This window comes from Ovis aries, chromosome 22, assembly GCF_016772045.2.
Source record: "Ovis aries strain OAR_USU_Benz2616 breed Rambouillet chromosome 22, ARS-UI_Ramb_v3.0, whole genome shotgun sequence".
In the NCBI taxonomy this organism is placed as follows: domain Eukaryota; kingdom Metazoa; phylum Chordata; class Mammalia; order Artiodactyla; family Bovidae; genus Ovis; species Ovis aries.
Genome location: NC_056075.1, coordinates 34,938,041 through 35,010,129, shown reverse-complemented (window position 1 = coordinate 35,010,129; position 72,089 = coordinate 34,938,041). Strand labels below are relative to the sequence as shown.

General features: G+C 40.2%; 1 protein-coding gene across 6 annotated transcripts; it reads right to left on the bottom strand.

The window, feature by feature from the left end:
- Positions 1 to 34,686: 34,686 nt before the first annotated feature.
- On the bottom strand, positions 34,687 to 66,926 carry TRUB1 (TruB pseudouridine synthase family member 1). Of its 6 annotated transcripts, none has more exons than XM_042238478.2 (9): positions 66,610 to 66,926; positions 62,593 to 62,691; positions 62,427 to 62,492; positions 55,613 to 55,668; positions 50,022 to 50,103; positions 41,712 to 41,784; positions 40,171 to 40,391; positions 38,033 to 38,089; positions 34,687 to 37,243 (listed from the first exon to the last, which is right to left on the bottom strand). In XM_042238478.2, the coding sequence occupies exons 1-9, from the start codon at positions 66,893 to 66,895 to the stop codon at positions 36,984 to 36,986; spliced, it is 1,200 nt and encodes a 399-aa protein (XP_042094412.1). In that variant the 5' UTR covers positions 66,896 to 66,926; the 3' UTR covers positions 34,687 to 36,983. The 6 variants fall into 6 exon arrangements, with proteins under 6 accessions (XP_042094412.1, XP_042094413.1, XP_027816043.1 ...); XM_042238479.2 differs by having other exon boundaries at positions 40,171 to 40,310; XM_027960242.3 differs by lacking the exon at positions 62,427 to 62,492.
- Positions 66,927 to 72,089: the final 5,163 nt, after the last annotated feature.

Here is a 72,089-nt window from a genome sequence, read left to right as displayed (position 1 = left end):
CTGGAGAATTCCATGGACTCTACATCCATGGGATCACAAAGAGTTGGGCATGACTGAGCTACTCTGACTTCCACTTCTCTGTCAGTCACAGGCATGCCTGTGATGTAGTTCTCATGACTTCTCAGCCATTTCACCTCTGTGATTATGTTAGTTCTGTTTGGGCTGTTATAACAGAGTTCCATAGGCTTATGAACAACAGAAATGTATTTCCCACAGTTTTGGAGACTAAAAAGTCTAAGATCAGAGGGCCTGCATGTTTGGTGTTTGATGAGAGCCCGTTCCCTGGTTCATAGATGACTAAGACCTCACTGGGTCCTCATGTGGTCGAAGGGGTGAGGGAGCGCCTGGGGCCTCTCTTAAGGGCGTGAACCCATTCACGACACTGTGCCCTCATGACCTACCTGTTGTTCAGTTGTTAAGTTGTATCTGACTCTTTGCGACCCCAGGGACTGTAGCATGTTGCCAGACTTCTCTGTCCTTCACTGTCTCCCAGAGTTTACCCAAACTCATATCCATTGAGTCGGTGATGCCATCCAACCATCTCATCCTCTGCCGCCCCCTTCTCCTCTTACCCTCAATCTTTCCCATCATCAGGGTCTTTTCCAATGAGTCTACTCGTCACATCAGGTGGCCAAAGTATTCGAGTTTCAACTTCAGCATCTGTCCTCATGGCCTAACCACCCCCCAAAGGCACCACTTTCAAATACTCTCACATTGATTAGGTTTCAACATATGGATACTGGGGGGACAGATTTAGTCTGCAGCAGGGATCTGGTGCAGGGGTGGAGGAAAGAGTACCAAGAATCTAAACATGCTAACAGACTGGGTGACTCGAGCAAGTCGCTCTCCTCTTCCGAGTCAGTTTTCTTCACTGAGGACACGGGAACTTGGACATTAATCTGGGAACTTTAGTTATAGCTTTTCTGTGTGACCTTGAGAAAACCACCTAAACTTTATGGGCTTTATTTATATATCTGTAAATCAAGGTGGCTGGAGAAGAATGACCTTTGATGGCTACTATAAGCATGAAAAATTTATGTTCTCTAAGACTGAAATTCCATTTCTGATTCCCTCCCTTCCTCCCTGGTCTCCCACTTCCTTACTTCATCTGGAGCCATTTTTTTGGTTCTTATTATGGTCCAGCCTTCACCTTGGCGTTTGTACCCTCCCAGCCCCCTCACCAGGAATCCTGGTGGCTCGGCAGTAAAGAACCCTTCTGCCAATGCAGGAGACATAGGTTCAATTCCTGGGTTGGGAAGATCTCCTGGGTAAGAAAGTGGCAACCCACTCCAGTATTCTTGCCTGGGAAATCCCATGGACAGAGGAGCCTGGTGGGCAACAGTCCATGGGGTCGCAAAGAGTCGGACATGACTGAGAAATTAAACAACAGTCTCCTCATTGTCCCACCTGCAGTTTCCCAGGTATCCATCCCATCTCCTTCTCTGCATTTGCTGATGCTATTTCCTCAATGTGGGAGAACCTTACTCACTTCTTCTCCAACAAAGCTCTGAGTCCCCCTTGACAATCTGGCTCAGGGTCACCTCCTGCCTGGAAGCTGCTCTGGACACCTTTGTCCCACCACTTTCTACCCATCTCTACAGCATCTACTGTTTATCTCCATCAGAGCCCTTGTGCCATAAGATCATCTATTCAACTTTGAGAACTAGGATGGTATTAGTCATTTTCATATCCTCAGTTCCTAAAGTACAGGGTACTTGGTGAACTGCCACTCAGCGAGTGAAGAGATCCCAGCACACCAATGAGGGTTTATGTGCCTTTTGTACATGTGCTGTGGGATGCGTCTACTAAAGAAAGACCTAAATTAGAACCTCTATCTCCCCCCCCGCTTTTTTTTGGCTGTGCAACATGCAAGACCAGGGATCCCAGGACCAGGGATCAAACTCTCAAGAACCTACACCCCCTGCAGTGGAAGGGTGGAGTGTTAACCACCGGATCATCAGGGAAGTCCCTCTATCTCCTCATTTTAAAAGGCAGATACTTTCAATGGGATATCTCTTTAAAACACATAATCAGGACATCATGCCCTATATTTCCAATGCTGAACTCACTTTCCCTCCCAGACCAGACTTTTTTTTTTTTTTCTTTTTTTAAAGACACACTGTCTCCTGAAGGCTTAAACCTTGGAACCATCTTTGGCTCCTACCAATGTACTTATCTCATTCTTTCTTGAACTTTCCTACTGGTTTTCTAATGGGCCTCTGATTCTCTTCTATCACCTTTGAATATACCCTACAGATGAATCTTCCAAAAGTTCAATCCCAATTGTGTCATTCTTCTTTTAAAAGAAAAGTCCTCATGGCTTACTAAATATGATCTAAGCTCCTCCGGCTCTCATTCAAGCCTTTTATGATCTTATGCTAACCTCACTTTCCTAGATCAATGATCCATCAATGGATGGCAAAAAATACTTTCTTCAAATTTCAGAGTCTTCATCTGGATTTTGGAAAAGATGGATGGAATTCAACGTGGTCTGGTGATCAGAGCTATGAAGATATGAAAATTCTTAATCACAGTTCTATCACTTATTGTTTGAGTGACCGGGACAGCCACTTCACTTCTCTGAATCTTAATTTTCTTAATTAAAAACAAGAGTTCTGACAGTTTTCCAGGATGCTATTGGGGCAGAAAAGCAAGGAAAAGCTCCCATTTGGTACGAGACGCCTTGCATTCATATAGCTAGTTTCTTTGATCAACCAAGTCTAATTATGATACTGGGGTAAAATTTACTTAGTTTTCTCCCAAGAGAAATTCTCTGTACAGGTAGTAACAGAAAGTCCCGGTGCAGAGGACCTTGCTTGTCTTATATTGAGTTTCTTGGGTGGTTCTGTGGTTTATAAAAGCGCAGCCAAGCAGCGACCTATTATCTTAGGTAAGGATTATATAACATGGTGTTTTTGCCTCTTAGTCATGTGAAGAATTGACTCATTGGAAAAGACTGATGCTGGGAGGGATTGGGGGCAGGAGGAGAAGGGGATGACAGAGGATGAGATGGCTGGATGACGTCACTGACTCGATGGACGTGAGTCTGAGTGAACTCCGGGAGTTGGGGATGGACAGGGAGGCCTGGCGTGCTGCAATTTATGGGGTTGCAAAGAGTCGGACACGACTGAGCGACTGAACTGAACTGAACTGAACTGATAGAAGTTGCTTCCAGTTATGAAGAACTTTGGGAAGGGGAGGTGTATGTATTTGCAAACTAGTACAGGAGCTCCTATGGGTTGGGTTGTGTCTCTCCAGAAGATACGTTGAAGTTGTAACTTCAGTAAGAATGTGACCATATTTAGAAATAGTATCATCACAGATGGGATTATTAAAATGAAGTCATACAGGAGTAGGGTGGATCCTTAATCCAACATAGCAATTGTTCTTATAAGAAGTTTAGGAGAGACACAGAGACACTGGAGAGGAGAACACTTTGATGATAGAGACAAAGATTAAAGGGCTGCAGGCAAGACATTCCAAGGATTGCCAGCAAACCACCAGATGCCAGGAAGGATTCTCCTCTACAGGTTTCATGGGGAATGTGGCCCTGCCGACACTTTGACTTTGGACTTCGAACCTCCAGAACTGTGAAAGAATCAATGTCGGTTGCTTTAAGCCATCCAGTGGTGCTTTGCCGTGGCAGCCTGGCAGCACTAGTACAGGGGCATTCTGGAGGTAAAGGAACTTGATTTCTGCTCCCCAAGATTCTAAATAATCCCATGGCTGATAAAAGTAAAAATATTGGTGAAATAAAAGACCTTGCAGAAAGAGGATATTGGGAGCAGTGACCCAGCTTTTCCACAGCTCTGGAGGTAGGCAGGTTCTGGTACAGCATGTGGTCCAGGCTGGAGGCTCTTCCAGACTCAGCCACTTCAGTGTGGTGGGGGTTCTCGGGGATAAAAGGGCTGACCATGTGCACAGGGACTGGAAAGGGCTGTTACTCAGGACTCATAACAAGCTGCTAGTCTCCACCAAGGGCTTCCTTAGTGGCTCAGCGGTAAAGAATCCACCTGCCAATGCAAGAGACGTGTGTTCAGTTTCTGGGTTGGGAAGATCTCTTGGAGAAGAAAATGGCAACCCATTACAGTAGTGTTGCCTGGAAAGTCCCATGAACAGAGGAGCTTGGTGAGCTATAGTTCATGGAGCCATGAAAGAGTTGGACACAACTTAGCAACTGAACAGGAATTCCCTGGTGGCTCAGACAGTAAAGACTCTGCTTGCAATGTGGGAGACCTGGGCTCGGTCCCTGGATTGAGAAGATCCCTTGGAGGAGGGCATGGCAGCCCACTCTAGTATTCTTGCCTGGAGAATCCCATGGACAGAGGAACCTGGTAAGCTACAGTCCATGGGGTTGCAAAGAGATGGACATGACTGAGTGACTAACACACACACTGCTCTACCAGTGGCTGACGGTTGATTATTCAGTGCCTGCTGCAACCTGTAAGTTTAACAGGAGCACAGCTGCAGCTCGAACAGGAACCTTGCCCAGTCAGCATGCCATCATCAAGAGGACATGGGTCCACAGATCGACATAGGAGCAGTTTTCCAAAGTGAGCCTTTGTGGATGACAATGGCTACAGTTCTTTCCCCTTGGATATTTAGAAATAAGACTGACACTTTACAGAACAAGTATGTTCCTGGATTGAGAAAAGGACGTTCACAAGAAGATACTGAACTTCCTGCTGAGAAGGGAAAGTGGGAAATCAAGTAATTACTTAGAAAAATAAAAAGAAATTGTATTCTTTTGTATCTCATGTTGAAAATGTAGGTCATAATGGCAAACACAGAACACAGTGAACAACAAAGCTAGCCACATGCTTGGCTGTGAAGGATAAAGTGTTCCAGGAATAATAGATGAGAAAGTCTATTATTGGAAGGTTCAAAAGACATTTTGTGAGAACTGTAGTCCAGCTTGTTGAACCAAATCTCTGAATGGACTTCAGATAAAATCTCCTTTCTGCAGAAGTGAAGCTATTACTCACAATCAACCAAGAGCAAAAGAGCCACATTACAACAATGAAAATTGGTCAACTGTTTCCACGCAGAACTGAATTCAGAAAAATTTTCATTTTCTCCACACCAGCTTGTCACTGGATATGAGTTCTGCTTGGAAAAAGCCAAGTAATGCTCACAGTCTGACATTACATGGATATAACATAGATGCAAGAGCCCCTCCTCCACGGGCAAAATAAATAAGTTGGCAAAAAATGATGAAAGAAAGCATGTGCACCCTCTGAGTGCTCAAGATCAGCATGATGGTGCTTAGCTATTCCTGCCACCTGCTTCAGTGGGGTCTTGGTGGGACCTGCTGAGAGTACAGTGCTGTGCTAAAGCGGGAACTGTGTGCGCACATAATGATGAACAGTTAGGACGTGCTCAAAGAACATGACTGCTGATGTTACTGAATGTATAAAGGGGACTTTACAGGGCTGTTATAATCCTAAGGAGCACGGGAAACAAACATGATTTTCTGCTGCACAAGAGAAGATCATAACTTTGGAGAGACAGACAAAAGGTGACGGGTCACAAGCTGGGAATCTGAGTCCTATCACCAGCACCTGGAGGTTTATACTTCATTTCTATGTTACAAGTCCCTATTTAAGTCAGTGATGCTGAGCCAGCCCATCTATATAATGGACAGAGAAGACTTTCTCATCTACAGGGATACTAGAAAGTTTGATGAGCCAACGGCTCCTATGTTAATTCACCAAAACTAAGGTGCACAGAAAGTGAACTAAATACAAAGTGAAGAAAGATTATTATGTACTCAGGTAATGGCACCCGGCTCCAGTGCTCTTGCCTGGAAAATCCCATGGACGGAGGAGCCTGGTGGGCTGCAGTCCGTGGGGTCGCGAAGAATCGGACATGACTAAGCAACTTTACTTTCACTTTTCACTTTCATGCATTGGTGAAGGAAATGGCAACCCACTCCAGTGTTCTTGCCTGGAGAATCCCAGGGACGGGGGAGCGTGGTGGGCTGAGGTCTATGGGGTCACACAGAGTCGGACATGACTGAAGTGACTTAGCAGCAGTAGCAGCATACTACTGAATAAGGAAGGATGATTTTCCTGCATATTATTCTTACTTGACCCCCATTTTCATGGTTCCTCTTTTTCTTTTCTCTTGGTCTCCTTTACATGAAAACACACATAAGACAGACTACAATTTTTTTCTTTTTGACAGGATCCTTCATGGCAAGACCATAGGGAAATGGATTTGTTCATTCTATAAACATCTATCCCTTGCTTTTGATAGATAAAATATAATATGTCAGCTACTAGGGAAGCTAGAACATAGCTTTTGCCTTCAAGGGGTCGAAAACTCTTTGAGGAGTCTAAAATCATTAGGGCAAGTAAGGCGTGAATTTACAAAGAACAAAATCAAGCAAGTATTTTGCCCAAAAGATTTGTAAAACCAGGTTTATGGATTTTCAGAAAAAAGAAAACTCTTCTTGGAATTTGAGCTAGCATTTAAAAGTCAGGTATGGAATTCAGCATGGGAAGATGAGCACAGGACGTTCCAGGAAAAGGCAATGGTGGAATGAAGGCTTGGAGGGTTGGTGGATGACTTGATTCCACAGGTGACAACTCAGTAGTCTAGTTTGGTTAAAACGTGGGTTGTCCGTGGGTGGCTAGTCCTATATTAAGCTGGAAGGTCATTTAGAGTTTGATTGAAGGGGGAACTAAGTGTCAGGCTGAGTCTAAAACAGTGTTGAGAACATTTTTTTGAGCTTTTAAAGATTATTATTATTAATAGTATTGGGATTATTATTTCATTATTTATCATTATTATAAAGTATTATTAATTGGGGCAGATGGAGCTGCTATGGCTGAAGTGCTTCTTCTCATCACACTCACATACTTTGGTGCCTTTAAGGAGCCCCACGGAACTCAGAGTACCTTTGTACTTTGCAGTAGGCAAAGAGCAGTCATTAAATGTTTTTCGTTTTTAAAATTTTTATTGGAGTGAGGTTCCTTTACAATGTTGTTAGTTTCTGCTGTACAGCAAAGTGAATCAGCTATATGTATACATGTATCTCCTCTTTCTCGTGTGACCCTCCCATTTAGATCATCACAGAGCACTGAGTAGAGTTCCCTGTGCTACGCAGTAGGCGCTGACTAGTTACTACTTTCTACATAGCAGTGTATATAGGTCAACACCAGTCTCCCAATTCATCCCTCCCCCACTTTCCCTCCTTAGTATCCATATGTTTATCCTCTCTGTCTGCTTCTCTATTTCTGCTTTGTAAATAGGTTCATCTGTTCTAAGCAGAACAGAATATTCTGAATATACAGCTGGTAGGACTTTTGAATTAATTGACAGGGGATGGACTAAGCCAGGAAAAACAAAACAAAATGTGCTGGCAGAATGTTTGGTATATAGTAGGTGTTGCAGAAGACTCTTGAGAGTCCCTTGGACTGCAAGGAGATCCAACCAGTTCATCCTAAAGGAGATCAGTCCTGGGTGTTCTTTGGAAGGACTGATGCTAAAGCTGAAACTCCAATACTTTGCCACCTCATGCGAAGAGTCGACTCATTGGAAAAGACTCTGATGCTGGGAGGGATTGGGGGCAGGAGGAGAAGGGGATGACAGAGGATGAGATGGCTGGATGGCATCACTGACTCGATGGACATGAGTCTGGGTGAACTCCAAGAGCTGGTGATGGACAGGGAGGCCTGGTGTGCTGCAGTCCATGGGGTCGCAATAGTTGGACACGACTGAGCGAATGAACTGAACTGAATTGAACTGAAGCACTAATAAATGTTTGCTGAATGAGTGTATTATAATAGGAAAGGAAATTTTTCAAGGAAATTGACTGTTTGCAGATTGATTATGGGAGACAAGAGGGAAGTTGTGAAAACATTCACAGTTTCAGGTCTGAGTTCCTAGAAGCGTGGTATCATGAATAGGACAGGGAAAGCTTAAGCCGAACTGATTTGATGGGAAAGATTATCTGTTAGGTATTCAACAGGCTAAACGCAGAATATATTAGAGAGATATTCAATTGGAAACACCTAAGGACTTCTGTAATGGAAGATAATGGGAGACTGGGGCTTTAGAGAAAAACCAGGGTAATTGACATAGATAGAATAATGTGATAAAGACACTGTGGACAGGATGGGCTTGAAGAAGTCAAAGAAGTGAGGCTGATCCTGGGACAAAATGACATTGAGGAGGGGGAGGGAAGCTGAAAAGATAATGGCATGGCTGGAGAGGGAATTAAAAAAATTTCATCACTTCATATCCTGAAAACCAAGTGAGAGACGCTTTAAAGGAGAAAATAAACAACACAGTTAGATGCTCCAAGAGCGTAAGAAGGAAAAGAACGAGAAAAGGTCACTAGATGTGGAGCTTATTAGTCACCCTCAGAGAGAAGTTTCAAGCAGTGGGAAAGGAGGCCTGATTATCCTAGATTAAGGAATAAAAAATGATGGAACAAAATTAAAACAATGATATAGGCCAGACTTTCAAGAATTCCAGCAATGAATGGAACAAGGGAATCAGACAGTAACTGGATAGTAAGAGAATTTTTTCTTTGTTTTTTAAAGCTTGGAGAATCCTGAGTGTGTTTCTAAGCACATTGGCAAAAGGGAAAGAGTTGATGGAGGGGAAGCTGATAGAAAAAAAAAGAAAATTACAATCACGTTAAATTTTCTGAGTGATTAAAACCATACTTTCCAAGTCTGGAGATACAATCAGTGAGAAGAGAATGGATGAAATGCGGACATAAGTCTTGTAATTGGATACTTATTGCATATTACGGCTGCATCTTAAGAAATCCCAGGAAATATACCTTACCTGGAAAAATGCTCTAGCATACCCAATTAGTCATCTGGCAAGAGAATAAACAGCAGTGTTTTCAGTTGGCCCAGAAAACAGAGATGTTTAGTACCTTTAAACACTGCCATCATAACATGAGGCTGTTCGTTCACCGCATGAAAATATGGAGCTGTGATGCTTCAAAGACACTAAGCTAACGTCCTCATACTTTGCCTAAGGCAGATTAAAACTCAGTCCAAGCCAAGAGGAGCCTAGGGAGCCATGAAAATCAAATGTCATGTGGCATCCTGTGGGTTCTTGGAAGAGAAGCAGACATCAGGTAAAAAATAAGGAAATGGGAATGAAGGATGTGTGTGTTAGTCACTCAGTCGTGTCTGATTCTTTGCAACCCAATGGACTGTAGCCTGCCAGGCTCCTCTGTCCATGGGATTTCCCAGGCAAGAATACTGAAGTGGGTTGCCATTTCCTTCTCCAGGGGATCGTTCCAACCCAGGATCGAAACCAGGTCTCCTGCATTGCAGGCAGATTCCTTACTGTCTGAGCCACCAGAGAAGGCTGAATGAAGGATGGTCTTGGGCTAATAATAATGTATCAGTATCGGTTCATTAATCGTAATAAATGTAGCACACTAAGGTAAAATGTCAATAATCGTGGACCCTGATGGCATGCGTGGGAACTCTGTTGTCTCAATTTTCCTGTATTCTAAAACTGTTCTAAGAAATGAAGTCTAAAGCAAAAAACACAAAACAAAACAAAACTCATTCAACCTCAGGGCCTGGAAACCGCACCTTAACTCTGGCCGTTTTTAATGTGTAAGACGTTAGAGCATAAATGCATGGGCCAGCTGGAAAATATCAGTGAGGTTAGTATGTACAAACACACACTAGCAGGGAGAGTTCATCAAGAACACTAGCTCTCTGCCTTGAGATTCTTTTTTTTTAATTAAAGTGAGATATGATCACACTTTCTGTTTCGGCTACTGGAAAACACAGAGGCAGATTTGGGCCACTTCTGCCAAGCTTGATACTAACTTTAGTGCAATGATTGAAAACATGGAACCGAGTCAACTCTCAGGTTCAAATCCTGCCTCCACCACACATCAGCTATGAAAATTGGGTCAGTTGCTCAGCTGCTTTGGGTCTGTCCTCATCTATTAAATGGGGATGATAATGCCTCCTCCAGAGGGGCAATGAAATGAGTTAATGAATACCAAGAGATCAGAATGGTTACATTGTAAGACCTTAGCTATATTTGTGGTACTTTTGTGTGTTAGTCGTATCCTTTTCTTTCATTCAAAAGCAAATTTATTTCGCAGCCCTCATGGTGGCTGTGCCCCAATGTCCTCATTTATTACTTTTTTTTCTTTTGCTGCTGTAGGCAGCATGCTGGATCTTAATTGACCAGGGATTGAACCTGTGCCCCTGTGCTGGGAGCATGGTGTCTTAACCACTGGACTGCCAGGGAAATCCTTCATTTACTATTATTACTTTATTCCATCATTTTGACTATATTTCATCATGTCATTTTGAGTCTTTAACCATTTAATTTTCCTTTAGGTAACTTAGGGTTGATTGTGGAGCTACTGATATTTTTCTTACTAGCATTTCTTTTTACAATTTTCAAAATTGTAAAATACACATAGAGTTCATCTTGAAGAAGTGAAGTGAAGTGAAGTCGCTTAGTCGTGTCCGACTCTTTGCGACCCCGTGGACTGTAGCCTGCCAGGCTCCTCTGTCCGTGGGATTTTCCAGGCAAGAATACTGGAGTGGGTTGCCATTTCCTTCTCCAGGGGATCTTCCCAACCCAGGGATCAAACCCAGGTCTCCCGCATTGTAAGCAGATGCTTTTACCATCTGAGCCACCAGGGAAGTCTAATTTATCTTAGTGGGTTTTAAGTATACAGTTCAGTGATGTTAAGCACATTGTGCAATCATTACCACCATCCATCTTCAGAACTTTTTTCATCTTGTAAAACTGAAACTCTGTACCCACTAAACAGTAATTTCCGCTTTTCCCCTCCCCACAGCCTCAAGTGACTACCATTACACTTTCCGTCTCTGTTACGATTTTGACTATGCCAAGTCCCTCAACTAAGGGGAGTCATATGGCACTTGTGTTTTGTGACTAGCTTGTTTCACTTAGAATAATATCCTTCACGTTTCATGCAGTTGCATATATTAGGGAGCCTTCCCCAGTGGCTCAGACGTAAAGAATTCACCTGAAATGCGGGAGCTACAGGTTTGATCCCTGGATTGGGAAGATCGCCTGGAGAAGGGAATGGCAACCCACTCCAGTATTCTTGCCTGGAGAATTCCATGGACAGAGGAGCCTGGTGACTATAGTCCATGGGTCGAAAAGAGTTGAACATGACTGAGTGACTAACCCTTTCCCTTCACTTCCTTATCTATTCATCTGTCAACAGACACTTGGATTGCTTCCACATTTTAGCTATGTACTGTGAATAATGCTGCTATGAACACAAGTACATGGATATCTCTTCAAGATTCTGTTTTCAATTCTTTTGTGTATATACCTAGATGTGGAATTCCTGGATCAGATGGGAGCTCTATTTTCAGTTTTTTGAGCTACCCCCATACTGTCTTCCACGGCAACTATACTATTTTACATTCCCATCCAGCAGTGCACAAGGGAGCTAGTTTCTCCATATACTAGCCAACGCTTGCTAGTTTCTGGTTTTGCCTTGGTCTATCCTAGAGGATATGAGATGTCTAACGGATATAAGATGGATCCTTAATGGATATAAGGCTATTTTTATGGATATAAGGATATAGGATGTCTATATATCTGAGAGGATATATTATGCCTATCCAAATGGACATGAGATGGCATTTCATTGTAGTTTTGATTTACATTTCCCTTACTATTAGTGATGTTGAACATCTTTTCATGTGTTTATTGATCATTTGACGGTCTTCTTTGGAGAAATGTCTCTTCAAGTCCTTTGTCCATTTTTGAATTGGGTTATTTGTTTCTTTGTCACTGAGTTTTAGGAATTCTCTGTATATTTTGGATATTAATTTCTAATCAAGTGTATGATTTTCAAACATTCTTTCCCATTTTGTGGGATGACTTTTTATTTTGTTGAAAGTGTTGTGCTGCAAAAAATTTTAAAAAACTTTAATGAAGTCCTACTTGTCTTGTTATTTCTTCTGTTGCCTGTGCCTTTGGTTTCATGTCCAGGAAATCATTATCACATTATGAGTAATTTTTGAAACACAAAAGTACAAATTTTATATGCATGTCAGTTGTTAGGATTTAGGTTGTTTGACATTTAGGACTGAAGTTTAATATAATTTATAAATGTCTGTGTTTCTGTGTATATATTTTATCTGAGCAACTAAAATCAGTCTGTTGAGGAAAATAGTTAACATAAATGAAATGTATTATTTTGTGAAGCTAAGCCAAGATCATTTTGATATGCTAAAAATTCCCAATATAAACTGCATCTGTTGGTTCCGTAAATAAATTTAATCATCAAAGCGTCTAAGCAGTATACTCGACTAATTTTGCTTGGTGTTAATAGATGTCAGAATTAGCTCAACTTTAACTCTGACCGCCCCCCCCCACCCATATGCAAAGAACTGTCAGTCTCCTGGTCCTTCAGGTATAATGTTTGTTTTTAACAGGGTTGAAAAAAGAGAAACTGGTCCATCACTTGTTTTTTAAAATATAAGAGGTTCCTATATTGAATGGGATGATTGAACTCATCATATGATAAGCCAACTTCCATATTAATGCTCAATCAGGGAGTCAGTGCAGAATGTTAAAAATAAAATTCTTTTTAGGAAGAGGGAGGGGTGGAGAGGTAAGATAGGGGTAGAGGATTAAGAGAGACAATCTACTATGTATAAAATAAATAAGCCATATAGATATATTGTGCAACACAGAAAGTACAGCTAATATTTATATAACTATAAATGGAGTATGGGGCGTCTTTGGTTGATTTGACAGTAAGGAATCTGCCTGAAATGCAGATGTGGCTTCGATCCCTAGGCCAGGAAGATCCTTTAGAGAAGGGAATGGCTAACCACTCCAGTATTCTCACCTGGAGAATTCCATGAACAGAGAAGCCTGGTGGGCTACAGTCCACGGGGTCACAAAGAGTCAGACACAACTAAGCGACTAAGGCTTTCACTTTCTCACTTTCATAAATGGAGCACAAACTTGAAAAACTGTGAATTACTATGTTGTACACCTGAAACCTACATAATGTTATAAATCAACTATACCTCAATAATTTTCAAAGTAAAAAAAATTTACTTAAAAAAATGTTTAAAGACAAACATGTGTAAACTATCAATAAATGACACCCAGACCGTCTAAAAAAATTTCATAACAATGCTTTGATAAACTGGATCTGTTTTACAGTTCTGCAACTGTAGTTCATCAGTGGCATGGTTGGTCCAGAAGATATTAAAAAATATATATTTTCAATGTACTTAGCTTGTATAGGTGTCTTTTGCGTACATGCTTAGTTGCTCAGTTGTGTTCAACTCTCTGCAAACCCACAAACTGTAGTCTGCCAGGGTCCTCTGTCCATGGGATTCTCCAGGCAGGAATACTGGAGTGGGTAGCCATGCCCTCCTTATAGATGTCTTTTCTCCATCTCCAATTCATTTAGTATAAGGGATGAGGTAGAGAATAAGTTTACTTCTCTCCTAGTGACAAGGCAATTATCTCAATGTCAATTATTCCGTGGTCAATTTTCTTCCACTGGTTCACCATATTAGCTCTATTTTATATTAAATTACTTTATGCATTTGAGTCTATTCCTGGACTTGATGTCTGCTTCATTGATCTGTTTTTTTTTTTTTTTCCCCCTGCACCAGTTCAGATTTAATAACTATTGCTTGTGGCTTCATAGCCCATTTTGATATCCTCTATTTTATGTTACAGATATGCAATTTAACACTTCCTGGGAGCAGGATCCTTTGCTGTGCAACACTGGGAAGGTTTTCAGTGGTGGAGATGGGTCAGCAGCACATATAAACCTCTTAGAACACTACACTTCTCTGTCACAGAGCTGCTTTTTTCTTTTTCATCTGACACTTGTGATTTCAGAGTGTGAGTAGTAAGAAATCCCGGGTGTTCTGCCAGGGAACTGCCTGCTCCCTCTTGCTCTCATTCTTGGTTTATAGTCTTTTCCTCCAGTTTTATTGAGATTTAATCGACATGTAACATCATATTCATTGAAGGTATGTAGTATAATGATTTGTTATTTGTCTGCTTTGCAAAATGATGACAACAGTAAATTAACACCTAGCACGTCACACAGTTACAGATGTTTCTTCTTATGATGAGAACTTTAAACCTTTACTCGGTGGCATTCAAATATACAGTGCAGTGTTAACTGTAGTCACCATGATGCTTCACCTTACACCTGCAGAGCTTTATTGTATAACTAAAACTTTATACCTTTTGTTACCTTTATCCATGTCTTCTGCCTCCCACGCCTGCCTCTGGGAACCACTAATCCGTTCTCTGTTTCTATGAGTCCAGTCTTTCAATGTTCCATGTGATAGTGAGATGAGTATTCTGCCACTATTTGTCTTTCTGTCTGACTCCTTTCACTTAGCATAATGCTCTCGAAGTCCATTCATGTTGTTGCAAATGGCAGGATTTCCTCCTTTTTATGGTCGAATCATATTTCATTGTGTATGTACCATTTTCTTTGTCCGTTCATCCACCGATGGACACTTAGGTTGTCTCCATGTCTTGAATATTGTAAATAATGCTGCAGTGAACGTGGAGGTGTAGGTATTTCTCTGAGACAGTGATTTAATTTCCTTTGGATACACACACAGAAGTGAGATTGATGGATCATATGGTTAGTTCTATTTTTAATTTTTTGAGGAAACGCCATACTATTTTCCCCAGTGGCTGCACCAGTTTACATTTTGAAATTTACATAGTATATAAACTTGCATGTAAATACAGCTTATGTATATTAATTACATTAAAGCTGAGTCCTAAATACTGCATAGTTTAGAAGAGATGAAGAACCATTCTGGGTAGATAGAGCATCTCCTACAGTTTCATGTTTCTTTGAATCTCTTCTTGATTCTACTTGTGGGTCTCTTTACTCAGAAAGGATCAGATATGATCTCCATAAATTTCACTCTATGGAAATATACATGAGTATAAACTATGTCAACCTTCTTTGATGCTATTTTCCTAACAAATAAGTCATTTAGGTTATTATCTTGGTTCTCTTCCCTCTTCTCTTTTCTTTTCCCCTCCCTGTCAGTTTCTAATTGAGTCAAGTATCTTCTCCTTACTATTAGTATGCTGCCTAACGTATGCTTTCATTTTTACTACCAGTTATTATACTTTCATTCCTTGTTAAGCAAAAGGTAAGCAGCTTCCTTGTCTTTCCATCTCTAACAGAGAAGAGGGAGATGGAGACATCACAGCATAGTCAGAGTCGACTCTGAAGACACGGAACTCAGAAAAAGAAAAGGAGGAGAAGACAAAGAGGAAGGAAGAAAGCCAGTTTATGTTTTCCTCGTTGGGCTGGCTGCCAGACGGGGTGTCAACTTTTTCCAGGCTGCCAGAGAGCCTATCCACATGAAGAAGAATCTTCCATCCACGCTTCTTCCTGCTGGGAAAGGCCCTTAAGTCTTGCCCTGCAAGGATGGGATGACTTTCTGGCCTGTCATGTGCTCCAAACTCTGATTCGAAGGAAGAGAAGGAGAAAAGCGGACCTGGCGATGGGAATGCCCATGGGCCTCTGGCCTCAGAGTCTTCTCGCAAGAATGATCAGGATGGACTGAGTGGCTCACAGGTCCTACCAGTGAACGAGTTTCTGAGTAGGATGTGGTGACAGCCCTTTCCTGGGGCCTGGTTCCGTGTTAGTGTGACTGCTCTAGAGAAGAGGACCCAGCAGACTTGTGGGTCCCTGAAGGTGGTCACACCCCAGTGTCAGCGAGTGGATGCGCGAAGCAGCCCTAGGAAGCCAGAACAGCTGACCGAGTCTCCCCAGCAGCTGGCAACTCCAGGACGCTCTCTATAGGAGCCCTCCCTGAGCTCTGGGCTACACAGGGCAGCTCTGAACTCCTTCCCAATATGGATCAAGCTTCATCAGGCGTGTCTCTTGGATGCCTGTGCTTCATGGGCACAGACTATGTCGGTTTCACCTCAGGGCCTTTCAGAGCCTAGATCCATGACCCTATCGTCCATGGCTCAAGCCCACAGGGGCCTCTTTCCTTCCAATTTTTCCCATGTCCATGCTGATATGCATTATCTTATCGCATCATACTTTGGCATTACTTTCAGAGGAGGGAAGTAGTCAGTGTGCTCTGTGAAATATTATAAAGAATCATAACAGTGGAGTTTGTTACTAGCATTCAGTTGAAAGATAAGACATACAGGAGAAAAGAATCTGTTAGAAGCTCTTTATTCTATTAGCCAATTTGATCTACAAGGTAATAAGACACCTAAAGTTTGACGACCAGAAGTGAAAATTAGTCAGCACCAAGTTAGAGGCATGCTTTAAATCCTTAGTTAAAGAAACAAACAATTTGAAAGAAATACAGTATCAGTATTATTTTTTGCAGAAATACTAAAGGAACCAGAGAATTTTCTAAAGTTCCATCTTTGGAAGTTTTACTTAAATGCATTACTTCTACCATGAACAATAAGGTAGAAATGAAGGCTTGAGAAGCAAAATATAAGATCGAGAAAACATAATTAAATACTTCTCTGAAGAATTTCAACACTGAAGTCAGCTCTCTTTTATCACACATGGTTAAAGATCTCCCTATATTGGGGTTCTGGAGCATTTTCATGGAGTTTGATTTGGGAGTTACACTGGATATACTGCAATTGTTTGTTCTACCAGATTCATGTGGGAATCGAGACATAAAAGACAAGCCTTTGACCATATCCATGCAAGAGTTTATATCCCACATAAAGAGGCTATTAATTTTTACACACTTAGGATCTGAAGTCACAGCTTCTGCCTCTTGTATGAGACTGTTAGACAACACGCAGTGACACACGTCACCTCTCTCCATCCCACCCTAGAAAAGGAGGTAACTGAGATCACAAACAATAGTCTGTTTACCCAACTGGTTACACCACTGAAGATGCATATCCTGTTCTGAAGCTCAAAATCTCTGTAATTTCCTATTGGAACACTAGGCTTGAGCCTGGGCTGAGCACACTATGTTTAAGGGGCATGAAAGCCACCCTTAGCTTCCATAAAATTATTCTTCCCAGAGAATTTACAAGGATTTCAATGCTTGTTATAGCTCCTTTGAACCTCAGTTTCCTCATCTGTAAAGTGGGGACAATGGTATCCTCCAGATTAGGTTGCTGGGGACACACAGGAAGGCTGTGTGAGGTGAGCTGTGACATAGGGCTGGGCACTCAAGGGCCCTGCCCCATGGAGGCTGACCATTCATGTCCTGGCTGCCTGGCAGGCCCAGCCCTGCCCCCACACCTCCCCTCCCCTTGGGTCGGCCCAGGGTCTGTAGGATCCCCACAGGTTTCCCAAGAGTGTCCTGTCTGAGAACTCAGCTAGGGGTCAGTACATCACCTGTCAGGGAGGTGGATGGTGGACTGACCCATGGAGGTGACCACCATATCTGTCACGTGGTCCAGAGTCACAGCCCCACACCCACCAGCTAGAGAACCACAAAGGCATGCATCTCTCTAAAGGTCCCCTCTTAACTCAGGAAATTGAAGTAACTTTCAAGGGCAAACCTTCAAATAAATAAAAGGAAGACAAGAAAACTTACCTGTAGTTTTCTCTCCCAGAGATGGCTGTTGGCATTTCCAGTCTCTTCTGCTATGCCTGTGTGTATCTATATTTAGATAAAAGGGACAAAGCTGTTTTTCTTTTTAATGGAATATAGTGTATGTCCTGGGTATTAGGTGCTTCCCAAGAATTATTTGCCGAAATCATGAGTTGAAATCAGCAATATTTTGAGGCCAATAGAAGGGATGAAGCAAGTTGAGGCTGCTAGAGTTTGCAGCCCCTGAGTTATGTTTAGCAAATGCTACCAGCTCCAGGCACACTGGCCTCACTCTGCTGAATCCCCTGTCGCGATTCTGATTTGTTCCACTCAGTTTGAGGATCTGGCCAAAATTACAGTACCCTGCTCCTGGGCTGTTGGTAAGATCAAATGAGATCATCATCTAAAACACTTAATATAGAACCTAGTATATAGGTATATAGGTTCTATATTAAGAACCAAATGGAGAGATAAGAACTGTGGAATATTCTGCAGCAATTAGAATCAATACATGTGATATGCACACAGCAACAAGGATAAATCTTAGAAACCTAGTGAAGTAAAAAAAGAAAAAGATACACAACACAGTAAGTATCATTATGTAGATTGATAGTACAGGTTTGCACCATTTGTAAGAATGCACACAAATAAATAAATACACAGTAAACACATTAGAGCAATTACCTATGGGGGCAAGCAGGGAATGGTTAGTGCAGAACAGGAATGTGCAAAAAATACATGAAGGAAGAGCAGGCACTGGGAAATTGGCACTGAACGTGCCATGGGACTTCTCTGGTGGTCCAGTGGCTAAGAATCTGCTTGCCAATTCAGGGGGCATGGGTTCGATCTCTGGTCTGGGAAGATTCCACATGTCGCAGGGCAACTAAGCCTGTGAGCAGCAACTACTGAGCCTGTGAGCAGCAACTACTGAGCCTGTGTGCCCTAGAGCCCGTGTTCCACAACGAGAAGCCCCCGCACAACTAGAGAGTAGTTCCCACTCATTGCAACTAGAGAAAAGCCTGAGAAGTAACAAAGACCCAGCACAGCCAAAAATAAATTAGAAAAAAAAAAAAGTGTGCCGTGAACTGAGCAGTATAATTAACCCCATTCCCTGCATCTGAGGTTAAAAATAAAAATGATAATAATAGTTCTTATTAATACTCTCAGACCTCCCACATCCTTTCAACTGTAAAACATCGGAATATCCTTCAGACGGCATCCTTTTCGCCCCTGCTCAGGAAGGAAAGCGTTTTCCTCCAGCTTTCTGGGTGATTTAACACATCGGGGAATAAGCATCTGAAAAGACATGGAGCTCCCGTGTAGCCATTTCTGGACCTCAGAGCTAAATTGCAAAGTCGGTTCTACACATGTGGTTTCATCTACGAAATTAGGGCAAGGTAGGACTGACACGGAAAAAAAAGGAAAAAAGATTTCTTATAGTGTTTCTATCCCTTTCAGTGGAAGGTCAGCTGCCTCTTTTTTTTCCATTAGTTCAAGGCAAGATTGACTGAATGTGGCTGCTATAGCATCCCTTCAAAAGCACAGCCTGTGAATAACGCTTCAGCAAACATGGGAGTGCATATTCACATTGGCCCAAAATGGAAACAGCTCAAATGCTCATCAACAGATGCATGGATAAAACACATGTGGTACACATACATAACAGTTTAGTCATGAGAAAGGAGGATATCCTGCCAGTTGTGACAACGTGGATGGACCTTGAGTATATTATGGTAAGTAAGATAAATCAAAAGACAAGTGCTATATGATATCAATTATACATGGAATCTAAAAAAGTCAAACCTATAAAAAAATAAATAGAGTAAAATGCTGGTTACTAGGGAGATGGGGAGTGCCAAGTAGCAAATAAACCATAGAGATCTAATGCACGGTATAATGGATGCAGACAATAATGTGCTGTAATTATGCAATGTAATAAATATCACTCAGCATATCACAATACATAAATGTATCAAATTAGCACGTGGCATATCTTCAGCATACACAATATTAGGCATCCCTGGTGGCTCAGATGATTAGAGTCTGCCTGCAACGCAGGAGACCCAGGTTTGATCCCTGGGTCAGGAAGATCCCCTGGAGAAGGGAACGACAACCCACTCCAGTATTCTTGCCTAGAGAATTCCATAGACAGAGGAGGGAGTCTGGGGGGCTACAGCCCTTGGGTCACAAAGACTCGGACTCGACTGAGCGACTAACACTATACAACGTTACATGGTAAATTAATTCAATAAAAACTTTTTTGAAGTAAGAAAAGAAAACCTAAGGACTGAAAAAAAAACCATTGCAAACCATGTATTTGACAAGGGGCTAGCATCCCAAATATATAGAGAACTTCTACAAAAAAGAGAAAGAAGCCAAAAACCCACAGCCTGACCCAGGAGCTGTGCTGCCCCCATCTGCATGGCCAGGTGCAGTGAGTAATCGTGGCATCTTGACGGTGCAGACTCGCACTTAGCTTGACCAGTGCTGGCGCAGCAGAAAAGGAGGGATAGGGCAATGTTTGGATTTTAGAGGTAACAGAGAGAAGTTGGAAAACAATTACTGGCCAAGCCTGAGAGCGCTGGTGGAGGCTGGTGTGGGACTGTATTTTTCTGCTGACAGCTGAAAGTGAGCCCAGCTTTAATGGAGCTGTTTTTCTTCCTTTTTCCAGGTTCCCCCAATTCTAATGATCAGTTCTCTCAAGAAAGCAAGAAAATGGATTGGGGAAGGGGGAGTTCGGTTCGTTGTTTTATTATCCATAGTAGGACTGAAAACATGTTTTCCCACCAAGTGTCTGCTCGTAAACACACGGCTGCAGGCACACTAGTGCTTTTACGAAGGTGAACAGGTCTCAGCAGTCCCGGAAGGAACCCCATTTCTGCAGCTCCGCCAGGACTGCCACCCTCTTCTTATATTACACGTCTCACCCCCTCCCCCAGCTTCACTACGAAGTCCGGTCCAATTCTCCTCCCTTGGCCTCTGACTGATTCTCTCTCGGGTGGCTCATTCTGTTCCACTTCCTCTTCCCATCTGCCAACTCAGGGATGCACAAGTGTGTGTGCGTGTTGTCAGCCTGTGTATAGACACGTTTCAGAGTCTGGGAGTAAGGGCTGAGTTCAAAAACAAAGTGGCATTTTGTCCTGTTGCTTTGATTTCATTCCCCACATTTAATGGGATTTGCTGGCTCAGAAGGTAAAGAATCTGCCTAAAATGCAGGAGACCTGGGTTCGATCCCTGGGTTGGGAAGATCCTCTGGAGAAGGAAATGGCAATGCACTCCAGTATTCTTGCCTAGAGAATTCCATAGACAGAGGAGCCTGGTAGGCTACAGTCCATGGGGTCACAAAGAGTCAGACATGACTGGAGCAACTAACACAGGGCATTATAAGTAACATCACGGGTGGATATGAAGTTCTTGTGCTCATCACAGGGGGATGTGAGTTTTTGAGGGTCTAAGAAACATGACTCCATTGGTAGATATTCTCAAGGGTCTAAGCACCAGCCGGTGATCAGCTCACCATCCCTGCCCCTGTTACTGGTGTGTCTCTCTCTCTTCCATACACTTAATTTCACTCTCCTCACTGACCTCATTTACTGTTACAGCTTTAATTTTTATTTCTCTGTAAACAACTCCTGATTCTCTAGTCCAGAGGTGCTCCCTCTCTCCCTCCCCCTCCCCCTGCCTCCTTCCCTTCCCTTCCTTTCTCTTTTCTCTTTCTCTCCCTCTCTCTCTCACAATCTTCTATGAGTATCAGCCTAGTAACTAAGAGCAGGGGCTCTGGGGTCACAGTGCCTGAACTGAAATCTTTGCTCTGCACTAATCATCTGGTATACCAGGCAAGCTACTTAATTTCTCTATGACTCAACGTTGTCGTCTGTAAGATGGGCACATGGTACTTACCTTAGAGGGCTGCTGGGAGCATGGCCTGCAGTAACTACTGGTTGTTTTTCTGGTCCCTTGGTCTGGAGTAATGCACACACCCAATAAGTCTTACAAATAATTTTGAATGGCCTCTGAACCTACTCTTTTCAAGATCACCAACAAACCTGGGGGCTCCAGGTTTAGTGATCACTGGTCCTGATCTGACTGGTTCTCTCAGCAGCACCGACCAGTCCCCTCCTCAGTCCCCCTGGGCTTCCTCCTACCACACTGGCCTGACTTGGGATGCCTAAGGACCCAGGAGTCGTTTAGCTTCCCCATCTGCACTCTCCTTAGAAGGATGACTGGTCCTGCCCCATGGTTTAGAGCATCTGTCGTACGCTGAAGAAACTCAGCTCCTCAGCCTCCGTCTCCCCTTTGAGACCAAGCCACCTGCCAACTCCTGAATATCAGACACTTCTCAAAGCAGCACAGTGGGGTCTCACTGTCCTCCAGACTTCCACACTTGCTTATCCCTCACTCTCACCTCTCCCAGGTGCTCAGAGAGGAGACCTGCGTAGGGAGAGAAAGAAACCCACTGCGGAATCCAGGCAAGAGCGGTGTGTAGCTTGGACTGGAACTGTGCTATGGGGAAGGTGAGCGGTGGGCATATACCAGCTTGCCTTGGCAAAGGATGGGGTGAGGAGAGGAGAAGCCTTGGAGGCAGATGCCAACACGCAGTGTATGTGAGACGGGCAAGGTTGAAAGAGAGTGAACTTACATCAAAGATGGTTCGAGGCAAAGGACAAGGCATGTTCTGGGCACCTGAAAGAATGTGTGTTGTGCTGCCTACCATTGGATAGGTGTGGGAGAAAGAAGACTCGTTTCATGAAAGAATTTTTAGGGAAGCTAAGTTACAGCTAAAGGGAATGGAATGTTGCAGAAAAGGATAGATAAAGGCAACACAGATCCTTATAACCAGATATAATTGCCTAGTTCCCTAAATTAATTCTCCCAGTAGTAAATACAATGCTATATACATTAAAAAAAAAAAAACTTAAATGACATTTCAAACATGCAGGAAACTATAGACTTGTGTTATAAACATCCTTATATCCACCACTCTGTTGTGATGTATATATATATTTTTTTCAATTTTTCAATTTAAATATATTAAAATTTTTTTTACAATGTTGTATTGGTTTCTGCCAAACAACAATGCAAATCAGCCTTAATTATGCATTCATCCCCTTCCTTTTCCACATCCCATCTCTCCAGGTCATCAAGGAGTACCAGACTGGGATCCCTGTGCAACACAGCAACTTCTCACCAGCTATCAGCAAATATACACTATCAGGTGTAAGATGTAATCTATATATCTTTCTGGGCTTCCCAGGGTGGTGCTAGTGGTAAAGAACCCACCTGCCAATGTAGAAGACATAGGAGATGCTAGTTTGATCCCTGGGAAGATCCCCTAGAGAAGGAAATGGCAACCCACTCCAGTATTCTTGCCTGCAGAATCCCATGGACAGAGGAGCCTGAGGGGCTGCAGTCCGTAGGGTCACAGTCAGACACAGCTGAAGGGATAAGTGTCTTTTTAATGGCACTTGCCTCTGTAGTAGTATTGTGTTGTTATGCCTTCACTTTATTTTCTTGTATTATAGAAGATGCCTTGAGGGCAGAGGCTCACCCTCCTCTTTGTATCTTAGAGGCACCTTACATGATGCCTCACACACACAGTAGGTTCTCTAATCTTTGCTAAGTTAAACTGAATTCTTGAAAGACCTCAAAGGGATCTTCAGGAAAAAAGAAATTGTGGCCATCAGCGTATACTATTCTTACAGGTTTGAGAATCTGCAGCTATTTTTAAGAGTTATTAATTCAGAAGGAAGGCTGTAAGAGAAAATAGGGCAGTCGCTGCATCTCATGACATAAAACTAAGAAAATGTATTTCATTTGCTGACATCCTTGGCTAACATTTCTGACTCTGGAATCAAAGGCACAGGTAACCCAAATCTCAACTTTCCCCTATAGGCTTTCAATATCTGTGCCCTCCTACAAACGCTAAGTACATTTGATTCATTAAGAGAGATGTTTGCTGCTGCTGCTGCTGCTGCTGCTGCTGCTGCTGCTGCTGCTGCTGCTGCTGCTGCTAAGTCACTTCAGTTGTGTCCAACTCTGTGCGACCCCATAGACGGCAGCCCACCAGGCTCCCCCGTCCCTGGGATTCTCCAGGCAAGAGTACTGGAGTGGGGTGCCATTGCCTTCTTCCAGAGAGATGTTTAGGCATGTAATATGGTAACAATTGACTATCAGCTATGGCGGGTTTACCATTAGGCAATGTTAAAGGTTTTGTCAAGTCCTAGTTGCTGTATCTTCTGCCCTGATAAGTCTTTTACCTCCTACACATTCGGGAAAAGTGTTGTACTGACTGATACATTAGAACCTTCCATTGCGCTCCTTGACACAGAGCTACATCAGTGACTTATCAGAATTCCCAGAAGAACTTGCTATATACCATGGTAAATGAGACTGTTAATAGCCGTGGCAAGTACTTAGGGTGACAATGGCATCTGGTTCTCCTGGATAATCTCAGTTTAGACCTGTTGTAGATCAATAATGTCTCAATTATTATTAGGAATCCCATGTCACTCTCAGAAGCATCTGGGTTGAGATAATAAATTATCTTTACCTAAACTTTTTATACCACATGACTGCCATATGTGAATGAGGCTTCTATTTTTTTTTTATTTATGTATTGTCCTGACAGATGGATTAAATAAGACTTTTTGCTTTGTTTTAGAAAGCCACGCTAGACATCAGAAACAAGACTATTTGGGGCAAGCTTTCTGAACAGAACACAAACTGAAATAAATCCATTCACCCAGATGTTTCCGTCACAAATTGTGCCGACACGGCACAACTGCCTTTCCACAGGGAAAGAGCAAAGCGTCAAAAAACAGTAGGAACTAAAACTTAAATTACACAGTAAAAATGTTCAACATTTAAAGTCTAGGGCTGTGGTTACAGAATTTAAGTCAAAACCAGCGTAAATTTCAAACACAACAACAAAGATCCAGGATGGCTTTTTATTAGAGAAATGATCTCTTTTATCTCATCTGCATCAACTTAAAAAAAGGAAAAATCATATAACATTAGAGTAAAATGTATTTGTAACTATATTTTAAGCCTAGCAATTTCAGCTCAATTTTCAGCAGCAATGTTTCACTAGAATCAAAGATTTCCTAGGTGGTTTAAAAACACAGTGAAAATTTGGCACTTTGAAACCTTACGTGAATACAGCTTTAACTTCCTATTTTCAGAGAAAAATGAGATTTAACATAAAAAAACTAAGGCAATGCCCCTTAAGGTCCTTAAAAAAAGAGAAAGAAAAGAAATTCAACCTGCTGTACACATTAAATAATTCAAATCAATGATCCTTTTAAGCCCTTAGCAATGCATGAACCAATGGGGAAAAGCAATCTAATACTTCATGCATTTAGGGGATTGCATTAGAAAGACTCTTAGCCTGCTTCTGCTTTTATAAATGCAAATATATGCAGAGCAGACAGATTGGGATCTGTACAATTTAGCAATGATCGAAACTTGTAATTTTTGAAAATGGGACAGATGTCCAGACTAGTTATATTAAGATGTTGCTTATTGAAGAAGAAACCAAACAAACAATCCAATTCCACCTCCTCCTTAAAAAGGAAACAAATAAACAATGCTACCACAAATTCAAATAAGCTGTATGTCATCTTGTTTCTTTTATAGAATCTGAAAGCTGAGAGACAGCTTAGGGTAGAGGAATAAATATTTCCTGACTGTATCATTCACTGCATTACTCATCTTCCTGTCCCTAAAACACAGAAATGGGGGGAAATGCTCCCCCATTCAAGGGCCACTGAGGTCAGAGATCAGCTAGATCTCTGGTCAACAAATAAGTGCTGAATGAATGCCATCTTACTTTATTCACTCAAAGTTGCTGAGTGCTTACTGTCTCTCTATACTTGGAATATAATGGCTCCCAGGGCTTATTTGATGATATTGAGTGCCTAGAACATGCCAGGCACTGAGGAAATATGATGAGAACATAGTAATTGCCTTAAGTCTCATGGGGAAGACAAGTAAATAAATACATGATTTAAATGGGGTGCTAAGTATGGTAATGAATGTATATGAGGTACCATGGCAAATGAGATGAGGATGGATTGATTCTGACTGGGTCATGAAAAAAGACTTTATTCCTATACACTTGGGCTTTCCTGGGTGGTGCAGTGGTAAAAAATCCCCCTGCCAATGCAGGGAATGCAAGAGACGTGGGTTTGATCCCTGGATCAGAAGATCCCCTTGAAGTAAGAAATGGCAACCCCCTCCAGTACTCTTGGGTAGAGGAGCCTGGTGGGCTACAGTTGTGGGGACACAAAGAGTCAGACGTGACTGAGCAACTGAGCATTTATGGACTGTACGCTTCGAGACTTGAAAAATTGCTGAGTATATTTCCTAAGAGTTTAAACAGAGAAATGACATGATCGGTTGTGTTACAAAACAGCCACTCTGGAGGCGAAGTGGAGTAGAGTAGCATAGGGAAGAGGCTAGTGGCGAAGAAGTCTGATTATGGCAGCTGCAGAGCCCAGGTGAGATGACAAGGGTGTGAGCTAATAGAATGATGCTGGGCTGGAGAAAGGATGTCTAGACACGAGATTCAGCCAAACATGTCCACCACTGAGCCTCAGCTACATTTCCAGAGAGCTCCAATGGCTACAGGATCCACTGTTACGCTGAACTGGAATCAACGTCACTCCATCTACCATTTGCCGGCCTAGTTGTGCACTCTGGAGAAATTCAGACAGGACAGATCCTCAAATGCTGGCTCTGTGTTCATGCCTGATTGCTATCAGCGAAATTCAAATAAAATATTTATATTCTTCTAACTAAAAAAACAGCAGAGTCAGGACATACATTTCAAATGTGCCCTAAATATTCACCTTCAAGGTAAGCTGAGATCTGCTCTGAGAGGTAAAGTGGAGCAGTTGGTTTTTTAAAATCTTTAAAAAAAAAAAACAAAAAACAAACTTTAGCTTCATAGATGTTTGCTGGGTTTTGAAATCATTCACCTTGTGAGTTACTCCTCTCCTTGCTTTACAGACTCTACAAATGAGGTTCTTCATTCAAGAGAATAGGATACGGCCATTCTGAAGGCACCTGCTTCTCTGATCAATGGCCACTACTTTACATGAATAAGGGACAGGAACGCAGGAGAGGTCATTCATGGTTCTACAACCCTGCTCTCTGCACTTTCACTGTAGCAATTCAACCGGCTGAATCTACCACTAGAAGCCTACAATTCCAAGAATTGTCCCGGATTTCCCTCGCAGTTTTAGAAAGAGAGTCCTTCAGCCCAGCCCAATCTGCCTCCCAGAGCAAGATGGTGAGCAGAAGCCCTGGTCAAGCAGGTCTCTGTGTGTGTCGTCGGCAAGGTTTTCTATTCAGGGAGGCCAGGGATTAATATACTATTGAGTTTTGTTCAGGGAAAGAGAGATTTTTTTATTATGAAAGTTTTCAAACGTATATAAAACAAACTCACATACGACCTTCCTTCAGATTCAACATGACCAACATCTGCCGCTCTTGCTTCATTTATCCTTTTCATCCTTTTCCTTTCCCCCTTTCTTGACTTCCTTTTTCTTTCCCTCCCTCCCTTTCTTCCTCCCTCCTTTCTTTTGTGTAGTATTGTTAAGCAAATCTCTTATATTGTGTTGTTCTATCCCTATGCTGCTGCTGCTAAGTCGCTTCAGTCGTGTCCGACTCTGCGCAACCCCATAGACGGCAGCCCACCAGGCTCCGCCGTCCCTGGGATTCTCCAAGCAAGAACACTGGAGTGGGTTGCCATTTCTTTCTCCAATGCATGAGAGTGAAAAGTGAAAGTGAAGTTGCTCAGTCGTATCCAACTCTTAGCGACCCCATGGACTGCAGCCAGTGGCTCCTCCGCCCATGGGGTCTGCCAGGCAAGAGCACTGGAGCCGGGTGCCATTGCCTTCTCCATTCTATCCCTATATGTCAGAGTAACTCTAAAACATACTTTCTAGGGACTTCCCTGACTGTCCAGTGGTTAAGCCTCCGAGCTTCCACTGCAGTGGGCACAGGTTTGATCCCTCATCAGAGAATCAAGATCCCACGTCCCACAGCCAAAAAAAAAAAAAAGGACATTTTCTTATATAAACACACTGACCAAATTCACTATTACACCTGACCAAATTAATGATCAGTCTTTAAAACCATCTAGGATCTAGTTCACAGGAAAGTTTTAGAAGTAAGAAGCCTTGTAATCTCTGTTGCTTCTCTAGGGAAACACTATGCCACAGAGCTTCCTTAGATTATCAGGATATTTCCCTTTATACTCAGCTTAAATGTGCATCCTGTCACTATATATCCTCATGTATCATGTTAAATAATTAATCTACCTTTTTAGTGTCTACACATTTTAAGTATTTGTATATAGTTAGCTGGGTTTTCCCTAGTCTTTACTTAACTGAGCTATACATATTTAATTCTAATCTTCTCTTATTCACTGATGCCCTCAGCCCCTTAAGCATTTCGGTGCTTTGCTTTGAACCTTGTCCAGCTGGTTTCCATAAGCCCGGTGATGAGTAGCCCAGAACCAGATGCAGTGTTCCAAGAGTGTTTGCACCCAAATGAAACTGCTCCCCATTTTCCCCCCTGAATGTTCAATGCCAAACCACAAGAGCCGTGCTCTCTGTCATATTATAACAGAAACAAATGTCTTATTTTCTGCTTTTATTCCCAGTTATTTTTTGGCATTACAGCATGTGTTTCATTCCTCCCACTAAACATCTGTGCTTCAGATCACTTTCCTCCAGATGTAATACAAACAGCATCTGGGAATCAAAAGAGTACAGAGACCCAGCTCTGCCTCTCTAGCGATGCGCCTCTGGCAAGTCACTTAGTGCCACTTCAGGTCCTTCACCTAAATAACAGATAAAGACATTCTTTCTAATTCACAGGATTGCTGGAGGGTCAAATGAGATGCTGTAAATGAAAAATGTGTACTAACCATTTTTTTTTTAAGATTTTTTTTTTTTTAATTAACGAATTTATCTATAGCTGTGTTGGGTCTTCATTGCTGCATGCAGGCTTTCTTTAGTTGTGGAGGGCAAAGGCTACTCTCCACCTGCAGTGCACGGCTTTCTCACTGCGGTGCCTTCTATTGTGGAGCACAGGTTCTAGGTGCATGGGCTTCAACAGCGCCCAGGATCAGCAGTTGCGGCTTGTTGGCTGCAAAGCATGGGCTTCGTTAGTTGCAGCACAGGGGCTCATCAGTTGTGGCTCATGGGCCCCAGAGCATGCAGGCTTCAGCAGTTGCAGTGCACAGGCTCAGCTGCTCTGCAGCATGTGGAATCTTCCAGGGATTGAACCCACATTCCCTGCATTGGCAGGCAGATTTCTAAACCTTGAGAAGTCCACAGTTTACTATTAATAACTTTAATGGCATGTGTTTATGTGTGTGTGTGTGTATCTATCTATATTAGTACATCAAATATAGAAAAGGTGAACACTGACATTCGCTAAAGACTTTTTCTACTTGTATCAATAACCTATTGTACCATTTAATAATCTCTGCTATCAGGAATTTTTTTCTTCCAGCCCTGTTCTTCTCATCAAAACAGAATCGTATAAAGCATCTTATATACCTGGACTACATAAGCCATAAGAATTTCAGGTTTATCCTTCACTTACATGTAAATCAGGTACAGGACATTTGCTTCCGTTTACTACTTACTGAGTTCTAGGGAAGTATGCTAAACACTTTACCTGAAAAATGACCTCATTTAAGACTTCATAATTTCATGAAATAGTCACCATTGATATACCCAATTTACATATGAGGAAACTGGGGCTCAGGAAAGTTAATTAACTTTCTTAAGGTGAACAGCTGAAGATAAGCAGTAGAGCTTAGTAAACCTAACAACTTCAGAGCCCTTGCTTCAACAAAGGGCATGAGTTAATATTTCAAATAATAACTAGGAACCCCTAACTACAGATGAAATTCAACAAACACTTAGAGCAGTGAAAAGGAATAATTCTTTTCAGGAGGCTTATTGTTTGATCACAGAACTTATAGCTGTTATAAAGGAACACGTGACCATGGCTGTTATGATGATGACTCATGGCCATCGTTATCAGAGGCAACTGTACCAACTATCCAATGCCTAAGAAAACGCTTAAAAGTGTTAGTCCCTCAGTCATGTCCAACTCTTTGCCATTCCATGGACTGTAACCTGCAAGCTCCTCTGTTCATGGGATTCTCCAGGCAAGAATACTGAAGTGGGTAGCCATTCCCTTCTCCAGGGGATCTTTCTGACCCAGGATTGAACATGGGTCTCCTGCTCTGCAGGCAGATTCATTACCATCTGAGACACACTCTTCTGCAAAAAATCAGGTTAGCTTCTTTTAAGAAAATCTATTTGATGATTATTGCTAATCATTTTTCCTCCAATTCTCTGGCTGTCAATTATCTAATACATCACTGAATAAAATCTCTTTCTTTAAACTGTCCATTCAAAGATGGATTATCTGAGAAGGCTCTAGTTCAGACTTTTTATTACCTCAGTCCTGGATTACAGCATTAGACTCAGTTCCAACTGACTTTCTGCCTATTTCCACTTCCTTTGAGCTTCCCTGGTGGCTCAGTGGTAAAGAATTCCCTTGCCAATGCAGGAGATACAGGTTCAATCCCTGGGTTGAAAAGATCTGCTGGAGAAGGAAACGCCAACACACTCCAGTATTCTTGCCTAGGAAATTCCATGGACAGATGTGCCTGGAGGGCTACAGTTCATGGGTTTCAAAAGAGTTGGACACGACTTAGCAATTAAACAACATTTCTACCTCTTTAGTTCCTGCCAGACACCACTGCCAGGTAAACCTCCTTAAAATAAAGCTTCCATATGAACCAGTCCCTCCTCTGAAGCTTTACTCAGTTCTGCCTTTCAAGGCTCCAAAAGATATCATGGCAATTTGCTTTTCTAACCATAACATAAATTCTCCTCTCCACCCAGACCATCCTCTTCTTTGCTGATTGAATGTGCCTTGTATACCACCATCTTTGCCAGAACTCTTCTCCCCTCCATCTGACTTGTTTCCTCTTTGAATAGTATCTATTGTTCAAGGCCCAACTCAGGTCTTCCTTCTTGAGGTAGCTGTCCTGGTCACTGAATGTCCATGTTCTCCTTCCTCTGTTCTCAGTAGGAGCTCAGCAAGTGTTTGCAGAAATTAATTATAGCTCCACTGAACATCAATAGCATTTTGGGGGCAATCTCACTCACTGATACAAAATTAAGTATTGTCATGTGGCACCACATATGTGTGCTCAGGCGCCCAGTCACCTCTGCCTGTTTGTAACCCAATGGATTGTAGCATGCCAGTCCCTTCTATCCATGGAATTTTCCAGTCAAGGATACTAGAGTGGGTTGCCATTTTCTTCTCCAGAGGATCTTCCCAACCCAGGGATCGTAGCCGGGTCTCCTGCATTGGTAGGCGGATTCTTTCCCACTGAGCCACCTGGGAAGCTCAGTGGTGTTACATAACTTTCTATATGTACATTTCTTGAGATCCTATTTGAAGTAAAGTGAAAGCTTCTTAAAGGCCTGAACCATGTCTTCAAAACTTTTGTATATCCTATATTGTTCTCCAGGCAAAGGCACTGTATACTTAAACTGACATACAACTGACCCTGATGCTGGGAAAGATTAAAGGCAGGAGAAGGGGGCCACAGAAGATGAGCTGGTTGGACGGCATCACCGACTCAATGAACTTGAGTTTGAGCAAACTCCAGGAGATGGTAAAGGACAGGGAAGTATGGCGTGCAGTAGTCCATGGGGTTGCAGAGTCAGACACAACTGAGTGACTAAACAACAACAAATACTTAAATAATAGGGAATAAAATCACCTAGTCAACACCTTTAGACAATATAGGCAGTTTGGCAGGCCAAAAGAACAGTCACGACTTAAGAAATCTGGCCTCTAAGTCTTAGCCTTACTAACGCATTAATTTGGAGCTAACGAAAATAAACTGAAAATGCAAGAAATTCAGATGACCTCAAAAGGATAAATGCAAAGGAAACCACGTAGACACATCAGAGACAAACTGCTGCAAGTCAAAGATAAAGCCTTGAAGGCAGCTACAGAAAACTATGCAAGCCAGAAGGTAACTGAACGATGCCAAAGTGCTTAATGGAAAGAAAAAAAAGTTAGCGAATCAAGATTTATATATCCAGGAAAACTGTAATTCAGAACAAAAGGTAAAATAAACACTGTTCAGACAAACAAAAGTAAAGGAAATTCAGTGCTCTCAGACTTGTGTTATAAGAAATGTTAGAGGAAATTATTCAGAAAGGAGTATGATACCAGATAGAAACTTAGATCTACATTAAAAAATGAAAAACACCAGGATGTAGATAAATATAAAAGTTTTAAAAACCTTTTTAGATTTAGAGGTATTCAGAAGATAACTAACAGTCAGGGGTCGGCAAGCTACAATATGAAGGTAAATATAGTTTTATTGAAACATAACCACATCCATTCATTTATGTGTAGTGTCAAGAGCTGTAACCTCTGGTCTAAAGCACCAAAGTAAAGAACAATTTAAAAAAAACCCAATATATTATAAAGTTTATAATGTAAAGTATATAATGTAAAAGCTTATAATGTAAAAGTATGAAAATAGCCCAAAATATAGAAGATATTTGAAGGTAATCTGTGATAAGGACATGTATCATAAACATAAAAAAATTTTAGAGAGGTAATATTAACAAGTCAATAGGGAGATATAATGGAATACTGCTGCTGCTGCTAAGTCGCTTCAGACGTGTCCGACTCTGTGCAACTCCACAGATGGCAGCCCACCAGGCTCCTCTGTCCCTGGGATTCTCCAGGTAAGAACACTGGAGTGGGTTGCCATTTCCTTCTCCAATATTCAAAACTGAAAGCTAATCAAGTGCCCATCATTCAGAAAAATGGATAAATGTAGGTATATTCACACAATGGAATGCTAAACAATAATGAGAATGATTTATGACTGTATACAAGACAATGGAAGAACCTCACAAATGTAATCGTGAGCAAAAGAAGCCAGACATAAGAGTATATATACTGTTCACTTTATTTATAGAAAGCATGAAGGCAGACAAAATAACAATCTGTAATGTTAGATGTGGTTACCCTTGGTGGTGGGGTGGGGTTAGAGGGCTAGTGACTGGAAAGAACTTTCTGGAGGACCTCCAGTGAATTAGTAACCTTCTGTTTTTTTAATTTAGTTGTTGGTTACACATGCTTGCTTTATGAAAATTTACTGGGTGATATATTTATGATATATGCAATTTTCTATATGGATATTAAATATCTGTAAAAATTACAAATATACATATATTAACTTTTCTGATACTTATATAAATATTTATGATATGCTGCTGCTGCTAAGTCACTTTAGTCATGTCCGACTCTGTGTGACCCCACAGACGGCAGCCCACCAGGCTCTCCATCCCTGGGATTGATATATACTTAAACTAAAACCCTGATGAAAGAATATGACAACACACACCAAAAGAGGGATTTGGGGAAAAAGTTGATGTTCTGTAAACTTAAAAAAGTCACAGTAATTTTGAAATAAATATATAGGTAAATAGTAAATTAAAATAGCAGAAGAATGAATTCATTAGCTGGGAAAAAGGTTAAAGGAAATTCTCTAAGAAGCACTGAGATAAAGAGCTGGAAAATATGAAAGAGTAATTAGACAGAATAAAGTGAAAAGACATAAATCTAACAGGACTGCTAGATGGAACAGATGTGATATTCAAAGAGATAAAGGATGAGGACTTTCCAAAATTGATGAACAACATGAAAGTTCAAGCTCAAAAAGAACAGGCTCTGAACAGAATAAACACAAATCATCTATACTCCAAAGCCTATGTTAGTGCTGCAAAAATTCTTAGCGATAGACTAGCTGTCTCCTTTGTTTTAAAGATAAGAATACTGAGGCCTAAAAAGATTAAGTGATTTGCCTCAATCAAAAAGCTAATAGTAGAGATGGAAATAATCTTAATATGTTATAGTTTAAGGCTTACTTACAGATAAGAGGAGCAAAATCGTAATTTCTGACTTCAACTTTCCTACTGGAATCATCACTTGTAATAGCAATATGAGATATTACTGTTCACAGAGAGAACTTAACTCAAGTTGAAACTATGAAGACATTACGGATTCAAGTGCATGCAGTTAAGTGTTTAACAAGTGATACTCAATAAATGATTAGGCCAGGCTACTGCTGCCCACATATACCTTAAAGAAGTAGTTTCAAGATAAATTTCCTATTTCAATTAACTACAAGACCATTATAATCATTTCAACCCCAAAAAACTTATATTTTTCATATTCCTCTATTTAAATGTTTCAATATTTTACAGTGCTTCTGAATTACAATTTTTCTGTTATATGCACCAACATATAAGGTAAATTACTTTCTTCCTTTGAAACAGAACTAATTAAACCTCTAAATGCCCACTGTAAGTCTGATACAAATTTCAAACTGGTCAGAGAGACAGAAAATGTACTAAAGACCTGATAGAAACCATTCTTTTCTTATGTAGTACAGTGAATAATTTCTGACGGTGGATCTCGAATAGGTATTAAGTCAAGTATTAAAGAAGAAAAGATCTAGTTAGTGTTTAGTTCTTATTCAAATTTTATAATTTTGAATTATCAGAGAAAAAATTATATTATATGATCCTGGATCTTAAAGCTATAATAAAAAAATTCTATGGCCAAGTCTGTTGACTTTTCAGACAATATTTTTCAGAAATATAAAAAAATTAAATGTCAAAATAAAATTATCTGTATATTCCAGGTGGAAGCATTTTCAGAAATTTCTAACACATGTTTTCTTACAAATAAGACAACTTTATTATGACATGAAATACATAGGCACAGATATTTCTTTAATATTTTGACTGAAGTGAAAAAAACAAAGCAATTGGTACATAAATACCAGACTCAGGAGAAAACTAACTCATTTTATGGATGAGTCAAACTTTTTAGAGCATCTTGATCAGTTACAGCTGCTTATGAAAGTTAATGTTTTAAATTTTCAATAAATTTTAACTTCATACTCATAAATCTGGCAACTATAAAAGAATTCTTAAAATTAGTTAGCAAATTTAGTCAGTAAAAATGAAAAATGAAACTAAAATAAGACAACAGACCACGAAAATACTTCTACCAAGTATTTACTGCACAAATAACTCACACAAATGTATAAAGAAACCATTAAGACATTTATTTATACAAGTGACAAAGTATATGAAAAAGTCACACAGAGGTAAATCAGCAATTTTGAACTCTTTTAACTTAATAAATTAGCAACAATAACATAAAACCCCCACCCAAAGCTGTAAACTTCTGGTGAACTGATATATTCAAATGGTAACACTATAAAATGTTACAACTCTCTGGGAAAGCAATAAGACAAACTTATTAAGAACCATAATACTGTTTATATTACTTCATTTAATAATTCCACTTCCAGGAACTTCTCTTAATAAAACTGAAAATAACCTAAGAATTTAGCAATAGGGAAATGGTTTAAATGAAGTAAAAAGATTAAATAATCATTATCAAAACTAAATACAAATAGTCAAATAACATGAAATAAAACATAGTTTAAAAAAGAGTAATACAAAATGAAAGTTCTGAAGTCACTGTATCAGGGTGGGGAGGATTATGGGTAATTTTTCCATTTGGCAAAATTTTCTTCAGTGTTTTCAGTAAAAGAAAAAGATCGGTTACCGTTTCAGAAAGTCACTTGTCTTTTCGAAACATTTACACGCTTTACCATTAGCAAACTATACATGCCAAAATTTAAGTTGCGAAACAGAGCCAAGGTGCCCCAGGTGCTTTCTATTCCTTACCAGGCAACGTGTGAAGGTGGACTGTCACCCGTCCCATTCCAACAGGAAGAGGCAACCACGGCCACCTTTGGTTACACAAACCGCAGGGCACTAGACACGGACAAGCAAAGCTGGAAAAGTTTCCATTTACAACTCTGTATGTCTGAAGTTTTATTTAAGGCATTATGATAACTAGCTCTTTTCCTTATCATTTTCTGTGTCACTTAAGAAAGCTCTAACATTTTCGTTTTAAAAATGCTGACAATACGCTGAAAGTGCTCTACTGAAGCATATAACTTTTTAGACTGAGTTTATATGAGGTTCACCATAAATACGACCATTTTTCTTTACGTATTTAAAATTTTGAGGTTAGAGGTTACAAAACAACCACCTTTGCAAGAAAGACAATCCATAAAAATCTAAAAATTCTTATTTGATGAAAATTTAACAACTCTTCCCTTTGAAACCATATTTATTTGAATAAATGTAGTGGGATTTGAACAGACTGGCTGCATTATATATTGCTTTCCCATAACAAAAGTATGAAGCACTCATTACACATGAAATTTATTCTTTTGGAATGTGACTGTTTTCAAAACTATGGTAAAGAGGGACAGGGACCTGTCAGTAGGCCACTTGAATGAAAACGTTTGAGAACAACTGTTTTTCAACATTTAAAGAGAAGGGATAAACTGCAAATATAGGGCAAACCTCAGTGTTTGTAAATATCACTTGAAAAAGCAAACTGAAAACAAAATACCAGGGGCTTGATACCCTAGAAAAAGGTATAAATAAATATTAAAAAATAAAGAAGTTTTTAATTGAAGACACATTTTTTAGCTTAATTTAAAAAAATTAGGTTATTTAGTATATTGGCACAGGGTGATCAACTGTATTGATTACCAGGAGAACATCTCATAGCTGCCGAAACATAAGCCATAGGAGCAGTCCTATGCTAATGGTAGAGTAGAGGTGAATTTAATTAAACATTTAGTTTTCTCTTTACATTCCATTAGTGGTAGCAGCAATAATTTGGTTCATTTACAAATATTTATTATAAAAGCTTATTGGTTTCCAAGATCTAAACAATCACAGCTATTACCAAGATAAGTGTAACATTATTAAAGAAAGGTTCTTAATAATCATAAACTCTCTAAAACGTAAGAGTTAAATAATGGCTTTTTCAAACATAGATAAGGAGTTTCAATAACCAGAGCCACCAGGAAGCCAAAATAAAGTCCAAGAAACAAATATACATTCACTTCATGACACCAAAGAAACATGTAGCTCATTGTTTTTCCCCTCTGATTACAAAATATGGTCAACTTTTTCATACGAGAAGACTTTTAAGAGAGATCAAAATCAGAAAGTTGCTTTTCCTGAATCTGATCTAACAGCATGACAATGTTCTATAGTACAGCAAGAAATGAACAAGTGCAGGGCTATTTATAATGTACAGCAAATAAACTGTGCACCATAGAAACCATAAATGATGGACATTTTTCTTCATGCAAAAAAAGAAAAAAACCCATAGGCATCATTTGTCTTTTGCACGAAGCCTGTCATTCTGCACACAGGATTCAAATGTCAACCAGGAAATGATAGCAATCCCAAGCTAGTCTTAAAGTGTCTTAATTACATCGTCTTCTCCCTTTGTCTCATTCAGAGTTATATACTCACAGCTCAAAACTTGCTCATTGGACTCCTCAGGTTTTGATTTTTTAAGTGCCAGCTCTGCTGGGAAAAGAGATGAGCACCGCTCAAGAGACTGTGCAATGTCATCAATCGTCCACTTGTCCTCGGGCAGGGCATGCTCCTCCAGGGTGAATGGTCCCTGCTTGGTTCGCGTCAGCTCTAGCACATTGGCACAGGAAGAGAGTTCTGTGACAACAAAAAAGAAAAAGAAAATGCACGATAAATGATTTAGTATTTCATAGTCTATCATTTTTCAAATGACTGAGGGACTCAATTCAAACCTTTCAAAACTACCCTAAATGTAATGTTGCAATCATCCAAAATAATAACCAGAAGCCTTGAGATTAAGAAATGATTAAGTAGCCAAATAATATTCAATAGCTCACCTAATAAACTGGTTTAAAGTTAGAAGGAACTGGCACTCACTTTTCTTATTTAACCCATGAAGCAACCTCCTGAGGTAATATTACTCTCACTTTGCAGATGAGGTAATGAGGCCTGTCCGACGACACCACAGCCAGCCAATGGCAGGGCCAGATTGCCAACTCCACGGTTGTTAGTAGGACGATGGCTTCTGGGTTGTTTGAAAAAATTTGACATGTAGCAATGAAAACAATTTTTTTTTTTAAAGGAGTAATCTTTTCTTTTTGTCCCTACTTTTGAGTTAAAACATTTTATGCTTGAAAAAAAAAAAATGTTGGTCCTTAGATTCACTATTCACATCTTCATTTTCTGTTCCTCTTTTTCTCCTCCCTTCCATTACAAGCATTTCACTGCAGCTGTGGATGCTGCTAATTGTCTGCCATAAACCTAGAATGCTTTTAAGGCTGAAAGCACAGCCTTCAGTACTGGCACAGTACTGGCACAGCTCCTAAGGCCAGTACTCAGAGACGTGAAAAATGGAAAATTCCTTTTTCCCATCAAAAAGGAATACTACTCTCTAAATGGTAATTCATAATTCATCTTTATGCTTACCTTTGCCAATGTCACTGACCAAGCTTCTGATATAAAAACCTCCTCCACATTCGACATCTGGAATGTTAATAGTGACATGGTGAATTGCTAAGCTCCTATGAAATCCACTTTACATAGAAATGATGCCCCTAAACAAATGTAAAAATGCACTATGCAAACAATCATGTGATAAAATATTTATGTGCTAAAACATAAATTATTCATCCAGCAGCATATGTGTGAGACTGAAAAGTCAGAGTGTGGAGAAAGCAAATAGCAGAAACTCATGAGCATGTTTTAAATTACATGGCAAGTCATACCACTTTAATACTTCAGCCTTGTTCATTTAATAGGTTTTAAATAGTCAGAAATCTCAGCTTTGCTATCATGAGCTGCAGACTTAAAAAAACATTTTTCAGATTTGCACATCTTATTCATTTAATAGGTTTCAAATGGTTAAACATCTCAGCCTTGCTATCATAAGATGTAGATTTTAAAAATATTTCCAGATTTACATACTCAAAAAATACAACAAACAAACAAAAATTCCCTTTTCAGTGGCAGGAATTATGTTTGGGGTAATATATTAGAGAGAACTCAGCATATTTAAATGTTCTTTTGGAAATATTCCTGAAAAAAAATCATGAAATAACTTAAAATTACACAATGTACCAGAACTGACTGCATGTCTTAACAGCTTCTTAGCTTAGCCAGTATAATACACGTTTATTGGTTAAGAGCAAGGCTCTGGATTATTTTTATTCATCCACAAGACATCCTGAAAAGAACTGTATTTCCACACAAAAAGACCACATTCCACCTGTTTCTAGCTTAGCATACAAATAAAGTTATTTGAGGGAATTAATCAAAATTTCCCACTTAGGTATTTTAATTTTTTTTTTTCCCCATCAGCTCAAGGTGGGAGCCACTGCTGAGATTAAAAAAAAAAAAAAAAAAAAAAAAGAGCACTAGGACCAATTGGAGCTGTGCTACATTCTTGCACTATATTTGACTTTGATGAAAAGAGTCAAATGTGGCCTACTATAAACTCCAATGAACAAACGCAACTGGAAAAATCTGAGGGTTTTTTTTTTTTTTTTTTTTTTTTACTTTCATAGATAATATCTGCTTTGCCAACACAGCTGATGCTTTTTCATGGAACATAGTAAAACACTTTTTAGCATATTTGTTTCATTGTTTGTCTAATATTTTAGAATCAGGGAACTTAAGGAGTGACTTCCTAAAAAAAATCGTACAAAACTCACAATCTACAGGAACTTACATTAAATAATAATGTCAAAAAGAGAAAAAAGAGCAACAAAGTTTAGAAAAAAAAGATTTGGGACATTACTTCTAAAAGTCAACCCATTCCGAATGCACCATGAAATTAAGAACAGGGTCAATTTCAGGGAGCAGGATCAATTTCAGGGAGATTGAAGATTAAGAAGAACTACAGCTTTTGATTTTTCACAACTCTTACACATTCAGGGCTTTAGCCAGGAGATCATAAAATTTTCAAACAATAGAAAAAGCCTTTTTGGGTTTTAAATTTGTTTCAAATATTGATTATAGATAAATTCAATTTGTTAATTTGAATTAAACTTGACCACATGTCCAGGAATACATTTCTGCATTACCCATTACTCCTACATTTTCATTATCTTTAGCAGTAATTTGCTGGTGACAAAGAGAAAGAATACTCAGTCAACTTTTAGAATTTCTTGTTCAAAAACTGAAAAAGCATTGTTTTAAAAGGACAAATAAATGTTAATTAAAAATACTGAGTGTAAACTATCAGGTACTAGCCAAAATGGGAAACAAGTGTTCATAAGACAATAAAATAGAAAATACAAAATTTTGAAAATATGTATTCCTTACCTACTCTTCTCTATAGAGATCCAAAGCATGTTACTTACAACTTTATAGTAAGGTAATATAAGAAACTCAGATGATTCAGCACAACTCTGAACCCCTATAGAGCCATAGGTATTCTCATCATATGTGTTGTCAAAAAGTTATTAACAAATTCTAACCTTCTTTAAATTCAAACTTTAAAAAATTTCCAATATCCTCGGGATCCATTAAAATTACAGAAAAGTAGCCAACTCTAAAATAAAGGCACATGTAAATACAAACGATTTCCGATTTCTCCATCTTACCTAGTGTGAAAAATGGTGGCTGGAATTTCTGAAGGGAGAGACTGTATACAGTAACTGGCCTGGCGGGCTTTGCTTCCACTTCTTCACCTCTCTTCATCAAAGCTGAAAGCCTCTGGCCATCTTTCTTCAATGCAGAATAGCTTGCAAAGTAGAGGAGGGAGACAGAGAGAGAAGAAGGGAGCAGGAATAGAGAGAGATTGAGAAAGCGAGAGAGAATAATTCTAGATTACAGCGTGGAAAGAGAAGATGATTAGCAGCCTTTTCAACTGAAAATCCTTCTAAGAATGAACTCTTTTTTCTTCTAATCTACTCCACACTGGTGTCGGGGATAGAGATCCTAAATATCTTTGAGGCTAATACAGTTCATTCTGGCACTCAGTGAGCAATGTTGTCAATATTCCTCTTTAACCATCTTCCTGGAGAAGGTCTATTCATGTCTTCACTGGTCCTCATTCTGGGTAAAGGGTACAAGGCATCCAGTAACAATGATCTCAGCTATATTTCCTTGAAACAATGTTATTTCCATTGTAACTATATTCATTTTCATATGAAAGTTAGCAAAATGTTTCCAAAGAAAAAATAAGCAAATAATCTACTTAACAGGACTTAACTTTGTGTGATTAAGTGTGATTAGTCCACAAAAATCCTTGGAACAATAACAGGGAAGAAAATCCTAAGACGATTCTTAAATATATAGATGTTTACTATATCTTAACAATAGTGATCCAAAATAATGTTCGTTCAGATCCTGCTACAATTTCTAAGTCTTCCCATTTGAGGCAAAATTATAAAGAAACATTTCCCCATAGATATTTCAGTGTTCTTAAAAAACACTAAGATTTAAAAAAAAACAAAATTCTAAAAGAATTTTTAGTAACATATCCTGACACATTCTATATGCCATTTGAAAAAAAAGGAAGCAATTTGCTTGGAATTATAATGTGCACAAAAATATGGCTTAGGTGGTAAATCAATATATTTTTAATAAGTTATAATTCTCATCTGCTTCATTTGTTGCAGAGAATTGTGAAATATAAGACTCTGGGCCCAAAAAGAATGGTCCCAACACCGGACAGGAAGTGTCAACTGGACTCTAAAGCATAACTCTGATGCCTGTACCAGACGGGACTGGTCTCTTTTCCTGCTGTTCTGGGAAAAGCAACACGTCTTCTGCTCTCCGTAACTGCCCTGATGACTACAGGTAGAATCAGAAAGACCAACAAACCCTGGAAGAGCACAGATGTTAGGCTGGGGCAATATCAAGGGACAAAGGAGACTGCACCCCGTGTGTGTATGCGCTGTGCTCAGTCGTGTCTGACTCTTTGTGACCCCACTACTGGAGCCCACCAGGCTCCTCTTAAAGACATGAGAGGCTCTGTATCCTGTCTGAATCAGGGTCACCTCACTTGATCAGTTGCTAGGTCTAAAACGTGCCATGCCGTAAAGTAAATGGAAGCCCCTCTCCTTTTTCTTCATTAACGTGATGTCAGCCACTGGAAAATAAAATTAAACATTTCTTCAAATTCAACAATTGAACTTACAGGGGAGGTACTTGCATTATATTCCCAGTGAATTTCTGTAGAATGCTTTCAATATCTTCTTGTGTTATTTTATCTGCCAAAAATGAACCCAAAAAAGTGACACTAAAACAATCACGGAAGTACATATGCTATTTTCACAGTACTCACAACTCTGAAAAAAAAAAAAAATTTCAACAAAGCACTTATTACAGTATACATTTTGTAGGTCAAATTCTACCTTGTTGAGACGGATAAAATACACAATAATGAGACAAAAGGGGGAAAGTCTTATACTGTCCAGTATTAAGACTAAATTCAACTTCCTACGCTTCATTTTTTTCTCCATTAACAAGAATCCAATTATTTTATGTGCATTGACTACATGCTCACTAGGGCCTTCAGAAGACCTAAGGAAAATGCTGCATTAGCTACAGAAATGGTCCTGCAGTGACCAAAACTAATGTGGCACAAATGAAGTAGAAAAATACCCACAAAGTTATATCTAAGGTTCTCCAGGGTTCAGATATTATAAACAACTACGTAAGTTATTGAAAGCTATCAAATACCAATCACATTTAAAATTTTACCTGATAGACTTCAAAACTGTTGTCTGTATGGCATGGTATGAATTTCCTACACTCACATGTTAACTCTGTCCCCAAATAAAGCTGTATTTATCTGTCTCCTTCCCCCTCTTCACTGCTCTTAGAATTTCAGTCAGGAGCCTGGTCTCAAAAATAAGCCAGTGTAAGAAAGGAAATATATTGGGTTGGTTCCGGTTTTGATGTTATGGAAAACGTGAATGAACTTTTTGGCCATCCCAATACATAACAAAGACTCTGTCTGTCTTAAGTCATGTTTTCAGCTTTTGTTTGATACTCTTTCAAACAAAATGATGCAATATTAAAATACTGTTCTATAATTTTAACAACTGGAAACTAACACACTGAAATTCAATATTGGGGATTTTCACATATAGATAATTATACAAATTTCATATTCAGTAAAAAACTAGGTTACAGAAATATTCTATAACTTCTATAAATTATAGTCAATGGAAAGAAATTAGTCTTCTATTTTCACTCTGTAGGAAATTTACTTGAACTTTTTATCCTGGTATATACATGTTGCATTTGATCTTATTTGAACAATATTAAACAAAAACTAATTGTTGTGTTTTGAACTACTGTACTAACACCAGAATAAAAATTAAAAGACAGCAAGGAACACTGTCCAGATTTTAATATCAGTGCAGCAAGAGAGCTTTAATCTCTGTGTGACCTTGATCCTTATGAGCTAAATATGAACAAAAGACCAGAATCTACAAGATCCAAATAGAGAACACCTATAAAACTCAAAAGAATAGCACCTAGCAGCTCCAAAAAGGTAGAGCTGAAATGCCCATCTTGTTCAAATTGTTTTACAAACAGATGTATCTCATGATATGAATGAGGATTTTTTTCCATGAAAAATGTTTACTCTCTTGAAACCTTAAGACATAATTACTGTTGATATTTTAGTTATGCAAGACTTCCAAATCTAGAGAGCCAATGCTTCCACCATGCTGGTAATTGCTGAAAGAAATGCCACTGCTGATAAAATTGCTACAGTTCATAATTTAGTCATCCATACATTTTAAAAATAAGCGCAAACAGCTTTCTAGTTCCACCAAGCTGGTCTCTTTACTGACATTTCTGCCAAGGCCAATTCCCCTGTCCTGCCTGGGTGACTCATTTACTGATATTGTCCCACACAAGGTGATGAGATGTATTCTTTCTCATTCTACTTCTGCCATGGTGTCGCCTTCTGACTTAACATCCTAGGCAGGTATGGTTTTGCTGTTCATTCTGCAATTAATCACTCACAATTTTTAACAGCTATTTTATATATATATATATGTATATATATATATATGTAGGTATTATCTCACCAATGGAATTCTAATGTCCTAAGCTTTTCTTCTTATATAATGCACACAATTAAGATAGTGCTCAAGACATTCTTGTTGAATTTAATTTGCTGAGGAATAATAGAATCTCAAGGTCAAAAGAGCATTCCTGGTCACCTAGGAATCATTTATTTGATGCTTGAATCACCAGACAGAAAGCCTATGCAACAAAAAAAAATTTTTTTTATGAAATTCAATAGTTGTTCATGATTAAAAAAACAAACAAATGGCAAATTAGGAACAGAAAGCAATTTCCTTACTTTGATAAGAAAACTAAAAAGCCTATAGAAAAAAATCTATAAAAATAAGGCACAAAATTTGCTCTTTCAGATAACAAGATTTATTCTAAAACTACAGCAATTAACATAGTTTGGTGTTAACACAAGGATAAACAGACCAAATGCAAGAAAATAGATTCCAAACAAACCCACGCTTATAAGATGCTTGATTTGTGATCCAAGAAACAAGGTAGCGGGGAAAAGTGCTGAGTGAACTGGATATCCACACAGAAAAAAACGGTAGACTGTAGATGTAATATGAAAGGCAAAGCAATAAAGCTGCCAGAATGTAGAAAAATATCTTAATGCTTTTGGCATGGGAAAAGTTTTCTTAAACAGGATGCTAAAAAATTAACCACAGACTAAAGTAAAATCAGCAACTTCTGTTTTCCAAAAGACACAGCTAAGAGAGTTTTGTAAAAGACAAGCTACAGAGAAGACAATATCTGTAACACACGTGATCAAACAGAAGAGCACATATCCAGAGTTGTTTGGGTTTTTTTTTTTTTCCATAAAACTCATACAAATCAATCTTTAAAAAAAAAAAAAAGTGACTCAATAGCGAGGGAAAGAAGAAACAAAACAAAGAAGTGGGCAAGAGACCTGGACAATAAACAAAGATGGCTTAGTACCCAAAAAACACATGATAATCCTGCTGAATCTCATGGTGTGTGTTAGTTGCTCAGTCGTGTCTGACTCTTTGCAACCCCACGGACTGTAGCCTGCCAGGCGTCTCTGTCCATGGGATTCTCCAGGCAAGAATACTGGAGTAGGCTGCCATTCCTTCTGCAGAGAATCTTTCTGACCCACGGATCAAACCCTGGTCTCCTGCATTGCAGGCAGATTCTTTACGGTTTGAGCTGAATCTCATTAGTAATGAAATTAAGGCCACAATGAAACACTATGACCTACTGATCAGAATGGCCAAAACGAAAAACGTTACTCATTACCATGTGCTGCCAAGGGTGTGGTACAAGTAGAATGCTTATACACTGCTGGTAGAAATGCAAGGTTGTACAACCATTTTAAGAATTACTTGTCAATTTCTGGTACAGTAAAATATGCACTTACCCTATGACCCAGCAATCCCACTTGGGTATATATCAAGGAGAAATTATTGCACGTCTATCAAAAGACAGGCATAAAATAGCAGCTTTATTCATAAAGACATAGCAGCCTTATTCATAAAGTCTCAACCTGGAGTCAACACAAATATCTCATGACAGAAGAATATGTATGCATACACACACACATCTCTCTACATATTTTATATAGATGCACATAAATGTATGAGTGTGTGGGTGCTAAGTCACTTTAGTCAGGTCCGACTCTCTGCAACCCTATGGACTGTAGCTTGCCAGCATCCTCTGTCCAGGGGGATTCTCTGGGCAAGAATATTAGAGTGGGTTGCCAAGCCCTCCTCCCGGGGATCTTCCCAACCAAGGGATCAAACCTGCATCTCTTAGGTCTCCTGAATTAACAGGTGGCTTCTTTACCACTGATGCTACCTGGAAGCCCACATAAATGTCTATGTATATGTACATATATGGGCTTCCCACGTGGCGCTAGTCGTATAAGAACTCACCTGCCAATGCAGGAGATGTAAGAGAGGCAGGTTCGATCCCAGGGCTGGAAAGATCCCCTGGAGGAGGGCATGGCAACCCACTCCAGTATTCTTGCCTGGAGAATCCCATGGACAGAGGCTTTGGTGGACTACTGTCCAAAGGGTCACAGAGTCAGACACGACTGAAGCAACTTAGCACATGTACCTATACATACCTTTTTCGCACAGTAGCATAGGCAAAGCTATACTATAGTTTTAGGATTATCAGCAAAGTGTTGGATGTTAGAATAGTAGTCATATTTAGAAAAGAGAGATGTTATAGTCACTGGGATGGGGCAGGAAGGGGGCTTCTAAGGATTTTTCTTTTTTTTAAGGATTTAAAATATTTATTTATATTTTTGCTGTGCTGGGTCTTCACTGCTACACACGGGCTTTCTTTAGTTGTGGCAAATGGAGGCTACTCTCTAGCTGCTGTGTGGATTTCTTACTGTGGTGGCTTCTCTTGTTCCACAGGCTCTAGAGCGAGTGGGCTTCAGTAGCTGAGGCATGTAGGTTCAGTAGTTGTGGCTCCTGGGCTCTGGAGTGTGGGCTCAGTAGTTGGGTCTCAAGGGCTTAGGTGCCCCATGCCATGTGGAATCTTCCCAGACCAGGGATCGAACGGGTCATCCCTCACCACAAGGCGGGTTCTTAACAACTGGACCACCAAGGCAGCCCCCTCTATTTCTTGACTAGACTGGGAGCTGCATGGATGTTTGTTTTCTGATAGTTCATTAAGTTGTAAACTTACACTTTCTTCACTTTCCTTTATTTGCATAATACTTTATAAGAAAAAAGTTTCAATATAAATAAAAGGTACCATGGGATGACTGATGCCCAGCTACACCTTAGCCCCAATACAGTGTGTGCCTTATTTGTTTAAATGACAACTGGAGACCCAATTCAACTTTTCAGCTTCCTCTAGGAAATGTGGGCAAGCCAGACCACAATCCAGGAGGAACCACTTGCATCAGATACAACATTAGCGGCATCCATTCGAGAAGAATTGGCAACATTCTATTACGGAACCAAGAGGTGGTGGTGTTTAGAACAGAGGATTAGCAAGAGATGGCCCTTACAGTTTACATTTTTTGCCTCCCAGTAACAAAGCCACAGGAGGCATAGAAAAAAGCTATTCGCATCACCAGAGCAGTAAGGCCTTCCCAGAAGCTTGGCTCACCTCCAAGACAGCTTGGGAAGCCACAGCCTCAATGTCCTGAGCTCCCTGAAGAACAGATGAGCACACTGGAGCCATGTATCCTCAGAGACACACCGTACCTGAAATGTAATACCTCACTGTGGCTGAGAAAAGAGCAGCAGAAGGTAGGAAGATGCTTTGTCTTTCCTGGGACTTCCCTGCTGTCTTTTCAAGGCCTCTATCACCAGCCTGGTTTATTCATACCCACTAAATACTTTATTCTACATGCCACGCATTGCTCTAAGCATCAAAAACCAAGAGAGACATGGTCTCAGCCCAGCTTAGGAATTAATATATAAAAATATATTAAATAAATGGCAAAAAATACTATTTAGAAATAACAGAAGGTGTCAGGATAGATAATAAAAGGGCCCTATTAATAGGGTTTGAAGGTTGAGTCTGAGCTAGAGACTCATTTTGTATGGCTAAAAATAGTAATTTGTCTAGATAGGATAAAGTGACCCAAGGTCATTCAGGTGCCATTTACTGCATAACCCCTTGTTTTACCCAGATGGCGGCTGTTTTCAATGGGTCAATTAAAAGCTGTATTTTTTATTGCTGTGATGACTGGTGGGCAGCGACAGCAGCAGCACTTAATAGGAGGCCCAGAGACGCCAGAGCGCCTGTGACGTGCATGGGCAGCACAGCGAGGAGCTGTCCACACTCTGCACGAGTGCCGGGCAGCTGCCAGATGCTCCAGCGGGCAACCTTCTGTTTAGAGTTACTTGAGGCTAGCGCTGGGCTTCCCTTGTGGCTCAGGTGGTAAAGAGAATCCGCCTGCAATGCAGGAGACCGGGGTTCGATCCCTGGGTTGGGAAGATCCCCTGGAGAAGGGAAAGGCTGCCCACTCCAGTATTCTGGCCTGGAGAATTCCATGGCTTGTCTAGTCCACAGGGTCGCAAAGAGTCAGACGAAACTGAGCGACTTTCACTTCATTTAGGCTAGAACCGGAGTCCATTTTCCACTTAAATACAGAATTTTTTGTACAGTCTTGTTGCTTAGTTGCCAAGTTGCACATGACTCTTTTGCGACCCCATGGACTGTAGCCCACCTGCCGCCTCTGTCCATGGGATTTCCCAGGCAAGGATGCTGGAGAGCTGCCTTTCCTTCTCCAGGGGATCTTCCAGACCCAGGGATTGAACCTGCGTCTCCTGCACTGCAGGCGGATTCTTTACCACGGAGCCACTGCAGAAGCCCCCAAATCATTCTCTCCTTCAGGCGCTCCCACAAGGAGATACTGAACTTTCCAGTACTGAGTCATGAACACAACACACCTGTCTGTCTGCACTTGACTTGTGGCATTCACAGCGATTGATCTGTAAGTATCTGTCATATATATGTATCTGATTACTTCATGAAGACTTTCAGTGTAGTAATATCTGTGCATTTACATACTGATATGACTATTTTACTATAAATTCCCTTTATTTCTTCTTTATAGTCCATTTACTATAGTACATTGATTTTTTTTTTTTTAATGTGTAGGTAGGGGAGAAAACCTCTGAGTTTTATTTCAGCATAATAAAGAAGGCATTACAAAATACCGGTTACAGGTCTTAGGATTAAGTCTCAGAGGGTTGAGAACACAGGTCCTAGTTCTCCATATGACACAAGTTTCTTAAGGATACAAGGTAGGTTTTATATTTATTTCCCCCTTGGTACCCGCTGTGCAGCTTAAACAGATGACAAACTATGCTGACTTACCAAGAGCATACCGAAAAATCATGTCAATCAGCAAAACTCTCTGAGCTCTCATTTTCTGGGACTACAAACAGTGTTCAGTCAACTATAGGGAGCTCTCCTTTTGAGGGCCTAAAGAAACTTGTTTCGTTTCTTAGATTCTCAGATTTCAAGATTATAAACAGATGATTTTAACACACTAACTTACTTTCCTTAAGGTAAGTAAGGTCATAAATGATACAATACAAAGTATAGTTTTTAAAAATTCCAAAATGCTTCAGGGTAGTCCTTCCTACCAGTGTATATTTAAGTGGTTCATTACCCTGGTCCTCTTGTAATATTCCCTACTCAAAGAACTGCACCATCATGTAACAGTTTTAAAACCCAGAAACCTAGATCTTTTTTAACAAACTTCCTCTCTGTCCCCATCCAACCAATGACTCTCACCAACTTTACCGCCTCACCATTCTTCTAACTATATATAAACTGACATATGATGTAGGATACTCTGGAAATCTCTGACATCCTCCTAGCCCTCTTTAATCTTACAAGCATTCTGGCTGAAGATTACGGCTGGGTTTCCATTAAGTGGGCATACGCTGTTATTTCATAATAATAATAATAATGATCTCAAGGTTAATTCAACATTTATTTTTTAAAAGACTCAAAATAAATTGGTGATTTTTCTCTTCATTGTGGTGCTTGATTAATCATGCAAGATACTAAGCCACATATAAATGTTAACAGGACAAGAGAAGCCATTATGAACAAGGAGACGGCTGGTCTCTCTACTGGGGGAATATGTAATATACATTAAGACCACTCAACACAAAAACATAGGGAAGCCGATGTTAAACTGCCTAAAGCTACATTTAAAAAGGTAACATTAAGCACAGGCAGAAAACAAAACAAAACAGAAAGCTTACAAATAATTCAGTTGATGACATAATAATTTAGGTGAACTGACGGTACAAAAACCACAACTGCTGCATTATAAATAGCAGAAGCACTACGAGAGTTGCTAGGAAACCATTTCATTTATCTAGCCTTTCTTAAAGAAGTGAAAGAAGGGATGGTAGAAAAATTAAAGTGTGCCTCAGTGAATTCTGTTTATTTCCAGAGAAATAGCTTTCCTTTTGTTATGTCTTTTTGTATACTCCAAAAGCACAGGAATATGGTCAATTTTAAAGTATTAAACCTAGTACATTTATTTCAACAGCTATGAGATAATTATATACACCAAAACCAAAACAATAACAATGACAAGATGCAGGTAAAATCGAGCAAGAGAGCAAGAGAATTTCTCTGCTTTGTTTCACCTAAGACTAGGAAGAATGTCCTAGATCCTATCTATTGTATAAGTGGTTTTTGCCAAGGGAGTTATTCGGAAGAATTCTGCATGTTAAAAAAATATTGATTATAGGAAAAGGCAATTACTGCAATTCTTTACTAATAGGCATACCATATAAGCAACAATGTGATAAACAATTTCCAACCTTTTTAACCTACAGAAATGTACTGACAATTAAAATCACCGGAAACATAAGAGGCTTATTTTTAAATTCCAAATTCAGAGAAACTTCCTTTAAATATTAGAAACAAGGACTACATATGATGAGCTTCATACCATAAGGTTTTTCTTCTGTTACTTTCCCTGTAGAATCTAGCGTGTCAGTAGCCTTCCCCAGTTCCCCAATGGCAATATATCTCTAGAGGAAGAGACACAAGAGAGGGAAACAGGCCATAAGGTAAAGAACTGTTATGCATCTCTTAAAGCTTATACAGAACCTTACTAATAAACCTAACTGATACAAAATAAAGGCAAAATCAATAGACTGTAACTTCTTGGTTAGTTGTTGATATGTGGGAAGCATTGTATAAAGTGAGGAACAGGCAAAAATTTGCCAAACCAGCCAACATGACAAGGAAAAATCTGATTTTATTGATAATCATCGCTTATAAATATACAGTTCTTGTTGTTCAGTCGCTAAGTTGTGTCCACCTCTTTGCTACCCCATGGACTGCAGCATGCCAGGCTTCCCTGTCCTTCACTATCTCCTGGAGTTTGCTCAAACTCATGTCCATTGAGCTGGTGATGCCATCCTATACTGTACAAAAAGTTTTAAAAATCAGTTTTCTACTGGGCAGTGTAGACTGTGAAGGAAAAAATTTAAATATACCGAGGAGTAGAGATAATGGTACAGTAATCCCCTACTTAGTCATCACAAGATTCAATAATCTGTTGCTGTTGCTCAGTTGCTAAGTCGTGTCCGACTCTGTGACCCCATGGATTGCAATAATTTTACTCCACATGCAATTAAAATTAATTTTAAATTATTATTTCTCATATGAAATACCAAGCTCAGTCTTAGGAACTTGACTATGCATTTAAACAAAAGCTAAACACGTAAAAAAAAAAAAACTAGTATAGCAGAGATAATGTACATATGTGTTTCTTGTAAGAAGAAATGGCTACGTCTTAAGCTCTCTGAAAGGATAAGTGTCACTTCTCAGAACTGCTCATTACTCACAAGTGAAGAATTAGATCACTCCTAGTTAACTGAGGATTGTTCTGCTTTCTGTCTTGGGTTTCACTGGTACTACCTATTCTTTATTCTCCTCTCGTTTGGTCAAATTCAAATTTCATTTCGAGGATCACAGGAATTAGCAAAAAAAATGCAAGGAACAGAATTCTCACTGAAAAGAATAGGCAGTTATGTGAGCAATTTAAGCTGGAGTACTCTGCAGAAAAATGAGTTTATTAATGATAAGCTTATTATGCTACCACACTGAAACATAGTTTTGAATATCTTCATTAACAAGGAACAGCTCTATACAGTGCATAAAATGTAAGTCCTTCAAATTTTTCAATATAGTACTTATGAAATATAATGAATATTAATAGAGTGCAAAGAAAAGGTGCAAATTGGACGAACCTCTGGAGAAAGTGGATTAGAGATGCTCCAACTTTAGAGAATTGCTAAGTTTCACAGGAGGAGCTTTACTCAAGTCACACTTCGCAGTTGACACTGATTAGTTAACCTAAAAATGCTTGTGTACACCTGGGGGAAATTACTGTCCTCTGAACACATCTGGGGGGGAACATCTGTAGACCCCAGTGACAATACCCTTCAATGGTTGGAGGGGATACGAAGGCTGCTTTCTGCTGAAATGCTGGCTTTGCCTACAGGCACTATGGTTTTTCTCCACATAGACACGAGAGTAGGCCTATACCTGGGAAATGCTAGTTAAGAGCATTTTCACAGCACCAGCAATCTCGTAACAGAACATCAACCCTTCCATGGCTCATCTGGTTTCAAAAGCACATATAAATAACCAACTTTTAATCAGCAATATAGGAAGCTAATAAAGATAACACTCCAAAACCTCATCAAAGGCTGTTACTTCAAGGTACATCTGCCATCCAGATTCTCCTGAATGACTACTGGCTCAAGGAAAGTGTAATTTAGGGAAGACAGTAAAGGGACTGTGAATCTATTGCTTTCTTCTGGGTAAGCTATATTCCATACTTAGATCAAGTTAAGACAAAGGGATATGTTCACCTAACCCCCTTAGAATCATTTTACCTGTTGTATTTCATGCAGAGCCACTTCTACACGTTGTAGAACTATTTTTGAGAACATCTATCATTCAATCTCCCTTACTGTAAAAAATTTCTTTTTGACTTTAATGCCCAGAGTAAAGTTTCTTCCTTAAATAACTGGCATGCTTCCTCTTTCTCATCAATGTCATATTTTTGCCTAGGCCATCAAAAAGTCAGAGATAGAAATAAAATGAACGAAATTAACTGCATTCAAGATTTCCAACAGAAATTGCTTGAATAAAATTATGGCATCTGTAGTTAGAGTGATCCAACAGGCCTGTAACTCAGGAGGGAGAGATTTGGGGATAGATGAAACACATGGAAACAGTAATAACAGTATTTACTGAGCAACTTTTGTATAACAGGCACTGTTCAGAAAACCTATGTGCTTTTTTTACATAATACACTCAGAACCCCAAAACAGAATACAGCGAGAAAAAAATTACTCAAGAGGAAGTTGATCATTGGCAGAGCAAAGCCTGGAAGGAGAGAAAGCTAATGATAATGACAGGAAAGGCTCTTTTCTTAAACCTTGCTCTGATCTGACTGGGTAGGAAAGCATATAAGGAGTGGTGGTGGCGTAGTTGCTAAGTCACATCTGACTCTTGCCACCCCATGGACTGTAGCCCACCAGCCTCCTCTGTCTAAGGGATTTCCCAAGCAAGAATACTGGAGTGGGTTGCCATTTCCTTCTCCAGGGGATCTTCCAGACCCAGGAATCAAACCCGAGTCTCCTGCATTGCAGGCGGATTCTTTACCTCCGAGCCACCAGGGAGTGGGATGCTCTAAATAACTTGTGGTCTTTACAAAATGAAGGCGAATTAATCCAATGGCCTAAAGAGTTTAATGAAGAGGTTAGTTCTCTACTCATTAATTGATAGTGTTGCATGGACTGGTATTTAGCACACTGAACAGGATTCTAAGGATGTCTCTTGGTTCAGCAGGAAAGAGTGTTAGGCCCTGTTTCATTAGCAACCTCTTTCATTAGGACTGGATGGTAAGGCCTCGGGGTATATGATATGGTTGTTACCTAAACATTGAGTATCTGCCGTCCTGGAACTAGATATCTCTACTCTTGTGGTAACTCCCCTCTATATATACCAAGATATATTATGGGTCCTGGTCAAAAAATTTTTTAAAGTCACTGCTTAAGAAAAAAGATCTCCAAGATTCTAGCCAATGTGAAAACAAAGGCTATTTTAAAAAATTCATTAACAGCTTCTAACTACTTTGATAAAAGTGTCATCTTCAACATGAAAGTGAAAGTGAGTCACTCAGTCATGTCCAACTCTCTGCGACCACATGGACTGTAGTCTACCAGGCTCCTCTGTCCATGGGATTTTCCAGGCAAGAGTACTGGAGTGGGTTGCCATTTCCTTCTCCAGGGGATCTTCCCAAGCCAGGGATCGAACCCGAGTCTCCTGCATTGCAGGCAGATGCTTTACCCTCTGAGCCATCAGGAGCGCTGATAATTTAAAAGTAAAATGTAAAAGATTTAATTTTTTCAACAAGTGAGTGAAAGTCGCTTAGTCATGTCCAACTCTTTGCGACCCCATGGATTATACAGTCCATGGACTTCTCTAGGCCAGAATACTGGAGTGGGTAGCTTTTCCTTTCTCCAGGGGATCTTCCCAAACCAGGGATCAAACCCAGGTCTCCTGCATTGCAAGTGGATTCTTTACCAGCTAAGACACATGTACATAATCTAAAATTAAAAGTATAAGAAATACAAATAGCTACCAAGATAATAACTCTTATTTTGCAAAGGTGAAGTATCCAAGAACTAGGTCTCTATAATAAGATACACCTGGAGTTTTCTTACACTAGAGTCATCCGAAGATCAGTGATTTCACTGTATGACATTCAGCTTTCCTAGCTGAATACCAAAATGATTTGTGATAAATAAAATTTAAACAAGAGCCAATGATGTATGTATTTTTCCAGTCATCATACTTCTGGAAATGTGTCTAGAATTTACATGTAAAACCTTTCAAAAACATATAATGTGTTACATGTACTAATGGGGTTTTTTTGGGGGGTGGATAATGAATATTTCAGTGAACTTAACATGTTTTATCTTGGTGGGGAAAACAAACAAATGCCTTAATGTAAAATATATCTTCTGTTTTTATTAAAAAGTGACTTTTCATTGTAAAGATTTTGAAGAATACCGAATAGTATGAAAAAAAGAAAATAAAATCATCCATAATCTTGTATCAAAATAACCACGGTTTATATTTTAGAATTAAACATATATTAAGCAATTGGAAAATTCTGTACCAGAAACAGATTCTAACCTCCACATGTCAGTATTTAAATACACTGTTCAAATTACTGTACAACTGTCAAATTCCTCCATTTTAACACAACTGTTATATACTATGATTTTGAAGATTCTTCCATTTATCTAAGGCATGAAGATCCTTCCCAACTGAAAGACAGGCTTTTATGCCAGTTAGTAACTAAAATGGGGGTGTTAAAGGCAATAAGCTTTCCAGGGCTTTTCATTTTAAGAAACACTTACTTAGACCCCTGGCCCTCAGAGTCTGGCCCAAGGGCCATTACCTACCATGAAATAAGTTCAGAAAATGAAGGTGCTTAGAAACTTATTTAGCAATTTGATATTAATTATATTTTTATAAGTCTGCAGTGAAATAGTAAGTATTTTAAATGGTCTTTGACCACATTTTCTTTTCTAAGAAAAAATTTAGACGGAAAGCACCTTACCAACTATTTATAACCTGCTTGCAACAAGGGTTTTAAAACAAATAAAAAGTTTAGTCCAGGAACTTGCTGAAATTCTCCCCTTCCTAATGGCATATTAATCTTCCTTCCACATTTTTCGCATTTCCTATCCTCCCCATTTTCACTGGTCCCAAGTCCAAGCTATTATAATCAGCATCTAGCTGCTAATTAGAATACAGATCTCTTTTAAAGCTGGAAGAGGCCCAGAGAGGTGAAACACTGACATCTAGACTTGTCTCAGGACTCCTTCCACCTTGCCAGTTCAGTGAGGGTTCTCACTCAAGGCCTAAAGCCCAGGTTTAGAACCTCTCCTGTCCCCACTTAATCCCTCCTCCCTCTCCTATTCAAAGCCTTAAAGATGCTTTTGGATGCAGTCAAGGAATGATGTAACATCATCTTTAAGAAGCCCCATTCTTCTAGTTAGTAAACATTTTGTAAACACTGAACAAAACATGTCTTTTGTTGGAAACTGCATGGTTTACCAAATGATATTGTTTCTACAAAAATTCTAAGGTTTAAAAAAATTCTAATAGAATTTATGATCTGTAAGTTTTCTTTAAGAACTATAACTATACAAACAAACAAAAAGAAACATACAAAAAACACCCTCACAAAAACTAAACACATATATTTTAAAATCATAGGTACAAAAAATTTTTGCTTCTATAAGTCAAATTTATTTTTCAATTACGAATTTACAGTCTCAATATTTTGAATCTCAGATTTCATGATTATAGACACTGAGATTAATACCCAGGGCTGACACTCATTTAAGCAAGTTATACAGTTTATTTTTTAACTGATAAAATCCAACACATAGGTCATTAAGAAAACATTCAAGAAAAACAGAACCATTCCAGTATTCTTACCTTGGACCCTGATAACATACTGGTCAACATTTTTGTTCCCCTTCCAATTCCAACCACTACAAATCAAAGAAAGAGATATTATGACATCCTATTGTGAAAACTAGGTTTTAAAAATATGCTTTATGACACACACTGGGCACAGTTTCCTGGCAGATGTAAAGTTAGAAAAAGCACTTATTTAGCATAATGTCAGGGCTCCCGTCACTCCAGTCAGTTGAGCTCGTCATGCAAGTAAGAAATTCTGAAGTGGGGGTGGGGGAGAGACCTTCTTTCTTTCTCTAAGTGTGAAACATAATGTTAGAAACCTCAATCCAGACAATCAGATAACAAAAAGTTTTGAAAAAAATCTCCAAGGACTCACTGGAATTTTATATGGGCATCAGTGAAAAAAAATGCTACAGTTAATCTTGGTATGATAAAGTCTCTGACAGAGTTCACTATTAAACAAAGCAAAAGTTATCATCGTAACTAAATGAACCATTTAAAGATGATTAGTGCCCAGAAGTATATGATCAAGAAAATAGAAACATAACAAATCAACTCAACACAAAGAATAATACAGGGTAAAATATGAGTCTGGAGAGTATATGTTTGCATAGACCAAATAAAAAGTACAATGGCCCTCTTGTCTCCTCAGTTTCAAACATTATCCTTGTAACAACACATTTCACCAGCCAAAGATGAGAGGATGTAATCATTTCTTCACTTACCAGCAAGCAAAGTTTCACAAGAATTGAAGTATTTCTCATTAGTGGATACAACTTTGTAAAAGAACACACACAATACAACCGTCACAATTCAGAATTATAAGAAAGAGAAATGACCGGCAAGTTGAACGAATTATCATGAATATTTACGGCAGATATCATCCACTGAGTTTACCATGTATCAAATTCTACTCTACGTGCTTTCCATTCATTAGCTCATTTAATCCTTAAAACAAGAGGATACGATTATCCCTATATGATAGCTGAGGAAACTGAGGCATAGGAGTCTAAGAACTTTGCCCAGGATCTCGCAACCAGTAAATGCTGGAATTAAAATTCCAACCAAACTAACAGCAGACCTTCCTTTCATCCCCCTGCCAACTCACTCATCCAGGCTTTCCTCTCACCGCCACCAGCCTAAATCAACCTCTCTGTTCTACAGCCTATCTCTTCTCCCAATTCATACCATTTCATAACCAATTCTGAAAACTCCACTGCACAAAGCTCCTGAACAATCCTCAATAGGGTCCCAATGCCTACAGTACCAACTTCTTAGTAAAATATTCAAAGTCTGCCTTTGAAACCCAGCTCACATCCCCATTCCTTCATAAAGTCTATCCCAAAGCCCCTCTCAGCTTCTTTGATAGTCATAGTGGTTCAAGGACTAACATAAAAACGGTCTGCCTTAGGGATCCTCTGTTGAGCAGAGCACTCTTCAAATAAGAGCGCCTGCTGCTAAGGCAAAAACTTTGTATAATGATAACAAAGATCCAATTCAGTTTTATTCCATTCAGGAAACCCCAATCAATATTTTGCAAGCAGCTACCAGGCACTCCATCCCAAGAACACTTTTAATGGAATAGCACATACCCTGACTTTGAAAGGGCTTATAATCTCATGGGCAAAATACAATACAGACGAGGGAAACTGCAAATGCGCAAAAAAAAAAAAAAAAGGTTGCCTGAATTAATGAAAGAATAACATTAACTAACAATACAACAGTACATGATTGTGTCAAAATGAACACAGGGCTGATAACTACTGTAGGAGGTCACTCTAAATGGCAACAGAGTCCAGAGAATGCTTCACTGAGGCATTCAGAGTTAGGCCTTAAAGGAGGTACAGGATTTGAACATGCAGACAAGAGAGGTGTGTTCTAAAGAAGAAACAAATTGACTAATTCTCAGACACAAGGATGAGCACAGTGGGTTTATCATCCAGAATGCAGGGTGTCTTAAGAGCAGGCTGATGTGTCTGACTCTATCATAGTTAAAAGGCTAGACTGATGACGATTTCTCTGCTAGTTCAGTGATCCACAGTGAAACAAGAAGGCTTCTGAGAGTAACCCAGCTCGTACATGTATACAGTGTCCAGTGTCAAGGGCTCAGATGCTTCTGACTCTTTGCGACCCCGCCAGGCTCCTCTGTCTGTGCGGATTCTCCAGGCAAGAATGCTGGAGTGGCTTGCCATTTCCTCCTCCAGTCCCAGCCCAGGGACTGAAGCCACATCTCCTGTGTCTCCTGAAATGTAGGTGGATTCTTTACCCGCTGAGCTACCGGGAAAGCCCAGAGTATGTATAAAAGAGCTCAATTTTAAAAAAAAATCTGCATAGACAAAAAGCTAGGGAGAAATATAATCACAATGTTGACAATAATTATTGCTGGAAGGTGGCTAATTTTTACTTTCAATTTGATGTTTTCTTGTATTTTCTAACCTTTTTCACCATAATTTTCTAAGTTTTAAAGTTAAACTTCAAAATAGTATATCAAAACTTAGTTCCGTTTTAAGTAATTTATACTGAATATCACCTTCCTACTGTTTGTGCAACAAATTACCAACACAGTGGTTTAAAACAATGCAAACTTATTATCCTACAGTTTCGGAGGTCAGAAATCTGGGGAGGCTTTTACTATGGTAAAAATCAAGGGGTCAACACACTGCCTTCTTTTCTGGAGGCCTGAGGGGAGAATCTTTATCTAGAGGCTTCCCAGGGAAAGTTCCTTGCCTTTTCCAGTTTCTGGAGGCTCTTTATCTTCATTGGCTCAGGACCCCCTTCCTCACCAAGGCCAGCAAACACATCACTGCAATCTCTGCTTCCATTGCCACATCTTCTCTGACACTCTTCTGCCTTCTCTTCCAATTTAAAGACCCTTGTGATTACGCTGGATCCACCAGGATATTCCAGGATATCTCTTGAAGTCAACTGATCAACAACATTAATTCCATGTGCAACTTTAACGCATCCTTGTTATGCAACCTAACATACTTATAGGTTCTGGAGACTGGGACACGGACATCTTTAGCAAAGTCATTATTCTGCTTACCACAGCGTTTTTCAGAATTTTGTAAGCCCTCTTTATAGAATTATATATGCTTCATATAATATATGTTATATGTAATAATTATTTAATGTTTGAAAACATTTTATAAATATTTCTAGTACTTATAAAATATAGATTAATAGAATTATAAAGCTGAATTTCAGATTATATTTTAAATTGTCAGCTAAATTCTTAAATCTTTACCATCAATATTTCCCCCTCAAAACAGCAAAAACAGCCAAAAATGTTGAAAGTAAAAGTATATTTTCCCACTAGGTCCAGTTTTGTTAACAACAACAATATAAAAAAGCCCTTTTACAAAGTTCTTCACAGGGTAGAGTATATATCAATACACTATAGACACTTCTCCAGTACTTTGGCCACCTCATGCGAAGAGCTGACTCATTGGAAAAGACTTTGATACTGGGAGGGATTGGGGGCAGGAGGAGAAGGGGACGACAGAGGATGAGATGGCTGGATGGCATCACTGACTCGATGGACGTGAATCTGAGTGAACTCCAAGAGTTGGTGATGGACAGGGAGGCCTGGCGTGCTGCGATTCATGGGGTCGCAAAGAGTCGGACACGACTGGGCGACTGAACTGAACTGAAGATAATTTCAATAAACCTTCTGAGAATTGGGCTTCCCTGGTGACTCAGACGGTAAAGCGTCTGCCTGCAATGCAGGAGACTCGATTCCTGGGTTGGGAAGATCCCCTGGAAGGAAATGGCAATCCACTCCAGCACTCTGGCCTGGAAAATCCCATGGACAGAGGAGCCTGATAGGCTACAGTCCATGGGGTCGCAAAGAGTCAGACACGACTGAGCGACTTTACTTCACTCACTCTGAGAATTACAGTAGATGTTATCACTTTTTAAGAGAGAAACTGAAATTCTGGGAGGTTACAGGATTTGCTCAGGGTGTATGTACTTAGTAAATAAAATAGCCAGTATACAACTCATGATGATTACAGCCCAGTGTTCATTTCACCATACACCAAAAATCAACTTTGCTTAACAGTCTGTAGAATTTAGACAACAAACTTCCCTTATTCTGTGACTAAATGTCTACTTTTTAAAAAACGATTCTTAATAGAAATCACAGGTATTAGGAAAAAAGTTAATAATTTTGACATATGAACACATTATATCATCATTGAAGGACATGTGTGATCAAATATAAATTAAGCCTCCAAATAGAAAATTATTTCCAATGCAATTTCTTCCACTCACACAAATCTCTGCCAAATGCCACCCCTTCACAATATTAAAATGGAAGCTTTCAACACGATCCCTTAGATTTAGGGTAAAAAATAAACTTCTTTACTCAGTGCCCTGAATATCACTATTTTCTGCAAGCCAATGAATAACAATCTTAAATTAATACAATTGATCTATTCATAAATAAGTGCACATTTTATCCCCTTTCTTCTTGGACTTCTGTTCTTGTGCTTTAGAAAGGGACTTCCCAGGTGGCTGGGTGGTAACAAATCCACCTGCCAGTGCAGGAGACACAGGAGACACGGGTTCAATCCCTGGGTTGGGAAGATCCCCTGGAGGAGAAAATGACAACCCACTCCAGTATTCTTGCCTGGAGAATCCCATGGACAGAGGAGCCTGGTGACTACAGTCCATGGGGTCACAGACACCACTGAGCAACTAAGCATGCGTGGACACCTTAGAAAATGGAAGACTGTAATAGGCTTCAACTCAAGAAGAGCTGAACTGATAAGAATCATGAACCCACTTCTGGAAGCAATGGTAAAGAATGCTGTGATTGATTAGTAATTTCTGCTGTGGACATGGGGAACAAGGGCAGGAGTACCAGCTATCTGCCATCCCAGATTAGGGCAGAGACTTTAACACTCAGCACGTCCAGGTTCAACTCTTGATCTCACCACTCACTAACTAGGGGACCTCACATACAATAAGTGCTCAATAAATGATTATCAATTATTATGGTAAGAAACAGTAGTTAAGGTGTCAGAATTTGCCTATTCAAGTTCTCTGCTGCTGCTGCTAAGGCGCTTCAGTCATGTCTGACTCTGTGCGACCCCATAGACGGCAGCCCTCCAGGCTTCCCCATCCCTGGGATTCTCCAGGCAAGAACACTGGAGTGGGTTGCCATTTCCTTCTCCAGTGCGTGAAAGTGAAAAGTGAAAGTGAAGACGCTCAGTCGTGTCCGACTCCTAGCGACCCCATGGACTGTATCCCACCAGGCTCCTCCGTCCATGAGATTTTCCAGGCAAGAGTACTGGAGTGGGATTCAAGGTCTCTAACTCAGGAAAATGAATTTTCATGTGTTTTTTCCTGTCTTAACCTCAAGTAAAGATGTTTCTGCCAACATGCATCACATAAAATCTGTAAATTAAAAAAAATGCAAATCATATACTGTTTCCAATTTTCTTGAAAAATATAATTTTATTCACCAATTTTATCCTTTTCTTCTAAATAAGCATTCATTTCCTCTGGCTGGCTTAGATCAAGTTTGTTTTTATTCGCATCTAATTTTAGCTCTAATAAAATGGACTGGATGCTGTAGCACAGTATTTTTCAAAGCATGAGTCACATTCCATTAGGGCAGCATGAAATCAATTTAGGGGATTCTGATCAACATTGTAAAAAAAAATGGAATAGAGTAAAATGAAAAGACACCAGGGCATGTAAAAAGGTAGGCTTGTCCCATAAAAGTTTGTTTCTACTATGTGGGGCAGGGGGAAATGGGGAGAATTCCAATTGTGTATTTCTGTGACTACGGATACAGTTATAAAAAGGTGTCTAAAAACATACCCCATCCTGCGGATACACACTTTGGCAGTCTAAAAAGATAGACTTCAGGATCTCTGCATGTGTGCTAAGTCATTTCAGTCGTGTCTGACTCTGCGACCCTATGGACTGTTGCCTGCCAGGCTCCTCTGTCCATGGGATTCTCCAGTCCAGAATACCGGAGTGGGCTGCCATTCCCTCCTCCAGAGGGTCTTCCCCACCCAGAGACTGAACCTGCATCTCCTGCAGATCCTGCATTGCAGGCGGATTCTCTACCATAGAGCCGCTGGGGTGTTCCCTCAGAACCTCCACTAGATGCGAAAAAAAAACAAACAAATTAAAAAGGTGGAAGAAAAAGGGGCAAATGACTCTTCTTCCCTCAATCAATTCTATCAATCTTCTTCCACATGCAGCAAGACACTCAACTAATGCCCCCAAGAGAAAGTGACTTCCTCTGAGAACTATAAGGTTCATTTTCTGAAGATACAGGCAAAAAAAACAAAAAAAGTCATATACTGTGTCAGGAGTCCCCAAGACTCTCCCACGCTGAAAGATTCATCCATGGCTAAGATTTATCTACAGTGACATCCTAAGGTTACACAGCTGGATCCTTTTTCCTTCCATAATTGAAAAAGGAGTAACATGTGTACAAGGTTCCTGCTCGAGGGAGCCCACTGGAAACCCAGCATCCAAAGTTTTATTGGAGGGGATGAGAGGAATGGTTATCATGCACCCTCTCACTGCATGGTGGGAAAAAATCTCAGACTCCAAGGTGGACAGCAGGTGTCCAGCATAAACCACACTGTTCACACAAACCAATGAGGCACACCAAACTGCGCTTATTGGATGGGGAAGGGTGGGTTCAACCCCAAATCCAGGTCCCCAGATGCAGGCAGGCCTTCAGAAAGATAGTGAACTCAGGCCTGCTGTGTTAATTCTTTTCTGCACAGATACAAACCCTTTCTCAAGGTCCAACCACACTCCACACATGAAAGTGGCTATTTCTAATAGCCTTCTGTACCTTGTAGAAGGGCTTCTTGAGACGATGGCACTGTAAATCTAGTAGATTTGAAATACTGCAAGTAGACTGAAAATGACATGGCTTTAGTCAATTCTGCCTGTTCTTAATCAATATTTCTTTCTAATATAAGTGGCAGTTACATCAAATTTCCATTCATATCTCTTACCCAGGACTCCTCGAGCTGCACTGTCCAGGGTCCCTCCATGCCCAATTTTCAAAGTCTGCTTTTTCCTCTTGGTCCATTCTGGAGAAGGCATTCCAGCTTCTTTAAGAGTAATTGAGATTTAAAAAAAGAGAAAAAGGCAATTACTTTGAGAAATGAAGTAGAATCTCCATTACTATGGGATGAGGCAGTGTGGATGGAGTACTCAAAACAAATAAAAAGTATTGTACAAACTTAATATATTAAGGTTATAAGAACTGTCTCATTTGAAAAGACCCTGATGCTGGGAAAGACTGAAGGTGGGAGAAGAAAGGGACAACAGAGGATGAGATGGTTGGATGGTATCACCGACTTGATGGACGTGAGTTTGAGTAAGCTCCAGGAGTTGGTGATGGACAGGGAGGCCTGGTGGGCTGCAGTCCATGGGGTCACAGAGAGTGACACAACCGAGTGACTGAACTGATAACAATACTGACAAAGAACAGACTTTAAACTATACAGACACTATCTAAATTACAAAGAAACAGTATTCCCAAATTAGTTGTCGAAAACCTAGAACTCATTTTGTAAGGGGGAAAAAAAAATTTTTTTTTAACTGGGTAAATATCCACACTAATCCACAAAGATGCAGTAAATTCCTGGCAGTAGTGGGCTGGTAGATGGAGGATGATGAGCAGAAGTTTTTACATAGGCAGCTAGTTTTAAAAGTCCTCAATTCCACCTCTAAAATCTCTTTTGTTCCCTGGTGTTCTCTGCTGGTCACTCCAGCTACCTAAACATCTGGAGTATATCTCATACAGGGTTACTTCTGAGAACACTAAGTCCCCAAACTATCTGTATATCTGCCCTCCTCTCCAAATCAAAAGTCACCAATTCCTTAAAGAAGCTAATCTCAACAAAAGGTTACATGGGAAGAAGGTAACAGTTTAAGATGCCACTTATACGCCAAAGCATTCAGATTTTAAAAAGAGAAAAGGAAAAAAACAAAAGATGCCAGCCTGGCCTATCTCATATTCCTACTGTAAAGAATAAAATGAAATAATGCTATCTGAACATGCTTTGGAAACTCAAAGCTCTATACCAATATGCTGTTATCATCATCATCGTGGTATATAACAATATATTGAGAGAATACCAGCTACCGGACTTCAAATGAGAATGGAGAGAGAAGCAGGAAGAGCTGTATTGATCTGTATCCTTCCAAACCCATAAAACTTTCCCTACTTCCCAGGTGACGCTAGTGGTAAAGAACTTGCCTGCCAACACAGGAGATGTAAAAGACCAGGGTCTGATCCCTGGGTTGGGAAGATCCACTAGAGAAGGAAATGGCTACCCACTCCAGCATTCTTGCCTGGAGAACCTATGGACAGAGGAGCCTGGTAGGCTATGGTCCATAGGGTTGCAAAGAGCCCGACACAACTGAAGCGACTGAGCATGCGTGCATTACCACTGACACAGAGAAGATGGGAAACAGAGTACAAGAAACTGAGAAGCAAGGACAGAGCAAGGCGAGGAGAGAAGGCAGAGCAACAATGGAGAAGCCAGGTGAAATGGCCAAAAGGATGTGCTGGGTTGTAATCACCACTTAATTACCACCTTAGTGAGTTGGAGGAGAAGGCAATGGCACCCCACTCCAGTACTCTCGCCTGGAAAATCCCTGGACAGAGGAGCCTGGTAGGCTGCAGTCCGTGGGGTCGCGAAGAGTCGGACACGACTGAGCAACTTCCCTTTCACTTTTCACTTTCCTGCATTGGAGAAGGAAATGGCAACCCACTCCAGTGCTCTTGCCTGGAGAACCCCAGCAACGGGAGAGCCTGGTGGGCTGCCATCTATGGGGTCACACAGAGTCGGACACGACTAAAGTGACCTAGCAACAGCAGCAGCAGTGAGTTAGAACTCTGCGGTGTCTGGAACACAATCCTAATGTTACTCTCTGATTATGCTATCACCATGCTTGGAAAGAGATGAGGATATGCTTTAACATGAACCTGTAAGGCTAGGCCTAGACTTCAAACCCTACACCTTGACCTATAACCCATTATGACTCTCTCAAATTGTATTTATAGAAACATTTTGGGATCTCTTTTGTATTTTTAACTTAACAGTGCTTGGAGAATGGAGGCCCTACAGTTTACTGTCTTCCCTTTTTCCAAGTCTGAAGACACCTGACCTCTACTATGTTGGAATCTGGTTCACCCCATTGGCATCATGGATGAATATTTACTAAGATCTTTTCTAGCTATAAAATTCTGCCATGTTTTAGGCCTTGAAGGATTCAAAAAGACAGAAGAGCAGAGATTTTAGTGCCAGATGAATCAATGTAAGGAAAGGCAAAGAACATTAATAAGGGCCATGACAACTGACTGTGGCCTAAATCGGCAACTGTCAAACCTGGCTGGCATTAGAATGTTGTATTCTGAAATCTGTATCTTTAAGAGAACCTTCCAGGTAAATCCTGACAACCAGTCAGAATAGCATTTAGAAAGCCCTGGTCTAGCTAACAGAAATATAGAATCGGCCAATCACAAGCAACATAGAAATGGAGAGTAATGAGAATGTCTACTTTTCAGTGAGTGGCTTCCAGAAGACAGTTCAGCAACAGCATGGAAACAATCAATTTTAACTAAGTTTCAACAAGAAATTTCAGTTCCTGGAGACCAATTAACCAGAAAGCCAGGCTATCGCTTTAATCCTATGAGAAATCCTATGAGAAACCCATCTGAAAGAGAACAGAAATTATTACTTTGAGGAACAAAAAAGCCATAGCTTAGCTAACAAATAAGGCCAAAGGAAAGCAATTCTATGAATGAATCAACTCCATGATGACACCACAAAGCTTGTCCCTGATGTAATTCCTTCCTTCAACATCCTTACAGGTAACAAAGTATAATGAAAGTATAACAAAAGAATGAGCAGATATAACACAGGTATTAAATATCTTCAGGAATTTACCAACAAACATCTGAACCTGTAATGGGTCAGTTTAAATTAACAAATTCCTACCAGAATACTTTGTTTTTGCAATAAAAAGGGAAGCAGTAACATTTGCCAGGGGACACTATTCAAAGAAATCTCCTGTACTGATTTGATGGAAAAATAAGCCAGGGCCAGACTCTGGAGGGCCTTGAAAAGCTAGTTAAATAGTTTTATCACCAAAGGCTACAGAAATTACTGCTATGAGCTCAGTTAAGGAGGAGTCGGTGTCTTTCAGATCTGGCTTACTGCAGGTGTCAAAAAAAAAAAACCTAAAAGTTCCTTGATTTCACACTATGAAACGAACTACTGGATTGACAAACTGAGAAATCCTTTAGAATTTTCAAATATTCTCCCAGTGTATATAAAGACACAAACAAACAAAAAGAATGCTCTTAGAAGTGACCAAGTTATAGTGTTCAACAAAATGTGGTCCAGACTGCTTATACCAAAATCACCCGGAGCAACAGTTTAAAGACGGACTTGCCTAAAAACACTCCATACCCTCAGAATCACTATCTCTGGAAGGGTAAGGATTAGAATCTGCATCTGTGCAAGGGACCTTAAATAATTCTTATGTCCACTCTGTGAAAAACACTGTGTTAAGACTTGGTTAAGTAATCTACATTTCCAACGTAGTTTTAGGAAAGCAGCTTTGGAGTGTAGAGAGCCAGTGATTCCTTTGGGTACAGTTCACTTAAATGAGCCAAACAAAAGGTTTCTGAGGGATTAGATTACAGAAAATTGGTCTGCATGCCCAAGAGCAGAGGTTTATTTGTGGGTGTGTAGGTTTTGTTTTTTGTTTTTGCTTGTTTTTTTCCCTTGAGAACGACAACTGCCAACTAGGCTACAGGAGTTCACGTTAGGACAAGTCCTAGCCGGAGATGCTCCAGATTTCTGTCCAGAATTTATACAGTGGTCGTTCTCCCTTTCCCTTCCTTTTATCACTTGAGCCTTGAAAGGGCAAAAAGCCTAGCGTGCTCCGTGCGGCTTCCGCTCTCACGGCGACCGCATGGCCTCCGCCTGGTCCCCACCCGGCTGCAGTACCTGCCAGCAGCTTCTCCTTCAGCCGATTCAGCAACTCGGCTGAAGTGGGCCCTTTGGGCTTGTGCACAGCGAACACGCCGCTCAGGGACAGCAGCTTAGTAGCCAACGCGGGCTTCGAGACCCTGGCTTCGGATCCGGTCCTGGCCGCGGCCGCAACCGCCGCGGCTGCAGCCATCGCTGAGGATGTGGCGGCCGTTGCTGCAGCTGTCCCTGCACTTTCGGGGACTGGAGCTGGGTCTGGTTTCAAACAGGACAACACCACCGCCGCCGCCTCAGCAGCTGCCATGCTTTTGTAGTCCAAACCGGTTTTGCATCTTGGAGTCGCACGCTAATGACGCAACAAGGAGTGCGCCCGACATCCCTCCTGCCTTTCCCTTGCTTCGAAGTTACCTGGGTGGGTGGAATCGCAAGGTCTTGTGGGAATTGTAGTCTTTGGTCTTTCTCGTGCTGGCTGAGAGTCGCTGACCCTTCTGAGGGCTCTGATGGAGTAATTTTTTTTTTCTATCATCCTGTTTGCTTGTTAAGTAGGGTCAATTCGGTGCCGCATGTGTAACTCACAGTTTCCGAACCCGAACACCAAGACTGTATAGATTTTCCGCGAGAAATATCTTCACATCTCTCCCGCATCCCTTTTAAGAATTAAGAAGACCTAGACCCCACTCCAGTACTCTTGCCTAGAAAATCCCATGGACGGAGGAGCCTGGTGGGCTGCAGTCCATGGGGTCGCTAGGAGTCGGACACGACTGAGCGTCTTCACTTTTACTTTTCACTTTCATGCATTGGAGAAGGAAATGGCAACCCACTCCAGTGTTCTTGCCTGGAGAATCCCAGGGACGGGGGAGCCTGGTGGGCTGCCGTCTCTGAGGTCGCACAGAGTCGGACACGACTGAGGTGACTTAGCAGCAGCAGCAGCAGCATCCAAGAACAGAAAATTTACTAACAAAATGCTGACTTCTGCTGCAGCTTGTGAAGAACTACGGTTCCCGTGGTTGACTGCGTTATTCAATGCATTGTGCGCTTGGATTCATGATTCAGAATTAAAATACACCTAAATGTAAGCTCTTTCAGAGCAAAGAATCTGTTTTACCTAGTTCACTGTTGTATTTCGGTGCCTCACACAGAGTAGGCACTTAGATATTTGGGAACACATAAATGGATATGAATCCTTCAAATTCCTGAAAGAAACCTCTAGGCCAAGCCGGTGCTAAATCTCATGGGCTTATTTTGATGCCCTTCATGCAGGACTTTCCTCCCCTTGAATCCTGCAACTCACGTGCAATTCTTAAGAATTCTAAGACATTTAATAGTAATTCTTCTATGGATTGCATTCTTTAGTAACACTAAAGAATTGCTTAGGCATTATTGCAGTTCATAAAATTAAACTTTACTTTTGATCTGAGACCTCTCGAAGTTATTCACTCCCAAACAAGATTCAGGAACACTGTTCTGATCCTGGTAGAAGGCAAAATGAAGAAAAATTCTTCATTTTACTTCCCCAGATACATTAAATGGTATTATGAGTATTGTGAGACAGATCAAGTTTGTGTTCACTGTTCTTAGAAATTTCCTGACAATCACCCTTTCTCCGCATCATCTTTTTTCCCATTAGTGTCGAGAATCCTAATGATGCCTCTTAGCTACTCAGAATTACCCACTATGGGATCCCATTTGAATTTGCCCCATTCCTTCAAGAACAGGGGGAAAAAAAGTTTTAAATACAATAGTTATTTCTTCCTATATTTCCAACCCTCCCCTGCTTCAGTTAGATCACCAGACCCTCATTAAATCTTTGGGGTGCCCAACAATGTAAGTGTACCTAGCCACACAACTGTATACTTTTAAATGGTTAAATGGGAGATTTTTATGATATATATTTAAAAAGAAAGGAGGAAAAACACCCAGTATCTGAGGAGGAGTGGAGAAAGAGGGAGAGTTTTTGTAGGGTGGAAAGCTGAAATACCTAGAAGAAATTTACTTACTCTTGTGGTCTATTATAAAAACCTAAACTAAATGAAAACATTGTATGCAGTCTACCTTGGATGCCAGAAGAGAAGAGAATTGTTTTGAAAATCAGAAGAGAGAAACTGAGATTGACAGGTCCCATAATTAGTGAACATCTGAGCCTCCTTCAGGATGTTCCCTTTTTCAGAAAGGTGGCTTGACTTCAGGTGGGATGGCTGCACCCTAGGGAGCCAAGTATCCTTCGACCTTTGGAAGGTTTCTGTGCTCTCTTCTTGGCGTAGAATCAGAGAGCCAGGGACTTTAGGAGAAGATATAGAGCAGGCTTGTACAACGATGACGTGATTAGAGAGCCCATAACGATTGTCTAGACATCAGTAAGCTTCTCTAATTCTGTTGTGACTCTAGGGTTGGGGGAGTGGAGGGAGGTCATAACTGGGGGTGAAAAATAACACTTTCATTTGAATTTTCCACAGGCCCACTGCAGGATCAGAGGTAATTTGATTCAAAGAAAACAAAGAAATAAGTATTTCTTGTACATTTTATTCCTGGATGCTAGGGAATAGGAGAGGGCTTCCCAGGTGGCACTAGTGGTAAAGAACCTGCCTATTAGTGCCCAGAGTCCTAAGAGATGCAGGTTTGATCCCTGGGTCAGGAAGATCCCCCAGAGAAGGGCATGGCAACCCACTCCAGTATTCTTGCCTGGAGAATCCCATGACAGAGGAGCCTGGTGGGCTACAGTCCATGAGGTTGCACAGAGTTACATATGACTGAAGTGACTTTGCATGTGCAGGGAACAGGAGAATTAATTCAACTCTGTATCACACACATCTTCATTCTTGTCATCAGAAGCACCAACTTCTAATTTTCTGAAGTAACCAGCATCTCCCACTTTGAGTGAGCATTGCATTTATGCTGCTGCTGCTGCTAAGTCGCTTCAGTCGTGTCCGACTCTGTGCGACCCCATAGACGGCCACCCACCAGCCTCCTCCTTCCCTGGGATTCTCCAGGCAAGAACACTGGAGTGGGTTGCCATTTCCTTCTCCAATGCAGGAAAGTGAAAAGTGAAAGTGAAGTTGCTCAGTCATGTCCGACTCCTAGCGACCCCATGGACTGTAGCCTACCAGGCTCCTCCATCCATGGGGTTTTCCAGGCGAGACTACTGGAGTGGGGTGCCGTTGCCTTCTCCATTTGCATTTATAAGTTATCCTAATACATGTGTGAGTTAGGATTCTTTGATTAAGAGTGACCAAAACAGATTCATTTCAGCTTGGAATTTATCAGAAGGGTTTATTTTGGAAAAGTTTATCAGAAGACTACAGAATATTATGCAGAACCTTGGAGATTCTTTTTGTCCCTCTCTCCCCTCATTCTCCTTTCATGATACTGGCTTGTATCTTTTCTCTTTTGCCAACCTACACAGCATATTAAAAAGCTGAGACATTACTTTGCCAACAAAGGTCCATCTAGTCTAGGCTATGGTTTTTCCAGTGGTCATGTATGGATGTGAGAGTTGGACTATAAAGAAAGCTGAGTGCCGAAGAATTGATGCTTTTGAACTGTGGTGTTGGAGAAGACTCTTGAGAGTCCCTTGGACTGCAAGGAGATCCAACCAGTCCATCCTAAAGGAGATCAGTCCTAGGTGTTCATTGGAAGGACTGATGTTGAAGCTGTAAGTCCAATACTTTGGCTACCTGATGCAAAGAGCTGATTCATTGGAAAAGACCCTGATGCTGGGAAAGATTGAGGGCAGGAGGAGAAGGGGACGACAGAGGATGAGATGATTGGATGGCATCACTGACTCAAGGACATGGGTCTGCGTGGACTCCAGGAGTTGATGATGGACAGGGGGGCCTGGTGTGCTACAATTCATGGGGTCACAAAGAGTCGGACACGACTGAGCGACTGAACTGAACTGAACTTTTGCTTCAACAGACTTTTCCCCCCTACTCTTTACTCTGCATTCTTGGTTCAGACCCTCCTGTTTTGATCCAATTCCAAAAATACCCTGGATGAAGCCACTTCTGGCCACCTACCAAACATAGCACTTCACTGATTTCTTTCCTCCACTACAGCACTTTCCTTGCTTCTTTTCCGGCTTGCTTTTTCTCCATAGCATGTTTTATCTGACATACCAGGTATTTACTTACTGTCCTGTTTCCTCCATCAGAACGTAAGCTCTGTGAGAAATGCCTGTATGTTTTATTCATTGCTCTATCTCCAGGACCTGAGCTAGTGTCCGACGTAGCACTCAATAAATAGCAGTTGAAGAAAGGACTGAATCAACATGACAGCTTCAGCAGAAACCATGTAGATAGAGGAGAATTAGCAGCTGTTCCCAGAAAAGTAGAGTGCTGGACACAAAAAATATGTATATTCCCACTGCAGCTTATCTCATGTGGCTTCAATTTTTCAGTCTCCATTTTATATGTGTGAAACTGAAGCAAAGAAAAAATAAGATTACCCAATGCTATATAAAACTTCAGCTTTCTAGACAAGCTTCCATGCTGCCCTCACCTACCCATGTGTCTTGAAGGACTGCTAATTAACAGCAATTAAAAACTGACAAGACTTTCAGGTTTTATTCCAAATCCGTCCCTGGGTCTGCTGTGGTTGCGTCGCTGGGGCATTTCTCTGGTTCTTGCATAGGCACAGATGCCTGAGAAAGCTATTCTTTACGAAAGTTTCTCCAGTTGTTGGTCATCTGTGCCACTTTCTATAGAGATAGAATCATAGAAAATAGTACTTGATGAGGACTTACAGAGGATATAACCTGAGTCTTTCATTTTAAAATGTGCTCCTGATACTCAAAAGAGAAAGCTCAAATCTATACCATAGACTTGACAAAAGCGTAGATTTTTAAAGTTTAGAGAAAAGATGGATATGTTTCATTGCCTGAAATTTGAGAGAGCCAGAAACTCTCCAGAAAGAAACCCTTCTGTTTATTACATCGAGAATTGTCTTAATAGGGAAGAATATGGTAAGATAATTAAAGAAACCAGTAACACAAGGATCTCTACTGTGAGCTGAAGTAGATAAAAGAAATACATTGTGATTTCTTTAGAGCAGAACTTCTAAGAAAATTTAAACAGGTATTTTAATTGTTTTAATTTTGACTATACATTTCTTTGTAATCGGGAAAAACATGTAGCAATAAAATATTTTTTTAATTAGGCAAAGAATTTTTTTAAAGGGTAGATAATAAAAGATGAATATGAGAAAGTGCCACAAATATGTAGGAGTAAGGCCAGAAAAGTTTTATTGGGAACAGGAAGAAAATATCAGAGACAGGAAAATAAAATGGAACTTTTAAAGCAGATCAAGAAACAGATATATTTACTGCTTGAGGCCAATAACTAATAAAGGTCAAGCAAAGCTTCTACTTCGCCTGTCTTCTCTATCGAGGAGAATGATTTTTGGATGAAAATAAAGAGTAATCAGTTGATAGGAGAAGGAGGATGTCCATGGGGGACAGAAAGGTTGGAAGAGGACATCACTGTACTCACTGAAGTTAAATCTCC

What these genes read in the sequence shown, in the direction of transcription:
- TRUB1 (XM_042238478.2), bottom strand. Translation starts at nt 66,895, where the DNA reads ATGGCAGCTGCTGAGGCGGCGGCGGTGGTGTTGTCCTGTTTGAAACCA. An exon ending in AACAGAAGAAAAACCTTATG is followed by an intron (nt 41,785 to 50,021) that starts GTATGAAGCTCA and finishes CATTTTTGGCAG; the next exon opens with ATAAAATAACACAAGAAGAT. An exon ending in GGTCAGTGACATTGGCAAAG is followed by an intron (nt 37,244 to 38,032) that starts GTAAGCATAAAG and finishes TTGTTGTCACAG; the next exon opens with AACTCTCTTCCTGTGCCAAT.